The sequence below is a fragment of the Rhipicephalus microplus genome, chromosome X (assembly GCF_043290135.1).
Source record: "Rhipicephalus microplus isolate Deutch F79 chromosome X, USDA_Rmic, whole genome shotgun sequence".
Taxonomy (NCBI): domain Eukaryota; kingdom Metazoa; phylum Arthropoda; class Arachnida; order Ixodida; family Ixodidae; genus Rhipicephalus; species Rhipicephalus microplus.
Genome location: NC_134710.1, coordinates 362453904 through 362525992, shown reverse-complemented (window position 1 = coordinate 362525992; position 72089 = coordinate 362453904). Strand labels below are relative to the sequence as shown.

Sequence of the window (72089 nt, the reverse complement as noted above, 5' to 3'; positions counted from 1 at the left end):
AATTTTAATTAGGTCATAAAATTGGCCGCCCTTTCCAAAGACGCCGTACTTAGATATCTTAGAATCATTTTGTCACATGATCTACGACAAGTCACTCACATTCAGTATATCACAGCATCCGTATTAAACTAATTGCTATTTTTTAAACAATTACAGCAAGCACCAGTAGACTCAATTAGTGGCCTACAAAGATTTATCCGCCTCTTCCTGAAGTACTCAAACACGGATTGATTCTCCTACACACACAAAAAAAAACTTATCACCAGGTTCGAAAGTGTTCAACAAAAAGCCCTTAGCGTCATCTTCAACAATTATAAACCGGACGGATTCACCTACAGAATTGCTCAAGAAGGCTGGAATACTGACCATAAAAAGCGAGCGAAATTGGCATGCCTAAATATTATATCAGCTATTGCACAATAATTTAGGTATCTAAAAGTCACGCTACACAAAGTTGTCTGCAGCTAAAACTACCCGCCTTAATAACTCTCATACTCTTGTCCTTTTCAAATTTCACAAAGATGCTTTCAAGTTCTCGTTCTTCTCACTTGCTATTAGAAAAAGAGATAACCTGTGCCCCTTCAATGCGAGAAGCACGTTCTTAGTCACTTTCTCAAAACGAGCACAAGGCTACATCTTAGCCTGTCAAAGTTAGTAGAAGGTTACCTTTCTTGTTTTTTAGATGCGGAAGCATCTTATACTCGCGCCTTGTAGTGCGCCGTCCGCGCCGTCCGCACCGCTTCTCGAACATTCGACAGCTGACGCGCGCGCATGCGCCGTCGCGCCGTCGCCCACTCTTCCACCATCTGTGCATCCCTTCCTCCTCTACACACCATGCGCGCTTCACTCCTCCACCATCTGTGCACCCTTCCTCCTCTACACACCGCGTTCGACATCTACAATTCTCCTGATTCTCCAGTGGACGCGCATGTGGCGTCGCGCTTCGGGAACATTCAACAGCTGACAGTGCATGCGCCGTCGAGCTGTATATATACTCAAGGTCGGCGCTCGCTCGCTCAGTTGCCGCTCGTCGGTTGGTTTGTACGGCGCGTCGACGTCCAAGGTCGCGGTGAAATGAATTCCAACGAATCCACAAACACAATGATCGACGTCCCTTCGACCAGCGCCGCCCTTTCGCATACGTGTGTACGTGTTCACTCATTTAACACCCCCTCCTACAACCACGTTAACCAATTTAGCCATCGACCCAAGTAAGTCGCAATTTAACACCCCATTTCACAACCACGTTAACCAATTTAGCCATCGACCCAAGTAAGTCGCACTTTAACACCCCGTTAACCAATTATATGCTCCGCATCCTCCTCAGTGTTCCCCCGAGGGAAGCTGCGGGCAATTTTTTTTCTTGTTCAGGCAATGCGCATTCTCTTTGTAATTCCGAAAATAGTGCTTCTGTGTTAACCTGTTCTTTTGATTTGTTGTTGCATTTTAATGCATTTTTTAAGTTTTCACTATACTAATTAACTGTGTTAGACTTTTCACCTATTAAAATTCTTCTGGGATCAACAGGATGGGTAAATAATGAATAATAGGCACTTTTTAACGTTCATAATTACGCCTACTCACACTCAAGCGCGCTCATTTAAGTTCCTAGTCCTGATCAACCCTTAAGACGCGCTAGAATTGAACACTAAAAGACACACTGTAGCCCAAGTAGGACACACACGAGCGCGAACTAACAACTGATTATTGACCCTTCTTCCTACTTCTGACTACCCACATTCATATGCCCTCACTCACTCCCAGAAACACGTCCCCCCCACTCATGAGTACTTTTACATTCACACTCAAGTATACTCACACTCACAAGCTGCCACACGTTCATACTCACACCTACTCACACTGATGTGCACTCACTCACGTTCATACTCACATCCACTCGCACTCATGAGTACTCACGTTCGCGCTAACGCCTACTCACACTCACCAGTACTCACTCACGTTCATTCTGAGGACTACTGACAGCCACAGTCAACCACTCACCTTTACACTCCCGACTACTCACACACTTGGTCACTTACTCACGTTCATACCCACACTCAATTGCAAAAAGTCACTTTCATGCTCTCGCCTATTGACACTAATATGCACTCGCTAAGATTCACACTCAAGCTGACTCACAATGATAAGCACTCACCCACGTTCATATTTACGCCTCTCAGACTCATATGCACTCACTCACGTTCATACTCTTGCCTTCTCCAACTAATAAGCACTGGCTCGCATTATTACTCACGCCTACTCACATTCACAGGCCCTCAATCACAATAATAAAAACGTCCACCCACACTAATACTCATTCACTTTAATACTGACTTTTACACTCATCAGCACTTACATTCCTACTCACGAGTACTCTCGCTCAAAGGCACTCACTCACGTTCACACCACACCTACTCACACTCATGAACATTCAGTTCATACTCACGCGTACTCACTCTCATGAGCGCTCATTCACGTCGACTCACACTCCTACTCACTCACTTCTACACTCACACCCATTCACACTCACAAGCACTCAATAATGTTCATATGCACGCCTGCTCATACTCATAAGAGCTCACTCACGTTCATACTGACAACTATTCCCAATCACATTCATACTCTTGCCTACTCACCCTCATCAGTGCCACTCACATCCACTCATGTTCCCTCTCAGGATTACTCACAATCCAAAGCACTCAGTCACGTTCATATTCATGACATTTCCTCGTAGGCGCTCACTCACGTTCATACTAACGTCCGTATGGTGAAGATCCAGATTTTTCCAGCACGGGAAATATCAGTGCATACGCTGATGGTTTATGCATATGGACATTTGGGACCACTCGCCCTCAACTGCGTGCTCAACTACAGCATGCAGTGAAGATCACAGCCAAATATCTACGACGCCAGGGGCTGACTCAATCGACAGATGCGCAGTGCTTGCATTCACGCGCAGTCATATGTAACAATACCCAATACTAAGAAATGGGACAGCGATACCTGCTGTAACGCACTACAAGTTTCTTTGGTTTGTCATCGACACAGGTCTATTGGGGAGAAGACACGTCACAGTACAAAAATCTACGTTGAAAAGCTTTGTTCTCGTTCTTCGCAACGTAGCAGGGGCAAAACGGGGCCATACGAATTATAACACCTACAATTGTACAATGCCCTTTTTGGGGGATACCTAGAATACAGCATACCAGTGCTCTCCATTACGAGACTAGGTGTGGGAAAACTAGAGAGAGTTAAAGCTCAAGGCTTGCGAAGATGCTTGAGTCTACCGCACTGTACTTCAACAAATGAAGCCATCGTGGAGGCTCAGGCTGGGCCCATCGGTTTATACATGTTCTGCCAGCCACTTGGAGTTCAGCTTCGATTGTTGATCCTGCCCATGCAACACCCACTACTGGCACTTCCCGCCCCTCACCAAGATTGCGATTTCTCAAGAGTGATATCGCGTTATGAAAATATTCTACCATCAAGGTTTTCCCCGCACAGTGTTTCTACAGGGCTTCCATTTTTCGAGCCTAAACTACGTTTTATTCTTACGATTCCTAGGATTACGAAGTCCCTTGTTTTTTTCTGTTGGCCTCAGACAAATGACCCTACATTGCATTTATACAATGCACAGGGATTCTCTGCACGTTTACACTGATTGGTCGACCACACTAGACACTTACACCACAGACCTTGTTATCCCAGACATAGATATCGCTCGACTATTTAGGGTAGACCATAAAACGGCATCAACTGCTGCAGAGCTTGTCGCTATCTGGGAGGCAACAAGATTTATTTCTGGCGAACAACCTTGAGCCTCGACGATTTTCTGTGATCCCAAACCCGCTTTGAAATTCGTTATTTGAGTGCTGAGGCAAGATCTGTATTACATCTTGGCTATAAAAATTGCAGAACTTATTTAGGGTGCTTCAACAAATGGCTATCTTGTCTCTTTCAAGTCAAATCTAGCGCACTGCGGCATGTTGGGAAACAACAAGGCAGACGCTGAAGATAAAAATGTCCTAAACAGTGTTCCTTAAATACGCTTTGCTTCTTCACGAGCTGAAAAGAACACCCTGTTCGCTGCATGATGCGCAGCAGTACACCTCAGCGCTAGACCAAATCGGAATAGCGACAGCGGCGACTTCACAAATGGGACCCAGAGGTGAGGTTCAGCATGCCCCCTCAATCGCGGCACATCGCAAGTATGGTCCTCCGCATTCGGCTTGGTGTGGCGTACACAAGACGTTATGCACATATGATCGGCGGCACTGACACCTGTCCCAATTGTAACACTGCGAAATGCCAGAAATGCTTGAGCACATGTGTTGTAATTGCCAGCATACGCACGTGAAAGACGAACAATGATTTGTTCTGTTGAATGATTCTACAGTAGATCATTATCTGATGAGACCATGTTGGGCCCTTGGCTTGACACCAACAGTGCAACTTTTGCTATAAGTGCAGTTATAACCTTTCTAAAAGCAAATGGATGCGGCTATAGCATTTTAGTGAGCTGCAAAAGATTGTACATGCACACCTCTTTATTTCACCACCGTCATCCATTACTCTTTCTCTTCTCCTTTCCCTTACCCCAGTGTAAAGTAGCAGGCTAAAGCAGGCGATCGCTCAGGCCGACCTCTCTGTCTTTGTGTAAATAAAACTTTCTCCCTCTCTCTCATACTTACGCCTACTTACCTTCAAAGGCATTCACTTACGCTCATTCTCACGCCTGTACTTATAATCATAGGAACTCACACAGGTTCATTCTTTCGTATACTCACGCTCGTAGGCACTAACTCATATTAATAGTCACGCCTACTCACACTCACTGGCACTCACTTTTGTATTCCCACCTTAGAAATAAGCACTCACATTACTCACACCTGCTAACATTCTTAGGCACTAATGTTGATACTCACGTGTACTCATGCTCATAGGCAATCACTGACGTCTTCTCACACTCATGAGTACTCATTCACGTTCATAATGACACCCACTCAAACTCATAAGCGCTTTTTTGCGTTTTGTGCAAACTGCTCGCACTCAGTAGCCCTCTATTACCTCGTGTCATGAGTTCATGGCATACCAAAAAACTGAGCAAACAAGTCACGTAATGCGTGCCGTTTTTAATTATGGTTGTAAAGTACGCAGTAGGAACGTATATTTCAGCATGAAAAATCTAGAGCTAGCATGTGTAACGTAAGTTATGCTACAACCAAATTGTTTTAGGGGCGAAGCTCCTTAGGGCGTGGGCTGTGCGTCCCCTGTAGCCTGTATGTAGCCACCTCTAGTTTAGTTCTTGCAGTGTTCACTAGATGGCGGTACCGTCCCCTGTATGTAGCCACCTCTAGTTTAGTTCTTGCAGTGTTCACTAGATGTCGGTACCGTCTCCTGTATGTAGCCACCTCTCGTTTAGTTCTTGTAGTGTTTACTAGATGGTGGTACTTGTAGCTGATGATGAAAAGATGCCAGATGTTATAAACTAGAAAGCGGTACTTGTAGTTGATGAAATACGCGAGATCTTATAAAATAGGAATGATGTTACATATGGCGCGTGTCATTGGTTGAAGGCAATCGTTGGATTCAGTGCGGCGACGTACGCTAGGGGGAGCGATGTAATAAAATCGAGTGGGCAAAATGTACAGAGGATTCATGGTTTACCAGGTTTACCTCCGGAGCTTCGCCCACTCATCATCATTCACTTCGTGGATATGGCGGAATTTTTTAGGTGATGTCGAAGAGCGCGAAGTGCGTGCAAAAACACTCACTTCTATATTCTTTCTCGCCTCGCTGGTGAAAGTTCTACCTTCCATAATTTTGTTCTTTTGGTACCTCCACGCTCAAGACGTCGCCCACGTTACGTGGCGTAGTTCTGAAGAACGTTTTTTTATTGCAAGGTCTTCACTTCTGTGGCAATTGGAAAATTTGCGACATGCATGATTGTATGCATTCAAGATAAATTTTAGATAATTTAACTGTGAAATCATTTCAACCATTTCAACACTGCTATATATTGTCGGAAAATCAAAACTGCTTTTATTTTTTCGGCAGTTTCCTAATTCAGGCATTAAAGGGTAATAGTTCCTGCGTTTACACTCACGAGCACTCACAAACACACACCTTTACCTCCACAAACTTGTAGCTTTTCCGTCAAGTGCGCACAGACTCAGACGTACTTCCTCCCGTCCACACTCACGCTAGCTCACCTTGCACTCATTCACGTTCATAGTAATGACTGCTTCCGGCATAGCCAGGTATTTACACACGCTTATAATGATACTTGCTCATACCTATTGGTACTCACTCCCTTTCAGTTTTTTCGGAAATCTGCCGTTAGGCTTATCATTTGTTTTTGTTTTAAAAACACTTATTGTAAACTTTCTAGGGCTTACAATTAGGCTGTCGTCATCACCCATTTGCTACAGGCCTTAGGCTTGTGTGACCACCCAACTTTTACCGCTCGCTGTCAGTTTGGGACTGCAATTCAAGAATTAGTGGGGTGAACAAGCTTTTCTCTCAAATTTTGGAAAAAAAATTTATTTCACCGAAATGGCAAAACAGTGGAAATGCGACAGCAACTTAATTTTATACGACGTTTGACTAGCAGCTAACTCCTATTGATCAGATCTCGTGTAACCACAAGACGCTGGTGAATGCAAATAGGACCGTTCGCAGAAAAGTTGTTTTCGTGTGGTTTTCAGCATCATTGGTGTAAGCACAAAGCAATGCGATGACAGAACCCGGAATGGTATACGAGTTTTTTCTTCATGTATGCCAATGTAGCTGTTACGCCAAAGAGCGGGCGTGGGAGGGGGCATGGGAGGGAGAAGTGGCCACCCCACTAAGTCACCTCAAACGCAGGTATTGCAATGAGCCACCCCCCTACCGAATGGGATCCCAGTAAACGCGTATGCTGCTACATCCCAATGCTCACCATCATCATCATCAGCCTGACTACGTCCACTGCAGGACAAAGGCCTCTCCCATGTTCCGCCAGTTAACCCGGTCCTGTGCTTGCTGCTGCCAATTTATACCCGCAAACTTCTTAATCTCATCTGCCCACCTAACCTTCTGTCTCCCCCTAACCTGCTTCCCTTCTCTGGGAATCCAGTCAGTTTCCCTTAATGACCAGCGGTTATCCTGTCTACGCGCTACATGCCCTGCCCATGTCCATTTCTTCTTCTTGAAGAAGAAGAAGCAATGCTCACCATTGTGCCCTAAATGTTTACAGTAGTGCCAGCCACGCAGTCGACCCCCCCTCTCCTCCAACACAATTTCCTGCCATTCCTTGATGCTTCTTCGCCAAGTGAAATACTGGCGAGAATTTTTCATTCTTCTTGAGGAGCCATCAACGGCAGACCTAGCGCTTAGGGTGAAATAGCATGAGCACCCAATGCGGCGAAGATGGCCAGCTTCTTTCATAACTGCTTGGGCTGTTTTTCTCGCCAACACTCGCGAGCATTTGCTCGCGGTATAACATATATACAATGCCCGTAGCGATGTAGTAAATTCGGATCTTATGCGGGAAATGATGGCGACGGGAAATACTCTCGAAAGTGCCCATATAACAGCTACAGCAAAAAAAAACTGTGGAAGTGGGCTCGCCTTTTTCCGAGAGACCTGCATCGTATACGCTGTAAATAGCTGCTTTGATAGATGAATCAAATTTTCCGCCGTATTGTCACTGGTCATAGCCCTTTTTGCAAGTAATGTATACTCGCAAATAAATTCTTTGGGAAGCATGCGGACAATGTCAGCACTAAGCTTTGAGATTACAACATTTTTCGCTTGTCAGCTACACCCTGTTATCTGCGCTTGGACTATTGAAAATGTCCAAAATTAAGCAAAATAATTTGACCGCTATTAACGCAATACAATGAATAACTTGTGGACGACTGCATGGCAAAGATGGGTGGCAGACAATGTTCAACTGATATTTTCCTCTATAAGAAGAAATCGAGAATATGCACGCTAATCACCCTGCTGGCACCATGACGGGTGCCAAAAAATTAGCCCCGTATCTGCACGTTAATCTACAAATGTCGTCCAAAGACTATCTGAAGAGAGTGAACAAAACGTTTATTTGATGTTCTGCGCAAGAAAATTGGTGACTGGTATTCTGGAGGCGCTGCGTTAGAGTGCCTCGAGCGTGTAGTGGAGGCGAACGAGCGCACCAAGTCACATCACACGTGAGACATGAGTGATATCTGGAAGTTATTTTGGTAAACAAAGCGTGAGGCCCTGAGCCGGGCGCGCAAGCCCGTCTCGCGCGCGTGTCAGAGTTGATAAGGTGCAGTGCGCAAGGCGACGGGTAGGTGCCACCAACGTGTCGTCTCAGCAAAGCGTGAGGAACACTGCGGTCCTTGGAATTACTTATGTATGCCTTTTCTAGTAAAAGATGCGCATGCAGAATATATACGTATTGTTATGGTGTCTCAGACATGCGCAATGTTGCTTATTAATTTACAATTGCATAAGCATGAACGCTGAACCGTGAGCAACATAGTGGGCGCCGCGGATGGGGTCGGCCGTTTGGAGCATCGACCTGAGCCGTTTGAAATACCTGGTACCATTAGGAATGGACAAACACACAAATGTACAGACATACAGACCAAAATTTTTGTGTCGAAGGTCTCCAAAAAGGCTATCGTCTTTAAAGAACAAGGGACTATTTGAGAAGACGGCCTTACCCCACTGCGATGGTCTAGTGGCTGAGGTACTCGGCTGCTCACCCACAGGTCGCGGGATCGAATCCCAGCTGCGGTGGCTGCATTTCCGATGGAGGCGAAATTGCTGTAGGCCCGTGTGCTCAAATTTGGGTGCACGTTAAAAAAGCCCAGGCTGTCAAAATTTCTGGAGCCCTCCACTATGACATCTCACATAGTCATATGGTAGTTTTGGGATGTTAAACCTCACGTATCATTCAAAACACGGGCTCATAAACACGCAAGTAAGAGCGAAGTAGTCAAGGCTCGAAAAAAACGCCCCTATCATAAAAGAATGATGCAACGATAGAAAAGAAAGGGCTCATTTGTGCATTATCAGGTAAGAGGCCATAGTCAACAAAGAGGAGGGCATGGGGGTTTACACCAGCGTTAATCGTGCACTCTTTAAATTTGTGCGATCTGCGTTCGGACTTCCTATTTTTGTTCACTGTGCGTCAGGCAATGGTACAACTGTGTAAGACATTTCCACTTCGCTATGAACACTCAGAAAAATTGCCAAAAAATTGGCCCTGCCAATTCAATGTCCGTGTGCTTTCATTTCTTTATTACTGCTTGCTTTCTCTTGTAGTACAGAAGCGGCCTAAGTAAGCGCTTTGAAATGATTGCTTCGATATGTCTGAGAAGTGTCTCATTCTACCTGTTTACAAAAATAGCCTTGCGATTCACTTGCAACACAGATATTTTTTCTGCCATTATTATTCACTTTTTATTAACGACTTATTTTTGTTCTTTATTCTGTATACGGAAGCTATGGCATTGGTACGATTGCTTAAAGGTAGTATTACCATTTTTCTTGTAGCGGAGCTTCTATTTCAACAAGCGGCGGCAATCGCAGTTGGTTCAAGATGCATCTAATTGGTTGTTATGAAGTCGCATCAGATAATGTATACCTATCGCAGATCACTTTTTTGTGTGCTCTGCATAACTACACATGTACAATTGCGTACCAAATACCTAGTTCCGCTGTGCAATGAATGCTTAACAATAGTCGTAAAGCAAACTCTATTAAAATTATGGGTTGGTGGATGCTGAAATCAGTGGTGAATATGGTGGAAAGATTACTAGATATGGTGGAAATTATAGAGGATATGATGGAAACTGTGGTGGTCATATTGGCTCATGACGGCGAGAGTGGAAAAAATGGTGGCAGACTGTGGTGGTGGTGGCGGAGAGCCAATGTTGGTGTCAGCAGAAAATGCCTGATGATGGCGGCGAGAGTAGGAAAAATTGTGGCAGATGGTGGTGGTGGGGGCGGGCCGACTGCGGCGACAATGAAAATTGCCGGCTGAAGGTGGCGATTTAAAAGGTGTTTGGTGGATGGCTTGGTTAACGAGCCAGATGACGGTGGCATGATGAAAGCTTGGTGGATTATGGTGGCATGATGAAAAAGGAGATGACAGTATGTCAAATCACTTAATTATTCGTAGCTTATCACTCTGGAATGCACAGAGAAATATGTTAACGGTCGAAAGAAACCAACGACACTCATTACCCTTTCTATAGCACATTTTTTTTTCTGTGGTGTCAACAACGCTTCTATTGTTGCTGAGCGTAGAATGTGGCCGTGAATATTTGAATTTCGTGCGCGTATACATCAGTTTGACATGCGCTATGCGGTGCTTTGTTGTGAAGTTTAGAAGACTAGAGGTGTCACTGTGAACAGCAACAGTAAATGTGTTACATCCCCGCGCAGTTGTCGAGAAATAAATAAGCTGCAGGTCGCAATGACCCCTTTCAACGGCAGACCAGAATGTAGCACTCACTTGATGCCGCCACGCTAGAAACGCAACTCTAGCAATTCTTGCAGACCCAATTACTTGAGCCGTACCTTCAAGTTTACAATGTGCGCGTGACGCTAAAATGCATAAACTTTTACCCTCTACATGTGTCGAAGCGAGTCCCAGCGAGTTTGACTTTCACCCTTCTGTTCTAACACCATGATTTCCACCAAAGCCCAACCGACCGAGCACGCATAAGTGTTATCGGCGCTTCTGGGTTTAAGAATACACAAATTCGACGAGTAAGAACCACAATACAGCACAGCCGTGGCATCATTTAACCTAAATGAAGCATTTTTGTGTACAGTGTCCGTGCAAAAATGACAAACATCGATGCGACCGGGTGCCAGCACCTCCTGCAAACTTACGCTTCCTGTCACCGACAGCCGCTGGTCGCACTCGCCGGCACTTCTCTGGCTTTGATGCCAGAACACAGACTTGTCCATTCGTATGCTTTCTGAACTAATATGATGGCATAATGTTTCCTATGCACAGGATTCATTTTGACCAAGCCGTTATGTAGTTGTTGCTAATGAGGGAGCTACAGCAGTGTGCTGGCACGACTGCTCTGTACATTTCGCAAAAAACATCGCATTACTCAATCAGTTGAGTGAGCGTATCTATCAACTGAGCCTAAATGTGTCATACAGCCTGAGCAGATGTCACCCTTTAGTACGAGCGAGAAACAGATAGTAAACTTGACAGTAACCGCCGGTAGACTGTACCTGCTCCTCAGTCCACTTCTTTTTTTTTTCCCTCGTGGTTGTGAATGGTACGAAAAAAAGAGTGTTGTTGCCGTTATCGCAGTGGAAATCTTTCTAAGCAGCAGTTGTTCACGTTTAATAAACGTGCCAGTGTTAGTAGCAGGTGCAGATGCCGTCTACCTGGAGTAAGCAACAAACAAAACTAAAGTTAAACAGTCAGTTCCCAAGTTCACTGGCGACCCTTTTGAAAAAAAAATGTCCACCATAGGAATGGTGTATGCCGCCATCCACCATATTAGTGGATTATGGTGGTGAAAATGTTGGTGCCACATGGTGTATGGTGGCGTATGGTAGCATATGTTGGAGCGGATGGTGAATGGCACGCTCCAGCCGGCAGTGATGGTACGCGAAGCATTGTCAGAACTACCGGGACGAGCTGCCACTAAACAAATCATAAAAACAATTGTATGAAAAGCGGTGTAGCAAGCACCCGTGAAAAAAAAGAGGCGACATAGCGGAACTGAACTTGCCACTTTCGGATTTCCAACTCGGCACACTAACCACTGCGCCACACCAACCGCCGGAAACTTGGGTGGTATAGAAGTAGTCAACTCACAAACTCACTGCTTAACTTCAGTTTTATTTGTTGCTTACTCGAGATTTACGAGATCTGCACCTGCTACTAACATTCCCACATTTGATAAACACGAACAATTGCTGCCTGTAACAATTGCCACTGCGATTATGGCTACAGAGCTATATTTTTGTTACAATTTACAATAACAACTTACCAACTGAGCAGCAGGTAGAGTTTATCGGCGGTATTCGCCAAGTATATTATCTGTTTCTCGCTCCTTCCAAAGGGCGTTATCTCTTCAGGCTTCATGACGCTTCTAAGCTCATTTGATAGATACGCCCAAACAGTTGATTGTTATGTTTTTCGCATAACGTACAGCGCAGTCGTGCCAGCATACCGCTGTTGCTCTGTCGTTATGAGCAACTACATAACGGCTTGGTCAAAACGAATGCAGTGCACCAGAAACAATATGCTATCAAATTGGTTCAGTAAGCATACGAATCGACGAGTCTGTGTTCTCGCATAAGAGCCAGTGAAGTGCCGGTGTGTGCGACCGGCGGCTGTCGGTGAGGGGAGGCGTACATTTGGTGGAAGTTCTGCAAGCACGTCGCATCGGTGTTTATCACCTGTTGTGCAGACACCATACAAAAAAAGGCTTCATTTAGGTTAAGTGATGCCACAGTTGTGCTGTATTGTCATTTTTACTCGTCAAAATTGTGCATTAACCCATAAGCGCCGATAACACTTATACGGGCTCGGTTGGTAGGATTAACCTTTGGTGGAAATCGTAGTGGTAGCACAGAAAGGTGAAAGTCAAATTCGCTGGAGCTCCTCTCGACGCATGTCGAAAGTGAAAGTTTATGTATATTAGCACGAACGTAGTTAATTTAAATGTACGGCGGGAGCAATATAGTGTGCAAGAATTTTCAGAGTTGCGTTTCTAGCGTGGCGACATCAGGTGACCGCTGTGTTCTGCTTTAACATTGAAAGGGGCAATCGCGAACTGTAGCTCATTTATTTTCTCGAAAACTGCGCGCCGATCTAAGACATGCGTTGTCACTGCTCAGAGTGATACCTCAAGTCTTCTAAACATTAGAACGAAGAAACATATCGCGGATGTCAAACTGATGCAAGTACGTGTGCCATTTCGAAACACATTCACGGCCTCATATTCTCCGCTCCACAAAAGTTGAAGCATTGTATACACCACAGGAGTAAAAAAAAAATAAACGTGCTAGAAAGCGTAAAGAGCAGTGCATTCTTTATACCGTAAACATATATCTCCACGCATACAAGAATGAAACACTACAAATAAGTGATTTCACATACTGTCATGTGCCTTTTTATCATGCCACCATCTTCCACCAAGCTTCCGTCACGCCACCGTCATCCACCTTGCTCATCAAGCCTTCCACCAAACACGTTTGGCCTCTTCACCATCAGCCGACATTTTCCACCATCACCACCACCTGCCACCATCTTTCCCCTCAAGCCGTCATCAGCTGGCATTTTTCACCGTCACCACCATTGGCTCGCCACCGCCACCACCGTCTGCCATCAATTTTTCCACTCTCGCCGTCATCAGGCATTATGCCCACTACAGTTTCTACCATATCCACTAATATTTCCACCATATCCACTATTCTGTCCACCATATCCACTATTCTGTCTACCATATCCACCAACAATTCCAGCACCAACAAACCCAGGATTATTAATAGGGGATTTAACATCAAGTTCCTACAAGTTGGCATGGCATAGTGGTTAGCTGTTCAGTAAATCCGCAGGCAGCACGTTCGAATCCTCGTGGTCACGTTTTTTCTAACGGGTGCTTTCTGCATCGTTTTATACACACGTAATTTTGCTATTTCTTAGTGGCATCTTATCACGGTGGCTCTGAAGCCGTTTCGCGCTCCAGCATTGCCGCCACTACATCATGCACAATGTGCCACCATACAACATGTGGCACCAATATCCCCAGCACCATAATTAACCAAAATGGTGGATGGTAGAATCTACCATTCCTATGGTGGGCATTTTTTAATAGGGAACAGCCTCATTCAAGTTCTAAAAAAATGCTCCTCTTCAGACTTTACTTTTCCTTTAGCCCTACCAAGGTACAGCCGCACATATACTGTCCAACCTATTTATAACGAATTCGAAAGGGCTGCAATAAGTGATTTTGATATCAGTAGTTCTTTTCATAGAGCTTTATAAAATAAATAGAGGGGACTGCGGCTCTGCGATGGTTCTGCCACCATGAGAATAATGGGTGTGACATGATTATGTCTAGTCTTTGTGCTCGCGGGCTTTAATCTCACGCGCGGCTTTGTTTATTGCTGTGTTGTGGTTTTATTTAAAAAAAGAGACGGACTGTTGTGAGCTTCATGATCCGAAAAGAATTGGTGACTCTTAAGGCCCGTTTACATTGACCCGACGAGGGCGCGTTGAGTCAAAATAAACAGGTTTTCTGGACTCGCCCTCCCCATGTATAAGCGGACGCGTCGGGGCGGAGAGTCATCGCGGCGAGTTCCGTCGACCCGGAGACAGGGGTAGGTTCACCGAACTCGCCGCGCTCAGAAAGGGCATGTATAACCGGTCGCGCTGAGTTGATGGCTCGTGACCTCTCCCGCCCGTCGCGGTCTCCGCTTCCCCTGTCCCCATCACTCCGACGTTGCTCTTTCTCTGTCGGCCGGTACGCGCGCGCTAGGCACGGTGACATCCTCGCGGGCTCCACGCACCACGTGGACAGATGTTGAAATAACGACGTTGCTAGCTTTAGTCAACGAGAAAAAACTGAGTGATTTGCTCGATAGCAAGCGGCAAAAAATAAGGACATATTCATGGACCTGGAAAGATGTTTGAAGGAACAGGGCCTGACGTGGACGTGGGAGCAAATAAGGACCTGTTGGAAGAATTTGAAGAAACGCTTCACGGCTGTAAGTACCTCCCTGTTCGCTTTGATTCGAAAAGTTTTCAGGCGCTTTAATTTCTAATGACTTTTTTTTGGCATTTGCAGGAACGCCTGCTCCTATGCAAAAGGGGCGGGGAGCCGTCAAAGTGGAAGTGGTTTGACAAAATGAGCCTTCTGCTTGGCGACCGCTCGATGGTGCAAGCAAGAGATTACGGCGTCGACACCGCTCCGAAGACGAGGACATCGTTCTGTTATGCGGTAAATGCAGATCACTTTTACGTTTAAATCTTGATTGGCACGTCCTAAGAGAGCTTGTTGGTTATCGTTCTCACGACCGGTTATTTTGCTCTGCCCGTAGCAGGAAATCGGCTTGTGCGCCAGAAATCTCAAATACGTGCACATGAACGCTTTAATAAAGTTTCTGGTCACCTCGCCATCAGAATACATTTGCGTAAATTCACAGAATTGTCTACTAATGTGCAGCATTCCAACTCCGCTTGCATTTATTTTGCGTTCTTCGCAGCCAGGCTCGACTATGAAAAGGCAAATACTTTCGGGTATTTTACTCTTTGTAAGTTTTGCTTTGGGTTTTTTGCAAGTGGTGTAAATTGACTTTATCACAAAAATTAAGTGCCTTTACCAATACATGTAATTTCTTCCAGAGGAAAAGCGTAGTCCAGGTTCGGCTCGCTCTTTTTAATTCGTGTTTCATGAATGCCTGAATGGACTTAGGCATTTCGAACGTTTTTTCGGGTTTAGTGTTCGGGTTTTGGAGGAGATGAGGGTCGTTCCACGCCAAATATCCGAGACAGTACGCTAGACCATCTACGATTACACTATAAAAAGTAATGGTTGGTCACTTTACTACACTATTCATATTTGGAACCAATTTTCTAAAGAAAATTTTGATTTCTTAAATATGGTGGCAGTTAGGTTGCGACGAAACTTCGAAAAAGTGAAATATTATACGCAGCACGGTAAAACAATTCTAGTCGATAGGAAAAGAATGGCATTTCCTTGTTAAAACGCATTCACCACTAGTGTATGGTAATGTGCTTTGCGGGGAAGCAATGCAGTGTTCTTGACCAAAGTCAGAAATTTTTACAGATTTTCAACTTTTCCAGAGACAACGCAGCTGCATAGCTTGCTTGCATTGTTGACGGTAAGTGGGGGAAAAACACGAGTCGAGAAGACAGTAGTTTGGAAGCGCTGGCACATGAACTTTGAAAAATTTGCAATATTGCTGATGTTCAGGCACTTATCGGTCTGTGTGGCGCTCCATATAAAATTATACACTTTGGATTATTTCAAAGGGTGCTGAAACTATATTTATTTCTGTAAGTTTAATACGAATCTTTGTTTTACGCGAGAAAATATTATTTATATTGAGCTGCCCCCAAGGCTGTCAACGGCGGACCGTAAGCGCACTTCACTGCAGCGAGGGTTCCTCGGCAGCCTCCTAAATGTACCAAAGCCGGCTTGTTGATTCGTGCTCCATTTTCCTGCGCTTACCGCCAGTAATAGAAACAAATTATGCAGCTGCATTATCTCATAAAAAGTTGTAAGAGCTGTAAAAAATAATTAAATATCACCTAAGAACAACGCATTGCTTCCCCTTAAAGAACATCTTGAGACAACCTAGTAGCTGTGAACGCGTTGTGCCAAGGAAACGCTGTGTTCTTCCTACCCAGGAGTTTTTTTCACAACCTAGTGTTTGGGCGCTGCCACGATATTTAAATTGCTCTGAGAGTTAGAAAAAATTTCCTTCGAAAACTGGTCTCAAAACAAAAATGAAAGCGATTAGTGTAGTCAAACGATCGACCATGAATTTTCATATTCTTATCGGAGATGGTCGAGCGTACTGCCTGGAACGTAGCGTGGAATGAGCCATGTATTTATTTCGTAACTTCGTTCTTGTGATATTTTTTTTATTTTGGTGATTCTTGTTTTTTATTGATAATGACGTATGACCAATTAAGGGAATTTGTGCTCTTATAGTGATAAAATTCTGTCTGACCAATTATCTTCATTTCGGTTATCACAATTAACTGTGTTACTCCGACTGTCACGCATTTTTGTTTGAAGGCAGGGCATTCCACAGTCTAAGGTGCTGGGGTACTCAGCAAGGAATGCTACGCAGGATAAATGTAGATCATGAACTGACCATGCACATGGTTGTACTGTCAATATTCTCGTCCCTGATTACAATGAAGACCTATGGCAAATGCACTAATCTAATACTTATAATTGCAGATGGCAGCGAAGAGGAAGGAGATGCGTCCGACGATCTAGAAACCTGTAAGTTCTTTTTTTCTGCGCTGTAATGCCACAGCAGTCATGTTTCCTACTTCAGTGTTCAATATGACTGAAAAAAACGATGCAGAGAACATGCGTGCAAGCTTTATTTACTGGATATACATGAGTTCATAGTAGGTCATGCCCACTCTTGGAACAAAATTGGCAGCAAAACAAGTGTGGTCAGGTGTTCCAAGACATATGCGGCTCATGTTTTCTTTAAAGCACAAGTCACTTTTTAAAAGACTTACTCTAGAGTTCCTCAGTTTTTCTATGTACAAGAATTCTTCGAGATATTAATTACTTTTCTCGATTCTTAGACTCCCTCCATACACAGTAAAGCCTCAGACCATAATATATGTGGGAAAATACAAAAGTATTAAATAACACTTGTAGCACTTGCAAACTGAAAAGGTTAAGCCTTTTCCACGTACTCGCCTTATAGCCAACATGCAGACAGACCACGTATTCCTACACATGTCATAAAAAGGAGCATACATAAAACATCAAGGTCAATTACATCCCCCTCTGAAATGGATGAGACAAAACTGTATAAGACTGAAGAAGAAAGAAGCTAAAGAGGCTGTGATAAACGTGAAAAAGGCTCTGTCATGGGAATTCTATTTTCAGCTGCAACATCTACGCCATCGCAAGGACAACCAAGCACATCAGGAACACAACGTGGAAACCTGACCCCTGTTGCAACACCCCCCCCCCCCCCCCGAAGTGCCACAAGACAACCACGTTTGAAAAGGTGTTGGATAAGATGTATGAAAAGAACATGGAGCAGCAAGAGAAGCAAAATACCATTCGCTTCGAAATGGAAAGTCAGCTTCTCCAAAGAGAGCATGAAAATATGAAGGAGCTCCTGGCAGGAGTCACAAATTTCTTCTTGCAGGGAACACAAGCCCTTATGGGACAGTTTCTTGCCCATCAGGCCAACCTTCTAAGCGGTGTTCAAGGCATGCACACCCCTCCTCCTGTCCGAATGCCACCGTTCATGTCCTACCTGCCAGGGCACAGTCGCGCTCCGAAGCAATAGGCCAACTTTTCTTTGTGTGTGCAATGTATGTGTGCAGTTGTGTGTGGTTAACAAAATAAAAACCCCTAAACATCTACCCATTTGTCGCCTACTGCCACTGAGGTCAGCCCAGTATTTCACCTCCAGGCTTACGCGTTAGCCCTTTCTTCTGATTTTTCAGATATGCCGCAGTGCAATGTCTCGCCTCGCTGCCTCTTTGGATAACAAACAAGGCACAGTAGATAGAGCCTAGTGCTGTGCATCTTAGGAAACTCTAGCACCTGAGTGGAAGATGGTCACATCACACCCATTCCGTTGTCTGGAATTCCACTTGGTTTCTACTGCTTAACACAAGTACGATGCGTACACACAACGGCAGTGGGACACGACTACCGTAAAACCGCGATTGAAAAGTCGCCCGGGACCCATGAATTAAATTATTTAAATCAGAAACTTCCCAAAATCAAGAAACCTTTATATAAGCCTAAAGGCAACAGCGGGGGAGAGCCAAAAAAAACCTTAATTGAGAAATTCAAATAAGGTTTCACAAAATCGAGCCTCAACCGTAGAAGGCAAAAATTGCCTCAAAGTTTTTTTTTGCTTGAAATAGCCTAAAGCGTAACTTTATTGCACCATTAAGACGAAAGTATATTGGAAATTTTTTATTTGCATACAAAATTGAAATCACAACTTTGACACACTGGAAGACAACATTGGAAAAGAAAAAAGCGTCAACTTTTAGTGCTAACAACAGGAGCCATAGAAATATAGCATCAGCTTGAACGGACCAGGGAATATACAGCACCACACGGGAAAAAAATGACATTACAAGTTTGAGCAATAAATACAATTAGACACACTCAGGGACTGTGGTTTAAAATTCACAAAGGAAAGGATGGCTACAATGAAAGTACATTTACATAGCAAAAAACTTCATAAATGTTAAAAGTAAGGGTATTGGCAATATAAAGTCATCAAAAAACCATGTAGCTCGAAACAAGCATACGCCAGCTGTACGCAGGCATTATCCACTTTAAACAGTTGACATTATAACAGTGCTATAACACTATAACAGTGACAATATAATCACGGCGAATTCCTGGAGAGACCAGCCAGCGGTGAACACGGGACGGTGCGTCAGGCTGCGGATACGCCTGCGGCAAGCGCTGTGCCGCAACAGAACCACTGCTGCCATCGCGTTGTGCAGTGTTAGCCAAGACACCAACACAACCATAAAGTACAGCTGGTGCAAACTGAGCAAAAATACCAAGACAGCCATCGCGGTGGCGTAGCGACAACTGCGTAAACAACCACAGCCCATAGCGGCGAGAGGCGAGAGCGCAGGCTTGGAGGAGCGGAAACCGGTACCGGAAGACGGGCTTTCGGCTCGCCTCGACGCAAAGCGTCGCTGCGATCACCGCTCACCTCAACTCGTCCGTGCGAGTTCATATAAACTCGGGCGCGTCGAGGTAAGCTGAACCCGCCACTCAACTCAGCCCGCCCCCGTCGCGTCCGTGTACACGGGCGTTTAATGTCACAAGGTCGTGGCGCGAACGAAGGCAGCAGAGGGCAGGCTGAATATAAGCTGTTTTAATGGGCCGAACTTGTGGCCTCGTGAAAGGAAAGTCAGATTACAACAAGACACTAACACCGAAAGCGGCGAGCAGAGTGTCTGCCGGCGGTCAACCGCCAAGTGGGGAAGCGTGTTGCCGTTTATACACCTGCCATCAAGTTTTCTAACGGTATCGCTAGCGGCGACATAGGTTCCAAACATTCTGTATTGTTCACGAAGTGGGCGTTATCCTAACAAAATGATCTATTGCATTGACTGATTGATTGAGTGATATGTGAGGTTGAACGTCCCAAACCACCATATGATTATGAGAGACGCCGTAGTGGAGGGCTCCAGTAATTTTTACCACCTTGGGTTCTTTAGCGTGCACCAAAAACTGAGCACACGGGTCTACAGCATTTTCGCCTCCATAAAAAATGCAGCCGCCGCAGCCGAGATTGGAAGCCACAACAAGCGGGTCAGCCGCCAAGTACCTTAGCCACTGGACCACCACGGCGGGGCAACAATGATCTACTGCAGTCCTTGAGCTTCTCGAACACCGTAGGCGCAATTTGCGCTGTGAATTACTGACAGCGAAATGGGGCGATAACAAAACTTGAGGACGGATTGTGGGATTGCCCCTATCCTAAGAAGAAATCGTCCGGATGCTACAACAAAAGAAAATAAGCAATAGGGACAAGGAATAAAGCACAGTACCAACAAAAAAACAGAGTCCTAAAGTTCGCGCACGAAATGGCTTGAGGAGCACGATATGGACTACTCCAGGCCGAGCAAAGCGCCGTTGAGAGATCGTAATGCCGTCAGGAACAACCTCATAGTCGCGTGAGCCATGACGTCCAACTACTTTGTGTGGGCCGAAGTACCGTCGCAGAAGTTCTTCATGGCGTCTACGTCGGCATATCGGCGTACAGTCGCAATCTTTTTGAGATTGAACAGGGGCGCGTCAGAGAACACCTAAATGCGTGGTTTTGGTGCTCCCAGTGCTGTTAAGCGGCGGCAGCGAGAAGCATCGCTCATGCGTTGTGCGTTCGGGTTGCGAATTCTGCCAACGTGCGCATTGCGTCAGGCGAGCAAGCGCGTGTCGTCTGCTGCACGCGCACGGCAGTAGAGGAGCCGTGTGCTTCATAGTAGCCACAATGTATAACTCTCCATTACGTTCCACCTGAGTCACAAATAAAGTTGAAAATATGTTGTTTTGCTGACGTGTTCTAGATCATTGTTGACCAGTCACTGAACGGTTTCACCGAGGCACACTCTGTGTTCCAGCATGACCAGGCACTGGTGATTACTGCAAAAGTTTTCAATTAACACATAAAAATCACCATATCATGGTGCTGTTCTGGCAAGCATAAGCACTTGTGAAAAAATGTGCGAACGTACATGAAATGAGCTATGGCGCGACACTTGTTTACGTGGCGACTACGGACACCTCAAGGTTTACCAACAGTGTCTTAGAGCGCATCGTAACTTTGTGCCAGTAGAGTACTCATCACTACTTTCAATATAGCAGCAGTGCTTTTGTTTTTTACGGAAGACATGAAAAAAATACATTGAGCGAAACTATTTCGGATTACTGAGAGAAGATTATTAAAAGTATCAGTACTTTGTGAAACATGTGCCAAACAACAAAATTTTATTGCCCGCTAGGTGTATGACCAAAAAAAAGCAGAAAAAAAGATGCAACCAAAGGACACGGCAGGCATATGAGACAAGCTGCTTGATTGTAATGCACCAAAAGTATAGTTGCGATTACAATAAAATCACCAGAAAGGCCGAATAACAGCTAGCAGATGACACATGAACGCTCGGTGACGTAATGCGCGCCAATTGAAGCTACGTTCCTGGAGCATGTGTGAAGATACTGTGAAGTGTCGTCTAATGGCATTAGTATATCTAAAGCCACGCGCTCATGTGTTCACTCTTGAAAAGATCGCGACTATACCTACCGACACATGGTCACCGGACTGGTACTCCACGAATCTTCGTTGAATATTGTAGCGACGACTGTCGGTCGCCTGCTTATTTTTTATGCGCCGGCGGGCGAGTTTACGAGCTTCTTCCCCGCGCTGAAGGTAGACGGTGACGTCGAGGTTTTCTTCATCTGCGATGTTTGGTAGCATGGCATCGAGTGTCGTATTGGGGTTCCTTTGGTAGATCAACTTGTATGGCGACATCTGCGTCGTCTCTTGCACAGCCGTGTTGTATGCAATGGTATCGTACGGAAGCATGGCGTCCCTCATTTTGTGTTTGACGTCGACGTATATGACCAGCATGTCGGGGATGATCTTGTTTAGCCGCTTGGTGAGGCCATTGGTGCGTGGATAGTTGCAGTGGTCTGGCGATGATTTTTCTGGCTGTACCTGAGGATCGTTTAAGTTAGGTCCACCGTAAAGGCCGTACCTCTGTCGGTGTTGAGGGCCTCCGGCACTCCGTGACGTAGAACGATGTTTTTTAAAAAAAATTGACTGGAGGTGCCAGGCCCATGGGTGTGGTGAACCAAGGCACCTTTTCCTCGTTCGACCGATAATCGCTTCGGCAGAGGCACAAAACACGTCCTTTCTTGCATTGTCACTTAGCCTTTAACATCTCAGAATATGCCTGCCAACATTTTTCGACCCTAAAAAATGTCGCCCAAATATGATGCAGTCACTCAGGAAAATCTGTTGCTGGGCCTGCTGGTATATACTTGAAGAAACGGTGAAAACGGCTTAGGGACGCGTACACTAGAGGACAATATCCAGCGTGTGTGTATTGTCTTCTCTTGTGGACGCGTTCTTGAGCTGGTTTCTCAATTTCTTTACTATGGAAACTCCTTCGATTGGGGATGTACCAGTTTCCACATTAATGTCGTGCAAATGTCACATAATTTCACATAATTTCTGTTGATTGTTTTTCTACATGATCATAATTGATTTTGTAATTTGGGATGGAAATGTTTGTGTAATTTTGTACCCATTAGCTAAAAAACATGTCTTGTCTCTAAGCAATCGTACTTGCTATATCAGCTACTGATCTAGATGTTTAGAAAGACGAGGGAAAACATAGGAACTTCAGGTGAGCCCTAAGTCTGTGTGGCTCTAGCGCCCATCCTAGATTACACCTATTGAACCGCACTGTAGCACACTTATCTAGCGTACACTGAACCAATCTAGCCTAAACATCCATCGATATTGCAAAAGCATGCCCTTTGCTTTACCACACGAACACTCTATCAGATGCGAAGCACCCTTTTGGCTAGCATGTGTAGCGCTGTCCCTACGTACGAACGCGACGCGCGCCATTGATGTATGCGTGGTGCCAAGTAGGTTACGCCACTTCTATGGGATGACGTCACGCTTCCCTCGCAGTGTGCGCTGACGCAACTATCTCCCTCGCCCGCCGTGGGCTCACCGCGGCGCTCGCAGCTGCCGCCTCGTCCATTCTCCCGGAACACCCGCCACTTGCTAATTGCCGACTCGTCAATTCACATGCAATGAACTAGACGCCCACCTAACGTAAGAGTTAAAACATGTCTAGACATGTCACTTGCAAGACCTACGCCAGCCATCGCTTCAAAAAAATGTTCTAGTGCTCATTGCAGCGCCCGCATTAGCGCCATGCTACCCGAGACGCCACCCGGGCGCAACGCTGCTGCTTCGCATCTCATCAGGGTTCCTTTAGAAGAGATTGTCCAAGTTTTTTTCACAATAAGTACATATCCCGTTAATTTGACAGAGGACATTTTAGACACTGAAACTGTGACTGATAATTCACTTGATTCTATGTGGATACCTCATTTCTGCAATTGCGGTTATGCACGAAGTTGCGAAGCATTCAGAAATATCACTTAATTTTCACACGAAAGACAAGGCTAGTTGCGAAACTACATAACCGAACTAATCTGGTTCAAGCAGTCGATTTGTCGTAGTGAGTTTCTGTTAAACCGAATACTTTTTCACCGCAAAGAAAACCGCCATGTTCCTTCCACTCTCTGTATTCGCGCATAGACCACCAATCACCACGACTTCTAACCTTGGAGCTCGAACTTAACGAGGCACCCGCAGCAGTGTTCGCCGACTGGTTAAGAAACTGCGGCACTCTTCTGTGCCCTTTGTCAAGACAGTTTTACATGTTCCTCTTATGACTCTCTACTCCGGCATGCTTTTGTTAAACAACTATGTCTACGAAAAACCACGCATTGAAGCTGTGACAGAAACGGTGAGAGCTGACTACGCCCCGCATAGCGAAAAAAAATGTCACTAAGAGCAAAGTGAACTGCTTCACTTTGCTTTTGTGAGTTAAGGCTCTTTTTTAAGCATACTGTCTTGGCTTCATAGAGCGATGAAAGTTACCAGGTGTCCACCTAACCTTGTGTCGACTTGAGCTGCTCGTCTTTCAGGCTTCACTGCATACGAGAGTCTCTTGGAGGCGTGCGACCGACAGAAACACATTTACAGCAGGAAATTAGGCGTCCCTTTTAGTAAATTCCATCTGTGGCTTCCTCGAACTAAACCTGTTCATTGATGCTTGTGTGAGAAGTGGTCTACAAGACGTGGAAATAAAGAACAACTGTCGCAAAGGTGAGGTTCAGACCAACTTCATGGAAAGCGAGCAAAAGAAGCTTGGTGTGCGAGAACCTTTTTTAAGGCGACCATGGTGTTTACAGCGCTATTCTTGATACGTAATGAAGCCGAAGGGTGGAAAAAAAACCTCATGATTTCTGAAAATTTGTCACTAATATAAACTTTAAAGTAGGAAATGGTTCCCAGGACTCACGCTTATGACGTAGCAACTACAGGTAGTAACAACGTAAACAAATAAACGTTATGGTTGCGTCGTTTATGGTGTTTAAAGTTCCAAAGTGACTGAAACTCTAATTCAGGCCGTAGTGGAAATGCTACAAATTGTAAGCTGTAATGCCCACAATTTCTTACCAAGGTAATTAGGCACAGCAATGACACTTTCATGTAACAATGAATAGAGGACTCATCTAACCCTAACCGGGGACATCCATAAAGTCGCAGAGAATATTGAGCACTCTGCGCGACAGAAAACCTGTAGGAGCTAGTTTAAGGTTATGTACTGCACAACCTTTCCCTAAGGACAACAGACAATGATGCCAAGCAAAATATGAGGGATCGATTTATTTGATTGAATTGTGGGGTTTTACGTCCCAACAATATATGAATATGAGAGACGCTTTAGTGGAGGGCTCTGGTACTTTAGAACAACTGGGGTTCTTTAAGGTGCGCCCAAATCGTAGCACACGGTCCTACAACATTTTCGCCTCCATCTAAAACGCAACTGCCGAAGCCGGGATTTGATCCCGTGACCTGCGAGTCCACAGCCATGTACCTTAGCAACTAGACCACCATGTCGGGTCGAAAGTGTAGGCAACGCTAATATATTACTGGTATGTAAATGTGTAGAAAGAAAAGTGGACAAAACATAACCTGCCGCTGGCGGCAGTTCATGCTGCGACATTAGAATAAAACGACCGATGCTCTACCAGCTTTACTACCATGGTCGTCATACTTGCGTCCAATCTTTCATATAGATATGTGACTTTTAAGCGTGAGAGTGTCAGTCAGTGCCACTAGTGGACACGACGGTGACTGTGAAACAGTATTTTCTTTGCCTCTTGGCTTATGTAGCACGTGATTTTATTACAAGCAGGCAACTGACCAAGAATCCCTCGAATACTATACCTGAAGACGTCAAGTCTGGTTGATAGAAACTCTCGCAAACATTGAAGGAAATAAGTAAAAATTTAGGGGCACACTGTTCTTTGTTAGGAACAGTATTAAAGAAAACTAGCAGACAATGATGCTAAAGAAAGTATAGGGGATGTTAGAAGTAATAATGGTATTATAGATATGAAAAAAGAAACATGAAGGAAATAAATTTTTCTTCGCGTTTACATTACACATTTGCTGATAATATCCCATACATTTTCTTTGGCCTCATTATGTGTTAGTTCTAAATAATACTGTCCATAGGGAATGAAAGCGCACTCTTGAATTTCCCTTCCTTTCTACAATCTTTCTTTGGGTATTACTCACTCTAGCGACGAACACATAACGGGTGTCCTGAATTCAGGTTTCTATAACTTGCTTTTCACGTATGCAAGGGCATTGACGGAGTGCAATACTTTTATTTCGTCATAAGTGAATATAGTTTTCCAGATGCACAATATAATTTTCCCAGCTTTTTGATAACACCGGTACAATTAAAGCATAACACAATTCGTCTAAAAGTTTTGTGCTTGAGCCTACGTCTCAAGAAGTTGTCTTGTCTTCTTCAGTGCTACTACTGATTTCCTTAGCACTAGTGTGTATATGCTTTGTACTCTCGCCTCTAATCCGAACTAAGAAATGCGAGGCGTCAACTGTGTATTTGAGGTTGCGGAAGAGGTCCGGCATAACGAATGGTGTGATGGTAGATGTATTTTGTGAACAAAAAGAAAACAAATGTGGGGCCGGAAGAAGTTGATGATTACTGAATAAGAGCTTTTATAGAAACATTTATACCTTTTAGCTGGAGCTTTTTGAAATAGTCAATAATGTAGGAATGTATACTTTGTCGTTTGCGGACGAGACGTTTGAGGTATGTAAAGTGTCCAATTGTCGAAGTTGTCACTTGGTATTAAGGTGTCGTTGCACTGTTTCCGTAATTTATTTGCGGTGTCCGCGTTCGACTGTTTAATCGAACATTAAAGCAGCAGTGACATCAACTTGAAGCATGTCGAGTTTATTTTTTTGCGTCAACGCGTAGTTATCAATCCCTTGATCCGCACTGATAATGCAATAGAAAGACGAATCAGTTTTTGTAATATAGATTAGTATGACCAGTATCGAATGAAATTTGAAACGGGTGCAAAGCCCGCAAATCTTCAGCGCTGCCAAGTGGTCACCCTACGCGGTCATGGCCTATCTGATCACGTTGACACAAGAAATTGTGAAGGCAGTTTCAGTTGACAATTCATGTGCTCGGCGCGCCCGTGTATAGGCATGTTTCGCCACCGTCATGGGCGTCCAGAAATGACGATGAAAAAACCGAGAAATATAGAATCACGGCGATTTGCAGCGTAGTGCATAGCTTTCGGTTCGATCCTCTTCTGAGCAGTGATTCTGAAATCGTCGCCTGACTGAGCAGCGATGGCGTAGCTGGAGACGCACATTTGGGCCACGCTGGCTAGTAAAGCAAATGACCAGTATACGTGATTGTTACTTTGTGTCGTCCGTTACTTCAAATTATCGCATTCACACTCACGACTGCATGACAAATCACCCAAAGCAGCACAAATAAAATGCACCATTCAAACGAACACGCTGCACACACCAAGCAAAGCAGTGCAAGTGAACCCGTTGACAGGCCACCAGACGTCATCACTGGAGGGTAGGACATGTAGACACCGCGATCAAAACAGAATTGTCTACGTAATTGCTGGTCAATTCCTCTCCCTCTGCGCTTGAGGTTTGGCATAAGATTTCGCTAAACATGCCTAAATGCTGTCAATTTCTTAATGCCTGGAACGTGCCATTGATCATTTGGACGTTGTTCACGGTCAAAGAAGAATAACTTCTACGTAACGAACCCTATTCATACTTCACTAACAAATCTCATTCATACCAAGCAATGAAATGAACGCTACATCTCGAGTTTGTAATTTGGCGTCACGGCTTCTTTAAGAGGCAGTCCCGTTTCGCCAGTGCATGTACCGTCTTTGGCAACATGAACATCATGTGGATAGCGTTTGCTCTAGCAAAGGCAATACTAGATTTTATGTGATAGGCGCAATCATTAACGAATTTCATCTAAAATGGTATCAACACGGGCAATGGGCCGGCCACGAAAAATGAAAGCAGCGTGTGTGGCATTACAATTTTTTGGAATTCATAGGCTGGCTATACGTTACTACAGGTTGTCCTCTGACTGTCAACCGGTTTTCTCATGTATCTGATGAAGTATACGAAGACGACCTATTCTGCTTGTAAGAGAAACATCACCAAACATCAGGAAATATAGAGAAAGATTGACAGTTGAATAACTGCTCTATACGGTGTCCGAGCCTATGCTTGGATGCATTCACTACAAAGCGCGAACGGTACCGAGCTGACGTCTTCTGCTGTGTCAGTGCCATGCAGTCAACTGCGTTCGCCCGAGATATGCACTAGCAATACCCTCCCTAGACGACTGTGTGAATGCGCAGATTGAGAGTCTGAATGGGCTACTGGGCTTATAAATTTGTTATATTCCTTCAGGCGTCATTCTGTATCATAGTGAAAACCGCTGTTTTATGTCTTGCCTCTTTTCTCTTTTCAACGCTACTAGTACGACACGTTCAGTTCACGAACGTCATAAGCGTTGTCACCGCCTCATGGTATTCTTGATTGCGAATAAGCAGTCTTCGAGTTTTTAGGAAAACAAAAAGACGGGAGAGAGCCGTAGGGCGATATATATTGCGGGAAAAATTACTCTCTTGTAGTACTTCAGAGAGAGAGAGAAACCTGATGTCGAAAGGCAGAGTGGTTAACTCTAAGACAAATATGTGGTTGGCTACCATGCACTGGGAAAGGCGTACGAGGAGACACTACAGTAAGAAAGAGAGAAATAACAGAGAGAGATAAACTGAAACACGCGTACGCTTACACAGAAGTGCCACAAACTTTCAAAGTGGTGGGTTGCTCATAGAAAGTTCAACAGCGCCCTCATCACTTTGCGGCGTGAAGCTCGATCTTTCCCGCATTTCAAGACTGATTTCTGAAAAAGCGGCTGGTGGTCGAGGCGTGCAAGCATTGCTGCGAGGAACTGTTTCTGAGAGCTATTCTGCGGACACTGACAGAAAAAAAGTTCAACGGTATAACTGCTCCGAAAAAGTGGGCGAAAGCACAACGGTATAGTAAAACTTATTTTTAATGGCGTTTTTGCTTTTGCCCTTTCGACTACTTATGGCTATGAGGCTGCCTGGTTTGCTGGTGACCGCTTCAATGTTTACACACTAATTAAATACTGTTGTTAAAAAAATTTACTAATAACCTATAGGAAAGATTTGTGCAAAATTGTGCGTTAAAATTTAAGAAAAGTTTAGAAATGCTCTCGGAAATATTTTATGTTTTGGTGCATATCACACAGAAAAAGAAAGCAACTAAACCGGTTTGCAAATGAGTGAAGACTTTTGGCAGCCATTGAAGCACAAAGCCCATAAAAGTCGAACATTCTGCGAGGGATTCAGGAACAAACTAACAGCGTTCTCACAGAGATCGCTCCTGTTTTCACATTCGCAAGAATACTGAATACACTGAGAATAATTTAACACACCTCAGTTGCGCCAACCGAATCAAAGTCAGAATTTGTAAATGGCTCGATGGTTAGAACCTTTGTGAGCTTCCCACTAAATATTTGGCGTAGCATGACGAGAGATTTCAAGGGATCTATACACTTTGCTTGCTCAGAGTCACAGATTGATGGACCCGAAGCAAGAATACGCAAATTGCATAATTATTCTTAAGTAGAATAGAAAGTTGGACGAGTTGGAATCCTTGCGTGATTGACATGGCGGTAAAGAAGAAGATGAAATAACACAGAATAACAATAATTTTGGCTATTGAACTTTCATTTGAGTTATTTAGATTGGACCCTGCGACTAGTTTCAATACGCACTTATGAAAGTAAAAACTGCTTGTAGTAGCAAGTAGCATGGTCTCTATTTCGTGCAATATCACTAATGCAGTCCAGTAGATAATAATGTTCACCATGGTACAAGTTAGTACTAATGAATGTGCGAAAAAGTTTTCTTGGGGTACAATGCAGTGGTGCAATTATATACAAATTCCAAATCCGGACGGAGGTGGTCTGTCGGTGACGTCAAAAAGTGGGCGGTCCGCAAAGGTCGCGAGGACGAGAGGAAGTGAACAGCCAATGAGGGAATTGGAGGCTTGCGTCATCATTTTGACGTCGACTTGGGGACCGTATAGCAAAGTACAAAGTGTTTGTAACATGTTCAGAAGTGTTTGACTAATATTGCGCACTATTAAAATGTATTGACACTAGTTTTCAATTGTTTAATAAGGAATACGATACAATCCAAACGTATTTTTTCTGTTATTGTTCTAAACAACACTAAATTTAGCGGGACGGTTAGTGGTGGCGCTAGGTACAACTTTGTTTCAAGCAGTTACTGTTTTCAAAATTCCACTACTAAACGGCGCTACTTTCAAAGTCGTTGGCTCGGTTGAGCGCAGTCATGGCGGAGGGCAACGGCACCGCTAGCCACCAGCAGCAGTGGCTCATCCGCGTTTCCGAGGGTCTGCGCGCGCTGGTGCTCACCTTCATGACTGAACATCCACAGCTCGCGGCGATAGCCATTTAGCTGCAGCATGGCGTCACGGTCGCCGAGCAGCGGCGGCTGTGGCAAGAGCTCAGCCACTCGCTAAACCTTGAAGGCCCTGCGCAGAAAAACGTGGATGAGTGGCAGGCTTGGTGCCGCAGGCAGGTGCACGAGGCCCGCCGTGACGCCGCTGCCATCAAGGAGGCACAAACGTGAGTGACCGTCGAATGTGCGGGCGATTTGTTCTTTGACATTGGTGTATATTTCCAGGGGCACTGGAGGGGGTCGTCTGCCAGGCTTCCGTGGTCGCTTGTTGCAGCTAACCGGGTTGGCACGCTTCGGTGGCGTGGTCGCTTGCCTCGAATATCAACGGGTAAGCACTCTGCCGCTGCAGTATCACGGGTTCCTGAGAAGTGCCATGAGAGAGTTTGCCCATTTTGTAAGGGGTGCCTTTAGGGGAACCTTGTTGAACAGTAAGATAGTGCAGGAAAAAGAATTCAAAAGCAGGTAGGTTTGTCAACTGAAATCTCACTTTGCAGCCCTTGCAGTAAAAGGCGTATTTATTTATCATAACAGACACGCAATGCCTGCGGGCAAGTGCATGCAATAAAATGGTAATACGTGATATCAATGACCACTAAATAGCTGCAGAACATTTCCACAGATGTTTAGTACGTAAGGTTGTCAAATAGCCAGAGTAACGAATACCCTTTTTCTGAAAGATTATGCCCACGACACTTTCCAGCAGGCGGATGTTCCCGCTCCTGCAGTGGAGGTGGAAGCCACTGAAGCGGCTGCAGGTGACAGTGACACAAGCATCTGAGAACTTAGTGTTTTATTGATTATAGGACATATGTGCCCCCAGTTCGTGAACTTTTATTCTTTACTCCACAGAAGGCCCCCCAAGTTACCCTGAAAGCATGCCCGCTGCACCGGGTAAGTTATTGATCATCAAAGCGTTTTGAGAAAATAACCTCTCGTATGTTATTTGAATTATCCAATTATTCACAACATGGCCATAGACTGAAAGCCTACCAAAGCATGCGGTGACGAAAATGCTGCATGTTTTCAGTGTCTCAGCCTCCTGTGCGGCCTCGCCGTCGACAGAGGCCACGGCGCACCGACACCTTGTTGCGGGTGTCTTGGCAGTGCGACCAGAGCCTCGAGCTGACTGAGCAGTTGCTTGATGTGAGTAGACCGTTTGTTTAAATTTTACGTAAAGGGTTTGAACATTTTTAATGCTCTGTTATGATGACTGAAACGAACTTGGGCTGTAAATAAGAAACATGCATTGTATTGAGGGCACGGTATCTGACATCTGCAATGATAAACTGCCGGGCAAAAGGTTAGTCAGCCCTGAAAAGGGCTGTTTGAAGGTAAGAGATGCATTTAAGGAGATGAATGAAGAATAGTTCCAGCAATTGTTTGTTGATCCAAACGAAGAGGGCATAACTTGTACACGAAGCCTCACACTTTGAAAGGGTGCCACCAGGCCAATGAATTTTCAACTGAGGGGAAATTGTTGTGCACGTTGCAATTCTCCGCAGCAGCAGCTTCGAGCCACGAGATGGTTGAGAATTCTTCAGCAGCTCATGCAAACATTTCCACCATAATGATTCACTGCAGGCGGTGCAGGGGATCAAAAGGTCAGCCATCCACATCACTTCTCTAGCGCGGCGTATGGCAGCAGCACAGGAGCGGGTGGCCGCAGCACAGGAGCGGGCGGCAGCAGCACAGGAGAGCATCCTGCAGGTAGTCCAATCCTTGGAGCAGGCCATGGCTGAGGGCCCTCTGCGGGAAAGAGATACATAGTTATTTTAAATTTTACATCATGTTTTTAATGGTTTAATTGTTTATCATGCATTATTGGTTTGTTAGTTTTTATACGTTTACGTGTTTTAGTCAATGTTTTATTTCAGACGTTGTTTTTTTTGCATTTACCACATATTATTAGCTTTAAGTAAGCATATACGTTGTACAAGGAGAACAGCATTTTTTTTCTTCACGTCTTTCATCTATTTTGATGTTCGATATATGCTTTTCTCAATTTATGTTCGACCTACTCGTGAGGCAGCGTCTCCCCCCTCCCCCCACCATCTTAAAGGTGTCTAGTCACCCATACGAAGACCAAGAGCGTATAGTTGACATTTTTTGTGAATGTTTTAGCACTGTGATATTTGTGTTGCCTCACTGTTTTCTAGCTCACTGCGCTTTTTATGCAGCATTACCACATGGTGTTGGACTGTGATATCTTTTAGCCTCACATTGTTTCGCAGCTCGCTGCATTCTTCATGAAGCATGTTTACCTGCCGAAAATTGCTTACACTGTGATATTGTCATTTCAGCGCAATGAGGCTAAGGTACAACTACAACCAAGTCTTTTTTGTGATCACTAAACTAGCAAGTGGGTATGTCGCACAGTTTCACTAATGAAAATGGTCATCATCACAGCAACATGCCAGCAACTGTTAAACTGCTAGATTCACTTTAGAATTTAGGACTGCCTCAATACTTTGTGGCCTGGATCCATGCTTTCTTAGGTGATAGAGAATTTTACTGCTCACAATCTGGTGTCAACTCTTCAGTATACAGGCAAACGAGAGGTATACCGCAAGGGTCAGTACTATCGCCCTTACTATTTATTGCTCTACTATGTTCCATTCCCATACAGCAAGATGTACAGGTCTATGTGTATGCCGATGATATTGCATTTTTTGCTGCGTCGGCGGATATTCACACACTGTACCTGATTCTGCAGACATACATGAATAGTCTGGAAACGTGGCTGGAGGATATCAACCTATGCCTCAATACAAACAAAAGTACAATCATAGTTTTCGCACAAAATGCCCCAGTGCGAATTTCACTAACGTACCGGCAGGACACCATACCTCAGGTCGAGTCAGTTAGGTACTTGGGGGTAACCTACACCGAAACACTAAACTGGAGTCCTTACATAGAAAACATGGCCGCTAAAGGAGCACGTGCCGTAGGGATGCTGCGCAGGCTCAGTAATTATCGTGCCGGTTTGCGTTGAGACGTGCTCATTATGATATATTGCATGTACATTCGACCGATACTAGAATTCGGCTGTGTTTTGTTTTCTGGCTCTCCGGCCTACAGAGTTCGACCACTGATTCTGCTAGAACGCGAATCTTTACGCTTATGCCTAGGGCTACCCAAATATGTTGCCAACAATATCCTATACGAAGAATTCCGCCTGCCTTCTCTTATCAAATGATTTCATATTCTAACAGTACGTACATTCCTTAAAATCTATGCATCACCTCAGCGGAGGGCACAGTATGTGTTCATTAGCCAGCAGATCTCATTCTTCAACCACCAATGGCCTAAATTAAGGTGTCCTCAAGTAATATTTACTCAGAAACTTTTGGAGCCCTTAAGAGTTAACCTTTGGGAAACACTTGTGCTCAACACTGTAGATGCAATTAGGATAGAATTTGACGATATATATCCCAAAATGCAAAAACTTTGCCATATCAGTATATAAATGGCATTTTGGAAGATCATTTGGCCAATCTAGAAACATCCATTGTGATAGCGACTGACGCTTCGGTTTATGGAGAGAAGGCTGGTGTAGGAATCGTATCATCCTCTCTAGATTGGGCTTTCGCAATTCGATTACCCGACTTTACACCTATTTACCAAGCTGAACTACTGGCAATAGTCCTTGCATTGCGTAAAGTGCCGCAAGATCTATCAGCGGTGATTGTTATAACAGACTGTCTCTCGGTCTGTACTGCCTTAAGCTCACCAACTTTTTCGCGCACCTTAGAAACTTTCTACTCGCTCATTCCTACACATGTGCGACTCGTCCGACTAGTTTGGGTACCAGGCCATAGAGGTTTAGCTCTGAATGAGCATGCAGATGCACTAGCTGTATCTTCCCTTGATTGTCCTGTTTTACCTATTTTGCCTACTTCTGATTATATAACAGCAGCACGCTTTGAAAAACGCACAACGGCCAATAACTTTGAAAAATCCCCTTTGTTTCTATCATACTTCACACAGCTAAAGTTTTTTTGGAAGAACAAGTGGTGTTCATCAAGGAAGGAAGAAATAGTAATTGCCAGGCTGCGTTGTCGAGTCCCCTCATTGAACTTTTACCTTCACAGGTCGGGTCTGGCACACTCGCCTTTGTGCCTTTATTGTAATGAGAGGGAATCTTTGGAGCACTTCTTTTTGTCATGCCGAAAATTGAAAACTCAAAGGGAAAATTCACTAGAAGAACTCCTACGAAAGTTGGGCTTAAACTTGACACTTCCGGTGATTCTTTCTATTGGCGCAGCCGCATTTGGATTCAGCCACAGGAGCGTTTTTAACGCTGTTACAAATTTCTTACGAGAATCTAAAAGAATGGAATTCTAAAAATAGATAACTTAAGTTGATTTATGTATAATATTTTTTCTCTTTTTTGTATGTTTATATGTTTTCTTTTCAAAGTTCTTTTTTTGAAATGTAACACCTTTTTATTATTACCTATATTACCTAATTAATCTGACCCTCTCTTTCAAGAAGTGAAATAATTTAAAAAGCAAGACACCGTCCCAATCATGGCCTATCCCCCTAGGTGGGTTGCGCCAAGGTGTTGAGGAACCAACCAACCAACCAACCAACCAACCAACCAACCAACCGTTTTCATCTAGTTTTCATTGTAAATTACTCATTGCAGGAATTAATTTTGAACGTGGTATGCTTTTGGAGCAGCGAGATTGCTGAGCTGTCATCAAGCGAGATTGCTGTCATGAAAACAACCCACATGTTATTTGCTGCTTTGATTTACGTATTTTGTAGCATTGCCGTATCACTGTAGTCGAGAATTCAAATCAAATGAAATATTATTTAAATATTTATAGAATGTTGAGGACAATGAACAAAAAGCCGGCACGGCATTGTGCTCGGCAAGCCTAGCGTGTACAATTGAATACTTGCAGTCAATGACTATGAGAAGAGACGGACATATGTATCATGCGTTCTTGCAACATGTTTCTAATGTAACTGCAATTTTTATGCGTTTTCGAAAAGAAGTCGTGTGACGTTGCTGCATTGTTCTCACAATCTTTTGATGGCCACAGTCAGCACAGGGTGACCCTCATATGCGCTTGCTCCAATCTAGTCTGTTGTGACTGTGATCACTGATATAGAAAAGGGTGTTTCCAATGCCTATTTCATGTGACGTTTAAAGAAAATGCAACATTTTTCCATTGCCACCATGAATCAAGTTGAAGCACGAGTAAGTACTTTGTGTTGTGGCAAACACGGCCCTGTCTTGCCTGGGTGCACTGGAATTAGTATGAATAAATTATGTGTGTGATATGACAGCTTACCGCGTTCCTGTGCACTTCAAAAAACGCCCACGACAGCGCTGCGCTGCTGCTGTCCTCTGAGCAGCACGTTGCGCGGTGTGAGCACATGGCTCTCTCCTGGCTCCCCATCGTCATCCTCAGCTGGTGGCATGTCCCCAACATACTCATCCAAGGTCCACTCCCCCGCGTCCCATGCAATGTTGTGGAGAGCAGCGCAAGCATAAATAATTCGCCCTGCTTGATCGGGGTTGTAGAGCATCGTTCGAAAGTGCTGCAAGCAGCGGAACTTGCTCTTCAACACTCCGATTGCCACAGGTCCCGTTGATTAGGGAGGCGATCGGCGGGCTAATTCCAAGGACCGAAGTATCGGCCCCCAGAACCACACCACGAAAGCGTGGACAATTTAGAAGTGGTCCTTTTCGGCGCGCCAGAGGCGCCGGCTGTGGCCCAAAGAACAAGTCAGAGCCGAGAGTTGATAAACAAAACCGAATTATATTCTCAATAATGGCAGATCAAAAACAATACACAAGTATGCACACTCCACAATAGTTGAATACAATATGTCACCCACCAAACAACGTACTACACAGTACAATCAGCCACACTCGAAACAACGGACACAGACAACAATACGCACTACAATGCAGTCGCATGCATTGGACAACCAAGACACTTAAAGACTAAAGGGATAGGAAACCTATTCAGTCCAAAGCTCTTGGAACAAAAGTCTGCATGATACTCTTCCGAGAATCACTCACTCAAAGTCCAGCGTTGTTGTCGTTCCGCTGCCCTCGAAGTTTCTCTTCCAGGAAACCTCGCGTCTTGAATTGGCCACTCTCCAAGCTTCAAACTTCTTCGCCGGAAACACGTGGGCTTCACGCACGCAGCTGTTGCCACGCGTCTTCGCTCGATAGCGGTAAACACACACTCTTGCCTGTAGCTCGAGTCGTCACCCCTCAGGTGGAAATCGTCTTATTCTCCTGCTTTGTCTCCACGGACGAAACCCTCGCCGACTACATGGCGGAATCCCTACGCGCTCTGGCGCTAACTTCCGTCTTCTCCTCCGAAGTTTCTCTTCCAGGAAACCTCACGTCTTCTCCTGCTTTGTCCCTACGGACAAAACCTTCGCCGACTACACAGCGGGATACCCTACGCGCTGTGGCGCTAACTTCCGTCTTCTCCTGATCTCTCACCTCGGCTGCTCGATTAAATACCCTCCGCGCGAGATTCCAGAAAGTTCTCGTCATTTAGTCAGCGCGATACGCAGCGAAGGCTGGGGAGAGGACGAGACGGCTCGAAGGCCGTCCGCGATGGATGACTCAACCCGGCCTCACCACGCCCCCTTCCATCTAAAAAGTTCGAGTGCTTGCTCGGCCGCCGTTGTGGGGTGAGGAGGTTCCTCGGCGAATCTGCACTTCCGAGGGAGTCGCACCCGGGGAGTCTGCATGTTTGTTTTCTTTCTTTTTTTTATCGTTGACCTCGCGGCGTCACTCCCGCGTTTCGTCGCTAGGAGTTGGCGGCACGCTCTTTTTGAGCGCTCGTTCTGTGACACTGCCCGCCACTTTAAGAATATTATCTCATAATATTCAAAACTACACAAACGAGCGCGAACAGTCACCACACACTCTGAAGGACTGTAACACAAACCGTCGCTCATGACACTTAACATTCACAATAGAACACTCAATACAACTGTACATTGCAATTCAATCTGACAACACATAGAGTATAGCCACAGGTACATGAATACAATGCTCCATCACATATTCCAAACAATACAAATATACAAAGCTCTCATTACCACAATTGTACAATACTATACCTCACGTCACAGCACAAACACTTCGACACTTGTGACAAAGGATAACAAGAACATTAACAAAACATATAGCACTCAGCCCTGCCAAGCACAATTCGATTCCACCTCAGCACCTATTTTGTGTACCTTGAGCGGTGCTTGCGCCCTTTCTTGCGGTGCTCGCTCGACCTCTTCTTGTTTTTCCTCGTTCTTTTTCGGCGAGCCCTTTCCAACGACGGTATCTGAGGCGGCGTCTCAGCCATCGTTGTCACTTGCGACACCGTTAACGGGTCATAACATTCGACGGGTCCTGTCTGTTTATTTACCTGCTTTTTCATGTCTCTACATTTGGCACGGCTGGCCGACTCCGTCACCTTTACACTGCCGGTAAGTTGAGGTCGTGCCGACGTACGTCCAGCTGCCCAGCACGTGAACTCATTCAACACGATCATCTTATCATTCATGGTCCCTTGCACCGCGGCTTCACCTTGGGCTCGAACGAGATCCGTCACGAGATGCTCCTCTACTGTATCTCGCGGCCGCTGGGTTGGCGAGGGCTCTATCTTCGGGTCTTTCCCCAAACGTTCTGGATCATTCGGCCCTCGCGCCCCGTCGATGTTTCCGATGACGAGGTCGTACAGGGGAATCGTCATGCATAAAGCAGTAACCTTCCCGCTGAAGTACGGGGTTTCAACCTCAATTTCTGCTTCGGGAAGCATCCAAACTGTACGGTCAATTAGGCAAACCGGTTTCGTTTTGCCTGTTAACTCACTTTCCCGTACCAAATTTCTCCGCACGAAAACAGTGGAGCTGCCAGTGTCTCTTAACACCGTAATCTTTTTGTCCGCAACTTTTCCAGGCAGCGTTGGCATTCCCTTCGAAACACCGGTTGGCTGTTTTGTCATCACAGCACCCACAATAGGGATTTTCTCCCCATTTTCAACTCTACAAATTCATCGGTGACGTCATCAACTTTTTTTGGTGCCACTTGTGCACAGGATACCTGGTGAGTCTGACTCGCTCCGTTACGACATGCGTCTTCCTTGTGCCCAGTCTGACCACATTTGAAACATTTTACAACCGTGGGGCTCGTGAAGTTAGTTCGGCAGTGTTTAGCACGGTGACCCACTCGGTTACAAAGAAAACATCGCGGAATGTTCTCCGGTGCACGCGTCTTTTCCTCGGGAGCCGATTTCTTCGAATCCTCGGGACACTCCTTCTTGAATTTGGCCAAATCAGTGCCACCTTGCGCTTCCAAGAATTTATCAGCTAATTCAAGCATGTCTTCAAGTGACTTAGCTCTCCTCTTTTTCAAGTACAGTGACAGGCTTGGGTAGCAACTAGTAAGAAATTGTTCTCTAATTAGGAGCTCTCTAAGCTCATCGTACTCCTGTGCTGTCCCTGAAAGTTCAATCCATCTGTCGAATTAATGGCATAGTCGGGCGGCATACTGCGTAGCCGTCTCACCATCAGCTGGCTTTCCTGTCCGAAATCGGTCCCGGAATTCTTCCACAGTAAATCTAAATCGCTTCAGCAAAGCAGCTTTCACCTTTGCATAGTTGGCTGCATCGGTCGGCGTCAGCCTACCGTACACACTGAGCGCTTCACCACTCAAGCAAGTACTCAAAGCAGTTGCCCATTGATGTTCCGGCCGATTCTGGCTCCTCGCAATCGTCTTAAATCGGTGAACGTACTCGTCAAAGTCGTCCTTCCTTTCATCAAACGCTACGAGCAGCTTGCTTGGGTTCAAGCGGAAGCCGTGGTCCTCCCGTTCGCTGCTTTCAACTCTCGCTTGGACCGGAGTTTCACTTCGCTGTTGCAAACGGAGCCGCTCGAGTTCTATCTCGTGCTGTCGCTGCCGTTCTCTTTCCTCTCTTTCTTCTTTCGCCCTCTTAGCTGCCAGTCTTTCTCTCTCCAGCTCCAACTTCAATTGTTGCTCTGTTTCTTCCTTCAGCTGTCGCTCCTTTGCCTCTCTTTCTTCTCTCGCCCTTTCGGCTGCCAACTTTTCTCTCTCCAACTCCAACTTCAATTGATGCTCTCTTTCTTCCTTTGCTCTTTTAGTGGCCAGCCTTTCTCTCTCCAACTCAGCTGCTTTTTCTTCCTTGGCTCTCTCTTTTTTTTCTTTTTCCTTCTGGGTGACCCACTTCCGTAGTTCGGCGCCAGAAAGACCTATCTTCTCACCAAGAGCTACTAACTTTTCAAGATCGATTGTGTCTCGCAAATAAAACCTTGCCGCTTGCAAAAAATATCAGCCTAAATCAGTCTATCGGAACACTCCCCTGCACTCGTTACGAGAACACTGAACAACACACAAAATCGTTCCGATAGCACTATAAACAACTTGAGGCCCTTTCTCACTACTTTGGACACACTGCGCACCAAAAGGTCCTGTCGCGGACGCCAGATTAATTGCCACAGGTCCCGTTAATTAGGGAGGCGATCGCCGGGCTAATTCCAAGGGCCGAAGTATCGGCCCCCCGAACTGCACCACGAAAGCGTGGACAATTTAGAGGTGGTCCTTTTTGACGCGCCAGCGGACGCCGGCTGTGGCCCAAAGAACAAGTCAGAGCCGAGAGTTGATAAACAAAACAGAATTATATTCTCACTAATGGCAGATCAAAAACAATACATCAGTATGCACACTCCACAATAGTCGAGTACAATATGTCACCAATCAAACAACGTACTACACAGTACAATCAGCCACACTCAAAACAACGGACTCAGACAACAATACGCACTACAATGCAGTCGCATGCATTGAACAACCAAGACACTTAAAGACTAAAGAGATAGAAAACCTATTCAGTCCAAAGTTCTTGGAACAAAGGTCTGGATGATACTCTTCCGAGAATCACTCACTCAAAGTCCAGCGTTGTTGTCGTTCTGCTGCCCCCGAAATTTCTCTTCCAGGAAACCTCTGTCGTTCCGCTGCCCCGGAAGTTTCTCTTCCAGGAAACCTCACGTCTTCACTTGGCTCCTCTCCAAGCTTCAAACTTCTTCGCCCGAAACACGTCCGCTTCACACCCGCAGCTGTTGCCACGCGTCTTCGCTCGATAGCGGTAGACACACGCTCTTGCCTGTAGCTCGAGCCTTCACCCCTCAGATGGAAATCCTCTTCTTCTCCTGCTTTGTCCCTACGGACATAACCTTTGCCGACTACACAGCGGAATGCCTACGCGCTCTGGCGCTAACTTCTGTCTTCTCCTCACCTCTCATCTCGGCTGCTCCATTAAATACCCTCCGCGCGAGATTCCAGAAAGTTCTCGTTATTTCGTCGGCGCGATACGCAGCGAAGGCTGGGGAGAGGGCGAGACGGTTCGAAGGCCGTCCGGGAAGGATGACGCCACCCGGCATCAACCCGCCCCTTTTCATCTAGAACATTCGAGGGCTAGCTCGGGAGCCGATGAGATGTGGTTCGTCGGCGAGCCCACGCTTCTGAGGGAAGGACGCGTGCCCGGCGAGCCTTTGGATGCTTTTCTTTTTTCTTTCTTTTTTTATCGTTGACCTCGCAGCGTCACTCCGGGGTTTCGTCGCGAGAATTTGGCGGCGCGCCCTTTTTTGAGCGCTCGTTTTGTGACACTGGGATAGGCCCTCTTGTTCCCACTGCCACGACGGCAAAGCAGCTGCACTTACTGTGCTCTTGTGCTATTGCGCAAATAATTTGCATTTTGTACGCCTGAATGAGATAATATATCAATGTCAGGAGGCGGTGAGAATAGAGAGAGAGAACATAAGACGGAATAAAGGATTGCACATGCAGCCTTTGCTGTGCTTATTCACATGCAGTGGTGCTACTAGGGATGGCACATCAGCCTGCCGCCCCCCCCACCATTTTCTTTTTTCTATAGGATACAGAGCACAACATGACACTGGACCACATATGTTTGAATACCATGCCGCGTCACTAATGCTATGTAGTGAAACTGAGAATGTTGTTGCTTACTAATAAAGCAATCAAACCAAGCCAATCAAGTCCATGCAAGCATGAGAAGCACAAACTGGTCCACTTGTTTTCTTGTCCTAGCTCAATAGAGCCTTTTCAAGACTGTAAAGTCAGCTTTTCTGCAATGCAATTCGCCATACTAATTGTGGCTAGTCACATTCAGCAAACGCTATTTTCAAGCGCAATTTACTTGCCCTATGGTGGGGGGCAATTTAACGGGCATCTTTGATACAAACACGCATGATATACAAGCCATAGCATGTGCAAATAGGAAATGGCGCTGAAGAACGAGGGGTGTTGCCATTAGTTGGGCAAATATGTAGCACAAAGAAGCGTAGCTGCGGATTATGAAAAAAGTCTGTTGGTAGAGAATTGGAAGGAAACCTTGAAGGCGGTCAGCTCATATTAAACTGGCCTAAAGAGTGACTTTTGTCTCCTTTAATTCACTTAAACTTGCATCTCTATGATTAAAGACAACAGTCAACGTCATCTATGCTTTCCCTGGCCTAAGTGTTCAATTCATTTGCTTGTATTTAGCAATACACACTTGGTTGCGTATAACAGACAAGCACCATGGCAACAACTCTATTGAACAATATGAAACATGTGAAAGGTTCATCTTTATTTTTACACCTTATGTCACAAAGTAAGAGACAACACAAGTCAATAGATAAAAAGAGACATGCACATTGTTGGAACCTTACAATCTTGAGCACTTTGAAAATTCATTCTGTAAGAAAAGGAGCAAAAAAAGCTTCTGAGGGAAAAAGAACTGCACATTGTAGAAATCTGTACAGATCTGAAATTAATGTAAAGGAAAGAAAATCTATATACTTCGTGACCCTATAACAACACCCATTGTAGAAAAAAAAACACAACAATAGCGATCTCGGCGTTATATGTAGGGGGTCGAATACTCAAATGCTCCGGCCTGCAGAATATCAGTCTTGCCTCCTCGTCCCTTCAATTCACAATTTGGCACACGCAGATGAGGATAGCCGTGGAGTGTGTTTTAACAAGCACACCAAAGGCATGAACAGTCGCCAGCGAGGCCGCTATCACGAATAAACTGAGTACCAACAGAAGGGGAAAAAACTAACAAGATGGGATGTGGTTCGACACCCACCTGCTTCTGCGCCATTCCATGTCAATTCATTCATGGTAAAGTACGTCAGGTTGCAACGGAAGCATAGAAAAATACGTAGTGTATAACCACTTCACAACCAAAGAAGCACAGTGGGCAGTGTCCAACATTTCTGTCAAGACACACTCCTAACCCTACCTGTTAGCCAAGCTTGCAAACTGTGCCGAAGAACAGGCATAACAAAGAATTCCTTCAAGACTCGTGCATTCTCGAGCGTCATGCGTGGATCAATATAAGTACTAATTGCACAAGTGGTTCGTTTGCCACCATTGCGCACATGGCACCAAGATAACCTGTTCGCTACAATTCGGCGAAGCGGGACATCACAACAAACAGAACCTGTCAATCAATTTCATCGAAAAGCATTACCAAGTGGCTTCATTTCACATAGACTGCCAACAGTGCTGGAGAACATGTGTGGCAGAGAAGCTGGTGAACACAGAAATCTTAGAAACATGCATGTTTTCCAACACAGTTTGCAGTCTAACTTTTAGTTACTTTATAACTGATTTGTTAGTAGTGTTAACACTGATTAAGGGTACTACGTGTTCAGTTACATATCGCACAGTGTCAATTCATATAAGATACGTTTATGCATAATAATACCAGTTTTGTCTGAAATTACATCACAGATAAAGACCATTGTCAATGTGGGCCTGTGTGCTAAAAGCGCTAGCTTTCAGGTAAACTGCAGCAATCTTTTCATATCCCAAACTGTATATTAAACAATAATGAGGTGAACCTGAAAAAAATTTTTTGCCTGCTTGCCACTGAGTATGCTTATGAACTTCATCTATTCTATCTCTCCTCTTTAACTAATTTTTGGCACCGAGGTCTGCCAGAATGTTGAAATATATACTCGTGCCTGCTCGGCGTACCATTCCGCACAGTGTTGATTCCTGTTAACCAATAAAGCTATTTATTTGAAATGCCAAAGCATATGGAATTTTGACTAAATGCTCTTTGTTCCGATTCCAAATGCACTTATGTGGGTTAGCACCAATTTACTTCCGTTCACTTAATAAGAACTCTTGACAAACTTTAAAAACATGGGCAATGAATATTTCAAGTAATGCACTTGTTGACATAATTTCCTCCACAATGTACTTGCCATAATTTAGCTCATTAATCGTGGCTTTGTGTTCAGTAGCAAAACTGACACCTATTCACACTCATTTTGTACTAACATGGCAAGCATATAATGAGCCAATCAATGTTCCCCATTGCATAAACAAATCACTAGCTACTTCTCCAACAACAATTATGGAGTGATAAATGCTTATTAATATTGAGCTGAGTTTTCTACAACTCACCAAAGAACAGTCCGCTAGCTTGACTCTCGGCTCACGTGCCATTCAGGAAAGGCGTGGGCAGTGTTATCTCAAACTGTAAACACGCGCAATCGTGGGCACAAATGTCAAACAATGCCTGATCACACTCAATGCAGAGATTTATTTTCACAGTCTGATAAAGCAATGCTTTGCAAGAACGTAATGTGGGCAAAGTTTACGGTCTGGGAGGTAGAGCTAAACTGGCACGAAATGATAACGAGGCGATGTGAATCAGGTATGTTTTGCATCTTTGTTTAGTTATTCGTCACTTCAGCGCTACCACTCCTAAGACTGAACATTTAACTACCAATTTTCCAGCTCGTAAAGAAGTTAGACAGTGCTGTTTCAGTTATAGCACTACCCTGACATCATAGACAACGTTCATGTACCAACCTTGATGCTAAAAGCACCCACATGCCAATAAAAAATATATTGGTGACAGAGCTGTAGAACTGCCAGTACGAAAAAAAACGTGCACGACTGGAATGAAATGAAAGGAATGAAATAATATAACAATGAATATAAACAGAAAGAATATAACAACGAAAAAGAAAACAAATAAAAATAACAACAAGGACAACAAGCAAGCAGGGTTGTGGAACCAGATTCCCTCCCGTTAGGATGTGACATTCCCCCCCCCCCCAAAAAAAATGCAAGGCACAACTAACCGTGGCAACTACACACAATTCATTCTACCCCCCACCCACCGTTGTCCCAAGGCACGATGTGACGACGTCCAGGTTGTCGAGGCTAGTCGGGCACTCGATAAGAGCGCCGTTATTTCTCTTCGTCGTTTCTTCTTACTCCTCGTGTATAGAGTCTCGTCACGGAACGGAACGCACGCCGCGTTCTGTTGTCTGCGTAGCCACATCACGAACCGAGCCCTTGGCCAATCGCTCCTTATGCTGCAGCGCGTGAAGCTCTTCGGCCATCATCCTGGCAACAGGACGAAGCACAGTTCCCTAAAATAAAGAAATATATAGGTATAGAGCAACATGCGGTAACACAAGCCGACATCAACCACCAGTTCACCAACACAAACTAATATGAGCCGTTCAATCTAACATTAGCAAGTTTGTTATAAAAAAAAGATTGATTATAATAACTAGCTTACGATGGGTTTCTATGCCACAAACATCACGTTTATTTACTCTATTTACAACTACTCCAGAGAGCAGAGCATCTGTGTTCGCTGTCGAAAGGTCTCGGACTTTGGCGATTTAGTTCCCCCGCACAGACCTCTCTAGCTCCGGCTATTTTAGCTGCGCCGCCTAGCCTAGAAACGGTCATTCTGGTTCAGCAAGGGGAAAGTCAGCAGTCCCAGTCACTCAGCCTTTTTTATGGGAATTGCGAAGCGTCGGTCAGAGACCCCGCGACGTTCAGGAATGGAAAGATCTTTTAAAGAAGGTTTTACCATGGTGTACATGAGGTCCATAAGAGCGTGACATACGCAAGAACGCCTTGTTCAGCACAAGGTGCACACTAAAAAAGTACCAAGTGGGCACTCTGTGCAAAAGGTCTATGTCAACCACCTGGTGCTCTCCAACTCACATTCACATAACACGGAACACGACCGCCGACAGCAAGTTGCCACCACCAAAATGCAGCCACCTTAGCCAGGACTGGGCCCGCAACTTTCATGTCTGCAGCCGAGAACTGTAACCACTGCACCAATGCGGTGGACCACCAATGCCAGCGGTTTCACACATGACAGGACGGTTAGAAAATTTTCCACGCGCTCTCTTCCTACAGGGCCAGCTTGGCACAAGCGTGCCGGTGCAAAACAACCATGCACCAGACGACTATAGATGCAAAGTGCGAAAAAAAGAAGAAAAATTACGAAAAAACTTTTTTTCATTTTATTTCAGCACAGTTGAATATATTGGCCAAAATTTCCAAGGGCGAAAAGGCACAGAAATAAAGCTTAGGCATTGGAAGTGAAACCAAATTATCGCACATCATACCAAAACACCAAATCACGGTGGATCACTCATCAATCAATCAATCGATTCAATCAATCATCAATCAATGAATCAAGTGTCGTAACACTACAAATAACGAAACTAGAGAAACATATGACTGCAATATACACAATTTACCGTAATTACTCGATTCTACTGCGCCCTCAATTGTAACACACACCCGGTTTACACGACGAAAAAGAAAAAGTAAGACATCAATTGCAACGCGCACCCATTTTTCTCGTTGGCTTGCACGATCACACTACTCGAAAAAACTACTTCTTTCAGAAGCGTCTTCCATTTAAATATGAGGTAGGGGGGAAGCTTGTGCCCATCTGACGTGTAACAGAGCATTGCCGTCACTGTAGTTTTACCGTGGACCGATGTCAGCACGCGAACTTGCTTCGCCCCCTTCTTCTCGATGGTTGTAGTGCCAGGCATGTCGAAGTAAAGAGGCGTCTGACCGGCATTCCCGATTTGCCCAAGCAGGTAGCCGTTGTTGTGCCACAAGCTTAGGACGAACCTCTTAAAACTGTGAAGCTTTTCATCGTACTTCTCCGGAAACTTTTCGCATATGCCCGTTCGCCTTTAAAGGAAAAAGCCTTTCCTCTTCATAAAGTTAGTTAGCCAGCACCTGCTCGCTTTAAAGTGGCTCCACATTAGCCCTTTTTCCAAGGCTAACTGCATAGCCCGCACTTGGAGCAGTTCTGTCGTCATGGGTGGCTGTGCAGCTCGCTGCTCAAGTACATACTCGCCGAGCAGCTCTTCAATTTGCGGAAACCAACCCTGCTGTGGTCCACTGAAGCTTTTGCGTGAAGCTTTGCTGTCAACAATCTTCTGCTTTTGTTTCCGCCAGCTTCGCACGCACGTTTCTGAAAATCCGAACGACCGCGATGCGGCCCAATTTCCGTCCGTTTCTGCACACGCGATGACTTTTAAAAGCGGCATCGTGTGCACTTGAGTTTTTGCAGCTGGCCCTCCCACGCCGTCGACGCTAATGCACTACAAGATGACGAACTCCTCAGCACACATACGAAGTGCCGCACATAGGAAACACATAGGCAAAAATGGCCGACGCGCTATGCTGACACACGTAGCAGGCGGCCATCTTGGAAATGCCGATGGCAATAGAATGACCGTATTCATTTTTTTTCGTACTCTATTCTAACGCGCATGCGATTTGTGAACTCGCTTAACCCGAAAAAACGTGAGCGTTAGATTTGAGTAATTACGGTATCAATCTTGAGGACAGAATAGAAGGTAAGCTTATATATATTTTTCGAAAGATCTCAGAGACAAAAATTTCTGAGCGATTTCTATACCATGTGAATGTTTATTCAGAAGACTGGGAATTAAATATGTAAGCGCTTGCGTTCAACACGCGGTTCGGACAAGTCGAATTCTATAATGGTCGTATCTTAATTCATAAGGCACATCGTTACTAGATTGCAGATCGCTACTAGATCATCGACATCACATGAAGTCGGCTCCTGCAGCATCAGCTTAGCTTGAGTCTATAGTTGCGTAGCTTCATTGATCGGGTGTGATCTGATGTGGTCATGTTGCGGGGAGGGGGGGGGGGAGATTCCGAATGTTTTGGTACCCGTTATTGTTCAGTTTTGATTTTCCCTCATACATTGCTGCTACCTGTGGGGGACGTCTCCTTAAAAAGCAGTGTGCAAGCAGTTTTTGCAATGCTTTGGACCACACAGAAAGAAGTATTTGAGGAGGAGAAACTCCCAGGACGTGCCAGCGGGCGAGGGTAACGCGACAGCATCACGGAGGGATGTGGTTTGCGGCAACGCTCAGCAGGTGACGCTTTTGACGTGTTGCCATCTTTTACACGCGCTTCTATGAACGCTACACATAGAAATCATAATAGCGCCTCATGCACAGCAAAACTTTCCCTATTTTTGTGTGTAACATGAATGACTAGATGCAACAGATATTTCAGCATCAGTTACTAATTGATACTGCTAGAATTACGAGCCGCAAAGCGATCAAAACGAGCTGCTAGTAATGGCTCAGGAGTAGACAACGTCCGCAGCATGTTTCTTGCTCCTCGCTCGCATGTCGTGGGTGCGCATGCGCGGGTTACATCGGGAGAAAAAGTTCCCCACAAGCTGCCGCAAATCCCTTCGCAATATGCAGGCTTTCTGTTTCTTTAATGCTCTCCCTTCCTCTGTGGTGCTCCGGTGCCTTCAGTGCGTTGTGCCAGCTGTGCCGACTGATTGCGCGCCCTTTTCACGTCGCGACAAGGAAGATCGCTTTGCAGAATTCGAGCAAGATTCATCTTCAGGATGAGGCGGAAACATGGTCTGCCAAAATGCAACAGCAATTACACATCCTGCAAGGAGAATGTAGTTAGTGACATTGGAAATGTGGGCTTGCACCATACCTAGGAAAGATCGCCAGCTGAAGCCTCGTGACTACGTTTGTGGAAAGCACTTCTCGGATGGCGACTCTGCCCATCCACTTTACATGACAGTGCATGACATTCATAGTTCTTTTTTAGATGCGGAAGCATCTTATACTCGCGCCTTGTAGTGCGCCGTCCGCGCCGTCCACACCGCTTCTCGAACATTCGACAGCTGACGCGCGCGCATGCGCCGTCGCTCCGTCGCCCACCATCTGTGCCGCGCGCGCTTCTCCTTCGAGAACATTCGACAGCTGACAGCGCATGCGCCGTCGCGCCGTCGCCATCTGTGCCGCGCGCGCGCTTCTCCTTCGAAAACATTCGACAGCTGACAGCGCATGCGCCGTCGCGCTGTATATATACTCAAGGTCGGCGCTCGCTCGCTCAGTTGCCGCTCGTCCGTTGGTTTGTACGGCGCGTCGACGTCCGAAGTCGCCGTGAAATGAATGCCAACGAATCCACAAACAGAGTGATCGACGTCCCTTCGACCAGCGCCGGCCAAACTGTTGGCGGAACCGCTTCCGCATCCTCCTCAGTGTTCCCCCGAGGGAAGCTGCGGGCAATTTTTTTCAAAGTAGCTTCCAGCAGTGTTGTAGCTCTGAAGTCAAACAGCTGCGTGCAATGAAGAATGTGTGAATACGATTTCTATATAAAACATGCCTAGAACCGCAAACATTTGCACCTTTCTTAATTTCAAAGTCATGGAGAACACTGATTTTCCTTCCCTACTAACGATGCTGACGTCAGCCTTCCTGGGAAACGAGCTTTTATGTTGTCGCGTTAAAATTTGGAGCCGGATAGAAACACCCAGTCGAACGTGAAGCACGAACGGCAAATCGGAGCGCAGTGGCCTTGAATGAGAGTGTGATGAGAGCGGCGTGCAGGTTTTACCTTCTTCGTTAGCGGAGTTTCAGGACAGAGGGCTCATAAGTGCTGTGCCCGATTTCGTGACTTTTTCAGGGCGCTTGAGCGAGTGCAGTTTCGCCTGCTCGAAAATTCTTGCTCCGTGTCTTGGGCTAATTCAAGAAGCGTGGATGTATTTCACGGTCAAGGAGACCAGTGGCAGAAAACAGGTCTGTAAGCACTGGCACAGCAGCTGAATAATGAAAGCTACAGATGAAGCCAGGGATGCTAACTCTGAATAAGAGTTTGGACTTTATCTTTTTACTATCTTGATCCTTTGTCGAAGCCATGACCAAATTCTGGGTTTTTTCTTCTAACCGCCATAGCAAATTTATGAAGCCGCACCCATTCAATGAGAGCTAAATGAGATCGCGGTAATGCTTCTGGCTGCCTTCGATCTGTTGAATGCCGCATTCGTTTGTAAAAAAAGGAAAAGAAACATTTAATTTCGGTTATTTACACTACAAAAGCCATTGCTTTTGACACTTGGCAAAACTATTGCCATATGCTAAAGAACTTATTTTTTATTTTTCTTAGGATTTCGAAAAAAACGTGAAAAGAAAAGGTTTTCTTGTAATTCCTCAAAATTGCCAGAAATTTTGCATCTTTACAGACAACACAGCACGCAGACGTGGATGTCATTAAAACACTTCCTATGCACATATATTATGTCTGTGCAAGGTAGAGTGTGTTTTCACCTTGAAAAACGTGTGAAAATGAGAAAACTGTTCCACAGCTTGCACCGTGTCGGCAATGTGCCAACCATTTCTAGTACCCGCACCACAACACCGAACTGGAAACGCACAATTTCTGAGCATCCCATGCCTCATCACGAACGAGTACCTCACTTAACGAAACTACAGTAATACCTCGTTAACTCAAACACATATCTCGAAAAATTTGCTAGGGAGAAATTTTCATCAGCACCGAACACGTTCCTGTACGTCCCATGTACATTTTTCCCTTCATCTCAAAGTATTTTTGGGTCAGAGAGGGGACAACTCGAAACCTTGACTGGAAGTGGAACAAAAATTCCGCCGCCGCAACTTTTCACAAGGGTTGCGCAATGCTGCCATGCCTGAAATCCATAGATTTTTCTCTTATTTAGCTGCGCCTGCGACTACATCAATGCTTTTCGCGAATGCAAAGAGCGCGAAGTCTCAGCACTACAACATATCAACTTAGTGAAGCAACCCTGTGGCACATCATGTGACACATGGGCTGAGCAGGGACGCCCTCTGGCCATGCTTCGCGTAGTTTGCCTTGTTCACTTTGTGCAGGGCACATAATTTTCCCCGGTGTGCGACTTCCGTTCATCTGCACAAACCACGTGGTAATTCTGTTTTGCTCATTGCAAATGCAGTGCTTGTGATTTTTTCTGAGGTGTGATTTCCGTTCATCTGTGCAAACAGAGCAGCACAGATTTTTCACCGACTGTGAGGAACGGCAGCTTAGCGTGAGTGCAGCAAGCACGGTGTCGAAAAGAGCAAGTTTCTAAGGCTAAAAAAAGAGGTTGCACTCATTAAGAAAATGGAGACCGAATAAGTTGAGCATCGAGCAGGAATTCGGAATTCCTTTGTCTATGCTTTCGACGATGCTGAAAAGCAAGCCGAAGGTGCTGGATGAATTTCAGCAGAGACTGTGAGAAACTTTGTCAAGAGGTTATCAAGCTTAGAGGTAAGGGTGCCGCCAAAAATTACGCTGTTTGAGCAGAATGTGGCGGTGACTGGAGATATGACGAACGCCAAAATCATTCTAATGGCCACTAACGTTGAGGACGGTGGAGACGACGATGCAAACATCTTCAGAGACAAGAAATTAGCTGCGCTTGCTTTGAAATAACGTCGAGTGCAACGACAAAGAAGATAGACTGATGCGATGCGTCAACCAGCTAGAGGACGCCTGTCTAGGCCCGAGTACGACCGGAAAGCAGAGGAGCATTAGGCAGTTTTTCTAGGCTAAATAAAATAGCAGCGCGGCGAAATCTAGCCGGTTAAAGCCTCTTGTGCGCCTATTTTTTTCTCTTTTATACCTGCAGGAGAAAAAAAGAGTACAAACTGCCAATAAAGAGCCGGCAAGTATTAATGATTTTTCTGAAAAGTGCTTTTTCCCGGCAATGTGCAACTTTGCTTATCTCGCAAATCCATTTATCTTAAATTGTTCCCCGGTTTTTACAACTTAGAGTTAATGAGGTATTACTGTAATGTTGAAAACCGCTACAATCAGACTGATGGGGCGCAGAAAAATTTTCTATAAAGCGAAATCCTAAAAAATATAGTTGACCTAAACTAGCAAAACAAAGGAAGTTTTATTCACAAAATTCAAATAGTGTCGGCTGCTTTGTTTTCTTTCCCAGTAGCATCGTGACGCATTGCTCGCACATGCATTGTGGCGGCAAGTTGAAATGCACACTGAAACAATGGCTTCCACGAACTAATCAAAAAGTTGCACGTTTAGGAGTTGTTCGCCGTCAAAAGGTATCTGACAACACCGAGAAGCAGGTGTGGTATTACGAAGTGGTAACTTGTGCGTTATTCTATGATAGTCTTGTCATCCACTTGCCGTGGCAGGCTGATTTTGTTAATAACGCGGATGAACAGTCATTGTGACCAGTGACCACACTGGCGAAGTGTATAAAGAACAGGAAGGATTTGCATCTAAACAGGCATCGTTTCGAAATTGTGCCCGGCAGTATGGGCAACCGAGCAACTGAACTTCAGCTTTGGATTGTCTGTGGCTAAGGATCAAGCCAGTGGTAAAAGCAGGGCAATCTCATTGCCATCTCTATGTAATGGTGCCCCCCCCTCCCGCTCTGTCAACGCAGCAGTTTTTGATGGTGCCAGCACACGACTTAAATTTCTTACACCTACTTTCGTGTTCAAACCATGCATACAAATGTTCAAGATTGTGTTTACTGCCCCGCATTACATATATGGGCCTGAAATTGCATTGCCGAATTTCGTTTAAGCAAATGGCAAAAAAAAAGTGTTCATTATGACGATATTTATGCATTTACTCCCAAGGCGTGCTGAGGGGGAATAGTGAATTTTTCATTGTACCGAAAATTTTCCTGAAGCAGCAGTCATTGAAGCAGGCTTTGACTGCAACAGTAGTTGGTGCTTTCCAGCTATTGCAGGACCATACGGAACAGCAACAGATTAACCACTGTTGAAGAAAAATATCAGACCCATTTACGCAGTATCCTAAAGCAATGCACAGGCAATCATGATGTAAGCTATGAGCTACAGGCGAATTTCAAATATCTCACACACTTGCACAAGCCAAACACAATTACTTCAACCCTGTTGCAAAGCAGGCAAAATGACTGGGAATCTAACCTGTGACCTTGAATTTGACAGCAAAGCGCAACAGATAATGGGTAGATTACTTTATGAATCTACTAGCGTGCCAAAACAAGTTTCAAGTTTGCACCAATATTTGCATTAAAGTGAGAATGTTGGTGCATCTGGTGTTGCAAATATCATGTGATGCAAGTGATGGTGTTTCTGGTGCATCTTGGAGAAAACATTTTTACTGAAATGCACCAAAAATCGAACGCAGTGAAGCACAAGCTGATGGGTTCGACATCAAGAGTGCAGTACCTACGCTTATGTCGTTGGAAAAGAGAGCACTAGTTGCGAGAGAATTTCCAACTGAAAAAAAACACGACCGGGTATTTATAACTGAGCCCCGTGAGTCTGCCAAATGCAAACGAATAGGGACACAGCGACAGCAAAGCCAACATTTAAAAACTAAACAGGACATGCTAAACTAGATGTGGGAGGTGTAGTACACAAATAATAGTGAAAAAACAAAAACAAGAGAAGATGTAGTAGTACATGTGCCAACTTTCAATGCATTTTAATAATGAAAAAGGCCAGCCATTTCTCTACCCTTATAAGTTAAGCTTCCGAAATTCAAAAAGTAAGAATTAGACCCATGGAGAGTAAGACTAGTTATAACATTATCTACCCTGCAAATAATGGCTAAGAAACGATAACTCCTCGTCACTAAGGCGAAGTAATGAATGGCATGCTGATGCACCAATCTGCTGTCTTCCTGACGAAGGATGCTTCTGATGTTTCCGTACGACTATGCAACAAGTAAAAGGCACAGGCAACAGAGAAGATTTCCCTGCTGTCCGTGCCCCTTTTTTTTTGTTTCGCAGTCTTACCGAGTTTGTACAACTTGCCCTAAATGCTGCTTTTATTCTGATGTTTTCTCTTTATTTGCTTCAGCCCTTTTTTTTAAGAAATCTAATTTACTCAAAAAGAAGGGTGCACTGACCACTCCTCGTAATGACATGCCAGAGTGTTGTCACATGCACTCTTCACATTGTCAGCAAACACGTGTGTTGTTCTTCAAGAGGACAGCCCTGTCTGTCAAATGTAGATTTTTGTACAGCCGAGTGCTATTTCGTAGACAAAATCACAATTGCACTCAGCAACTGAACCATTGTAATTTGACTGGGACACAAGCTTTAAAGAGTTTACAATGGGCAGAAAAGTTTATATTATGTCCAGTTACCATATTTTTCAGGTTACATGAAAGCTTGTATACGCAAAGATTAGTGCACAGTGCTTTTTTTCTCTTTTGAGGCTAAAGCCTTAAGCGCCTCATCAAAGAAGAAAAACTGAGTGTCAGCATTGGTTGGCATCCCATGGCATCCGTGTCAACACAACTGATGCAAAAAAATAATCGCCACACTATCACCATATGATGTCAACGTGATATAACCAGATAGCCAAATTTCAAAACATATCCTCAACGTCACATTATGTGAACGACACATTATGTCATCACATGATGTCACTTAGTCATAGACTGGCTTATCACGGAGGCAGTGCAAAACGTCCATCAATGATGCACCGCAACACGGTGATGCATCTTTGCATACGATCATCGAACGCCTAGACTCGTCGTCCACCAAACAGACTTATTACTCGTTCGTCCTCCGAAATGGTACGCTCTAACCCCACAACTTTCACCCTGACAGACCAACCCTGCTACTTGCTGCTCCGAAACAGCTCCGCTCGGATGTTCTTCACACACTTCATGACCTTCCAACCACCCGTCACCTTCGTGTATCGTGCACTTGCGACCAGATCCACCGACGCTTCCGTCAGCCAGGCTTTCACGCTCCATATGTGGATACACTGCAGTGTGTGCTCAGTGCCACATAACGCCATCGACGCTCCCCGGGGGTTGCCTTCGATCCCTCGACATTTTAGCAGAACCGTTATTTCGCGTTGGCTTAGACCTATTTGGCCAGTTTCCCCTGTCTTCCTCTGGCAACAGGTGCATAGCTGTGGCTATCACTCTGGCTGACTATGCACGCGAAACCGTCTGCATTCACCTTCTGACTTCTCAATAGAAACACGGCACTCTGAGAATGACAGGTCTTGGGGGGGAAAGCATTCTTACGGAATACATAGGTACGCTAGGGGGTTGCTCAGTATTATGTAGCATCGCTACGGCGGCAAAGCTATCAGCAAAGTAGTCTACAGAGTGACATGTTTTAATAGTACTCAGTTGGTTGAGGGCTGCACTGTTATTAACTCACCGCACATGCCATTTGGAATGGCACGATCCCCGTGAATGCTCCCCGATGGCGAAGACGGCGAAGCTTCGCTGGTCGTTGGCGGGAAGGATGGCAGACTGTGGTGGCTCCTTCTCCTGTGAAGGTTGATGCTGTTTGATATACTTGTGTGCGCGGACATGCAGTGGCCCGCCTCCTCCCTGTTACAACAAAAAAAGGGCGCTGTAGTCATTTGAACAGTTTCACGTGTACAGCGAAGCCGCACGAGTCAAGTTCTAGGGTGTAGTGTACGTAAGCAATGACAACTACGAAGCCCGCTGCGTTACAGGGGCGGGGCGGGACTCCAGATTATTTTCGACTATCTGGGCTTTTTTCAAACCACATTTACACCAATGTGCACAGGTTTTATTTTTTTTAATCACTTCACCTCCTAGGTAAATGTGTCACAGCCGAGAAATAAAACCACAGCTCCATGCCCAGCATTCGTCCTCGTCAACCTATAATATGAACATTACAGGGTGTCGCATCTACTCTCTCTTACTCGAAATGTAATATACTTCGCAACGGTTCCACTATATATGTGCCACCTAAAGCTGTCTTGTTCTCAATCTGCAATTTCAGTACAACTGCCTTGTAATCTAAAGAAGCTAATGTTGACACATGGGTGTGGGCAGCCAGCCACTGCCAATTTGCATGGAACACAAGTACAGCAAAAAGAGGGTAAAGGAAGTACTAACGCCCCTCGTAGTCTAGTATTGGTGAGCACTACTGCCTCAATGGTCAATTGTACTCTATTATTATATCCAGCACTTACAACCCACTAAGCTACTGCTTACATCATTTGTTTAAACTAAATCAGGTGAACACCAAGGCTTGGATCTTGTACACATTACCTTTTCCTCGAGCCATTGGTCGATTGTCCTGCATACGTCACACACAAGAGACATTCATGCAAGCTTCAACCAATTACATGCAGCGACACCATTTGTTCCTTTTTTTTCTTTTTTGGAGTGGGTACAAGATCTCGGCCCATGTTACTGCGAGTGAACAACACTTCCCAGGCCGCCTGCAAAATTAAATTTTTTTTTCCATGACAAGCAGCTTTCAACTGCTAAGCATGAGACTTGACTGAAAAAGTATAAGTGGGGCTCACAGTACGAACATAAGTCCAAACTGCACAAGCCTTATTTTGTTGATTCACACAGCCCAGGGCGCAGCAACCTGGGGCTCGGGAAGCAGTATTAAGCAGCCCTGGGCACATTCCAAGAACCTTCCCTTTGTGACTCACTATCTGAAGGCTGGCATGGATGGAAGTTTGGACCTCAAGTGGGGTTTTAGTTCCTATGCTTGTAAATTACAACTTAGCTACATCCATACTGACAACCAAACATGACTTTTCTTCTAGTTTTTTGCATAATAGCTCATTCGTTTACTTTTTTTTTATTTCCATGCTAGCAAGGCACTCCACCCCTTTTTAATCAGCCATTCAGCCTCCACGGTCAACTTCATTCAATGGGGCCCTCCCTCTTAAAAGGTTGCCAAACCCTGAAATAGCCAATCACCCAATAGCCAGCTGACAAATTCAACATATATGCCTTTCTAGTGTAGGGAATTAAGCCTCACATGAAACATTAGCAGAAGACTCGCCAATATTAAAAACATTTGAAGCGATCTCGAAATTTCTTCCTCAAAATAAATCCACTTTCGATGTCCGAAAGGTTTACTTTACAACAGTGCAAATGCTATGGGAGAGATTCCGCCTTGTTGGCAAGATATGAAGAGATATCTAGGACAAAGTAACACAAGAACTAGAAGGGAGGGAATGACATGCACACCACGTCAGCGCAGCGAAATTCATACATACTCCTGCACTGTTTAAAACTTTCCAGAGAGAGCCAGTAAAATACGCAGGTGACCAGCGCACCTGAAGCATCACACTGTTGTACCCTCCCTGGCACCAGTTTTCCCAAAGCAACCTTGGCACTGAAATATGCGAGTTGCAAAAGTTTTGTCTAAAATAACACCAGCAGCCTTGCCTACCACCAAGCACCATGAACACAGAGCCATTCAGCCAAATGCTTTTTGCACTGCAACGTTGTTAGTGATGCTAAAATAAGTTATGGTGTTGAGACTACGGACAAAAGCAGGAAAGGTGCGCAAAGGCAAATCCGACTCACAATTCCAGCTGGAAGTCTTCGTACGAGGGTCCCCCATGACGTGCGGGGACCCTGATCTGCAGCCGGCGGCAAAAATCCTCGGGGCTCATCTGAATTACACCCTGGGGCGCGCCCCCTGCCACACCAGGTCACACCGCACCTCCTCATGTCCTCCATTGCTTCCAACCCTGAAGTCCAGCGACACCGCGTCTCCGCAGCCGAGCACCTCACACAGGCGCTTCGTACACCGCACCCCATCGCTGTAAAAAACACCACTGAAGATGTTCACCTTCACAGAACCCACTGAACACGCTTTGTCTTGGACCCAATTGTGCCACCGATATCAGTGATGTCAGTGACAAGCGCTGTTGCGCCCCGAAAGATTACTATGGATGGCTCGACCGACTGGAGCACCGGGCTAAAGGAATCGTCCTTGTCCAAGTCCAACAAACTTTTCGTGTCGTTCGGGAGAGGCAACGAATCGGGGCTGACTGGTCGCAAGTACTGCTTCAGTCCATCCACTATCGTATTTGCGGAGGCGGCCGGTAGCATCGATACCGCTCCCAAAATGTCGTCGTCCATGTCGTCATCAGTGTCGGCAGCCAGTCGCTCCTGTATCAGGTCCCTAATGTCCGATTCATCGTCTGAAAGGAATACCTCATTACCACTCTCATCAGCAGAATTAAGTCCGTCACCTTTGGGCTCAAACTCACTGAGCCATACCGTCGTCGCCTGCCATTTGACCTTCTCCGTAGGCTTATGGCTAGGCTTGGCTTCAAAGTGCACGTGATCGTTGATGGTGAACACGTCCGGTAGGCTCTTGATAGTGTCGCGCGGCGGCATCACAACATTGTTAAGGTGAAAAAAGCGCGGTCACGGTTATTCGTACCAAACTTGATGAAACCAAACTCCGGTTTGACCATCTGTATAAGTCTATCTCGCTTGATGATAGTACCCGGAGCTATCTCGCTGCCTTCCGTCTCGCTACTTGAATGGCACGGAGGAACATTTTGTATGCTGTGTATGGTCGTCACGACCCACTTGGCCCGTGCAGTCGTGTTCTTATTGAGGTCGGCGTCAAAGCGAATCTTGTCCCCGACGGCCAACACCTCTGGCAGAGCGGGCACAGCCGTCCCGAGGGGCCTCTCGATTTCGGCTGCTTGAAAAAACGCACACTCCTGCTCTTTTTCCAATTTGATAAAACCGAACTCATCCTTCAGAGTCTCTATGGCACCAGTTCGGTTCACGAGTGGTGCAAACACCGGAGTCTGCGACGCAGGCGACGACGAATCGGACAGAGTAGCGGCATTCCCGCCCTTAATACGTGCCACCCTGCTGGCGCGAAATTTGGCCTCGCACTCATTGGGGCCCACCTCTGCATCTAGAACGACACCGTCTCCGAGCTGAAAGCCAGATGAGAGGAGACTCGAATGCTGTCCGTTTTCAAACGAGCGCAGGCTAAAGTAAACACTCGTGGTAATCGGGTGCTGCACCGAAATGAAGCCGTACGTCTTGAACAAACGATATACTGTTCCCTTGGCACCTGTCAGGGTGGTGGTCTCGTCATCACTGCCACCCGCAGACGACGATGGTCCCGTCGTCTTGCCGGAACTCTTCGACGTAGTCACGTGAACCTGATCACGGTTGCGAATAACAAAGATGTCTGGAAACTGCTCGAGCACCCGGCGGATGGAGTCGACGTTGCCGCCATACTTCATGCGGATTTCAGCGGGAAGCTGGGACAGGTGGCCAGTCAACTTCTGGATGGAGATGCCCGGGTGAGATTCGACTCGCTTGCGGAGGAACTCCTTGAGCGTCTCGCGCGACTTGCTACTTTCATCCATCATGATCCACAAGGGTGTATGAAGCACACTCTAATGTGCTGCAAAGGAAGACGACACAGTGTCAAACAATGCAAAAGAGTGTTTCTCGGTCAACTCGTCATTCACATCATGAAACAATGCAAAAATGCTTCTTTCTCTCTGCCAGATGAAAAATTCGTGAACATGGGTTGTCGCTGGAACCGACATTTTTACAAGTGTACTTTTTGTCAAAGCAGCCCTGAACTTTCAAGTTGCAGCCCAGAAGAAAAGCTCGCTTGTCGAAACAATGGCTCCAGTGACAACTCGTGTTGATGAATTTTTTGTCTTTTCAAGCTTCCACCTTTTTCCTGAACTTATGCCTTTTCTTTTCCACTAAGTTATCACGTCATCAAACAATGCAAAAAATAAGGAAAAACATAAGTCAACAGCTGAACCCGACATGAACAAGAAATCAAAATAAAAAAACGTCTCTTATTTTAAAATTAGCAGACGAAAGAATGTGCGACGCCAACAAGACTGCTACAAGACAGCTTTAATACTACTCATTCAGAAGTTTCACATGCAAACATACTAAAACAAGGGAAAGAACGCAGCCACGGGTGCCATGTATATGTGATGCAGATGCGTCTCGTGTTACACTACTGAAAGCGAGTCTATCTCTCACGAAGAAAAATAGCGCTGCTTGAAAACGCGGTGAAGTACACACGACGATGGGCCCTGCTGAGGCTGCTGTAGTTAGCTTCAAAGTACTCTGACCAATTTAACTAGCGCGACTTTCACACTCAGTACTACTTGACGGTGCGGCCAGTTGTTTCAGTCGAGCAGTCGCCGCGATGGCCCAAGCGTGGCTAAAAATCACGTGCGCCCACACGTGGCCACCGCGGTGCCAGATTTCCAAAGGCACAGACGCATTCGACGGAGATCAATTCGTTATGCAAATCGAACAAATGCGGGCGTCGGTCACACAGCGGTGCCATATGTTGCGGGAGAAGGGTCGTTTTGTTCGAGCACATTTCGCATCGCAGTGCAATATACGCACTGTTTCTCTCGTTTACGCTTTCTAGTGCATCCGTAAGAAAGTTACTAGCGACAAGCGTAGTATTTACGGCTAGTATGAAGCATGAGCCACACTTGTTTAGCGGAGACGCGACTTACCAAAGTTACAACGCCGGGCCGGGTGACTAGGAACACCGGCATATAATTTTCCCAGTTGGAAGTTCGGATACGCGAATTAAACTTGACCGTGCGGGACGCATGCTAGATGTGCAGCCTAAAAAAAAGAGAGGAATAACGTCACTGAGCGAAGATAAAAACAAAACACGGCGTTCGCTAGGATACGTAAGGTCGAAACACCGCTGTTTGCGATCGGTGCCGCGGTAGAATTGATCGGTGCGAAGCGCTTCTCGCGGGTTGAACGATGTGCCACAAACCGTAGCGAACATAAGGCTCGCTTCGCAAAGAAGAAAAAAAATAAAGGACAAATGACGCCAGCGGTTTGAATTTGCGCGGCTCGCTCAAGCACGTAGGCCCGAAATGAACGCAAGAAGTGGCCGCTCGTTTGTGGTCACTACCGCGGTAGATCCTTCGGTCCGTGGTCGACACAAACGGCACCCCGTCGAAAAAGTTGAAGGCTAGTGTAGATCGGCACAGCACCCATAGCCCGCGGGACGCGCTTCGATAACGTTAAATAAGGCGCTACGCAAGATTCGATTCGAAGAAGTGCGTGCTTACCTGCGCGATGGGTGCCAACCGTCGTGGGCTTGGACCACCGCACGTGTTAGCGATATTCCGTCTTCTCTCGCACACGCGTAGCGCCAGCGAGTCGTAAATCTCTACAGACAGGCCCGAAGCGCTACAAGCGCTTGGTACAATATTTTACAACTGCAAGATAATGCAGATTATCTTGCGGGGCCTCGAACCCATCGCTATAGCGTTCTAGAATCCTTTTACCAACGCCTCCTCTAAACAATGCCTGGGGAATGGCTCGCGCTTTCAGCGGAGTTGGCCTGCCTCCAGTTTTAAACAAGCTCCGCACGATCATCGCTATAGCGTTCTAGAATCCTTTTACCAACGCCTCCTCTAAACAATGCCTGGGGAATGGCTCGCGCTTTCAGCGGAGTTGGCCTGCCTCCAATTTTAAACAAGCTCCGCACGATGACGCTCGCGACCAAGACTATTATTTCACTCGTTGAGGCACGAGTGAAAATTAAACTCTTCACTGCAAAGTACGAATCCTCAAACTCACTTTTTAAGGGGAAAAAAATAAATATAAATTTGAGTTCATTAAAATAATGAACTGAAGGCGTTGGTCGGGCCAACGTCTCCTCTAGAAGATGCCTGCCGCATGAGAAGAAAAACGGCTGCCACACCTGTTCTCTCCTTTATTTTAGAATGTTCTCGATCGCTAGCGTCACTTGTGGCGGACGGTGCAACAACGCAACACTTTGCATAGCCTCCGAAATAGCGCTGTACAGTTGCAGGTCTCGAACAACTCTCGACTGACGCGCCCCTATAGGCCGCAGATGAACAACGCTTAGCTGGTACCAACGTTTTTAGAACAATTCAGTTTCACAGCTTCCCATAGGCGCCCACAATCCGGCGCGGCCGCATAGCGTGTCGCGGCCGCTAGGGGCGCTGTAGGCATGCTTTGCTCCGCACTCTGCGCGTCGTCTGCTACACAGGAGGAAACGCGGTGCGGCGCGGCCGTGTTGACCGCTCGCATTTCAAAGCATTTCGCTTTGCTGGCGGAACAGTTCGTGCCAAAGCAGCAGTTTCTTCGTATACATGCATTTCATTGTTGCTGCGCCCATTTTCATCTGGTGGAATTACGTGTCTGGGCTCCATCTATAGCTACCTTCGCCAGTACATTCTTATGTGGGCATAGGCGGCCTCGCGCGAGCATAACTGTAAAAAAAAAAAGACACCCTTCAAAGAAAACGTAGATGCAGTAAAACTTTTTAAAAGCATAGTGCTCGTTTCTGATGCCACATAGTCATGCGTCGTTTACCGAACAGACTCGTCAATCTGATTTCGGTGTTTTTTTCCTTTCCTATTCCCGTGAATCTTATTTGAAGATAACATGGTGAGAATAATAATACTGAGAAAGTAAAAATGGCAAATTCAGAAGGAACATATATTTTCTTGCACATACAGAATAGTATTGCATCGTTCACTGAGCAAAAAAGGCAGCTCAAAGCAGCTTAGCTTTTTTTCTTGCATTTTGAACTTTTTCCGTGACAAGCAGTTCACGGTTCTTCTTTCGAGAGAAGAAGTGCATGCGCATCAAACAATAGCATTTGATTATCTTTGCGGTGAGGAATTCACGGTGCTCATTACAACCAATTGCAGGCAGTGCAGTCGCATGAAGCCTGTCCAATACCATCCAGAAAATATCCCCGAACACTGCCGACGTTTCAAGCGTATCGTGCACAACCTCTTCTACTTCCTTAATTAATGCGTACAGCCTAAATGAAACCTCTCGAAGGCATCCTGGCTTGAATGACCTCAACTTTGTCAGGCGCCTCTGGTTGAGCTGTGTTTCCTCGGAGTTGAACTGATCGGGAGAAGCTGTGAGCAACGCACAGCATTCTTCGCACGTTATTGTTTTCGTGATTTTCTTGTGCACAAAACCGGCTAGATAGTACACCACCATCTCATGTGCTCCAGCTTTTTGGTACCCATGATCCCGTTCGTCACAGCAAACGTCCTCGGTACAAACCATCCCCAGAAGCTTCTTATCCAGCTTTGCTTCAACGGCGAGTTTTAGCTCAGCTGCCGCTTTCGCCTTTTCAGCAAGACTTTCGTGAATTGAAACGAGGACGCCCTCAGCCGGTCTAGAGCAGCTCCCCTTTACGGCGTTTCTCACAGGTGTAAAAAGGGACAGCAGGCGATAAATCTGGCTGAATTGAATAATCGTGGGGTGGTCGTCGTCACCGTGGAATGACCGGACTATTCCGAAAAATCTCTGCAAAAGAAAAACGTTTAAACATCGCTGAGGGATAAAAAAGAAGACAAAGGAACGGCAGCAATGTTTGCGTAAGAGAGAACGTGATCGCGCAAAACTGTTTTGAAGGGCATCGTTTACAGACAAGAAAAGAAATTAAAGACCACGTAAGCACAGTGTAAATGTAAAGAGACATCCCCCTCACGAGGGGCACGATCAAATGCAGAGCATTTCCGGGGGTGCACGACGTTAAGTAGTTTGCGTAACGTTAATGTTGTTGCACTTGTTTCTGTTGGTTGTTATATCATTGCTATCTCTCCCCACTCAATCACCATTTAACCTTAGGAAGCCCTAACCACACTGCTGACGAGAGAGCGCCGATACCCGCTTTATATTCCTAACCATCATTTTCTTTTCTACCACAGCTCTTCTTAGCCAATCCCCCTAAGTGGGTATGCACCCATCTCCCCGCGAGGGGGACTTGAGTAAATGCGTCGCATAGGGGGTGGGTGTATTGCGTTAACGTTTTGTGGCGCAGTGGGAAGAGCACCATGTACCTCGCGTTCCGCCCACAGGTAGTGAATGCGTTGTATCAGTAGCTTCTTGACGTAGTTTGAATGAGTCAAGGATATAAGGCTCGTTCGTAGCATTGGATTCTGTGTCGGTTTTGTGGCTCAGTGGGTAGAGCACCATGCACCTTGCGTTCCGCCCGCATGCAGGGTCATGGGATCGAAACCGGGCGCCGGTAACTGCTATTTTTTTTATAGTGTAGTGGCCTGGCTGCGGACTACGCTATTCAACGCGGGTCACATCGTGAGTTACTGAAATGCCCTGCATTTAAAATGCCATTACTTCGCATCAAGCAAACTTCGCATCAAGCACATTTCCGTATGCCCAGTATAAACAAGGGAATTGGCCCGTGTATATTGCAAAAGAGGGGCACCTTTCCCTAACCGTAAGCCACACCAGCACTTCCCCTCTTCCCGCCCTCTCCCCCTTACTCTGCGATGCAACGGCAGGAAAATCCTGCCGACGCCATGGTATTTAGTGTAAGACGCTAAATTCACACACTTTGTGAAAGAAAGCATTTTAGCACATTTCTTGACATTGAATATTTGAGTCGACTCCATATGGTACAAAGGCCCAGGGCACATTACCTCCAGTAGATCTTGGTTCAGCTTTGCTGTGAGAACATATGGAACACCGGCCTTGTGTAGTTCATCAATTATGTCGATGATAGAAAGCAACGTCACGCGCAGAGATTCCGTGGTTTGACGCGACGCGAACAAGAGCGTGTTCTTCGCATTTTGGTTAAATTCTGTGGTGTCAAGCATCACAAGGAAGTCCTTGATGACCTGCGAAAAATTGAGAGAAATACAGAATGCTACATCATTAAAATGAATCAACTCAAGAAAAATAATACCGCACAAACAGTTTAACCTGAAGAAAAGGCGAATGAACCACGGTTTAAACGTGTTGCTCACCTGGATTTTCGGCGAGTTGGCTCTGATTCCTTCCTTAGGGAGCTTAGCATTCAAGGAATCGAATACATCATTTATCATTTGTGTGAATACCTCTGTTTCAGCTGTGTCCTGAAAGCCATCAGTGCCCTCTTCTCTGTAGACACGGAGGCCAATGGCTGTACTCCGGCTAAAAAGCTGCAGTATAAAAGTAGTTTTTTTTATGTTTCAAGGAAGTTGTCCAATACAGTAACACCGTCAGAGCATTACAAAGTTTTTCATCACTGACTAGTGCTCACCTGAACTGCAAGTCTCACGTTCATTTTTTGGAAGTTTGTGAGCTACCAGTGTGAGCTACCTGAATGCCTGAACAGATCTGTCTCATTGAGCAGGTGCTCGACGCTAGCAGTGCTGTCTACAGTCTTATGCAGTTGCTTGTGCATCTTGTTGTAACCGTTCACAACACAGCTACCATCATTTTTCACAATAACGGCCTTGCTCACTTTGAGCTCCCCTGCCACAAGTCGCCTGTCGAAAAAAACACCGCAAGTTTGCCCAGAACATTCATCGACGATGAGTTCAAGCTTCCAGTCCCTACTAGGTAACGGCACTGTCACCAGTTCGTTCAGACAAACACCGGAGGAATTCGTTGCTGAGGTGCTAGGTGGTGGCGTGATGCCCACTGCTCCAAGCGAATCGCCTAAGGACAAAGAGTCCTCTCCACATGAGCCACTCGAACAAGACGCACTTTCCGCCGATGCTTCCAAGCCGATTTCGTTCCGCTTTATCGGTGATTTTCGCGTGCATTTCGTCTTTCCTGGCTTAGATGTGTGCTCCGGCAAGCCAGGAAAGAGACGCGGCAACGCTCCTGGCACTAACTTCCAGTTACCACGGGGAATTAAAACCTCCTGGCCCTTTACAACATGCTTGAAATACTTTACAATGTCTTGCTCTTCGAAATGTCTCTCACATACCTTGGACTTTTGCGTGAGGCGCCTGTACTTGCGGTGCAGCATGTGTTCCCAATGTTTAAACTCCGTGGCCTTACGTGGTGGGGTAAAAAAATGATGATTTGCGGCGTCATTTCTGTAGCCACTCGTACATCCCGGCGCAAAACACGAAGGCATTTTCACAACAAAAAAGCGAACATCCGGAAACCGGAAGACTCAGGCGCACGTGTGGGGAACGAAATCGCTTCGAACGACGCGCGCCGGCCAAAGCACCCGCCTGTCCGCGCGCCCGATCAGGAGCAAGTGAAGAAAAGCGTGACTGCAGCGCCGCTAGTTCGCGTGACCGCCACCACGGCCGCCTCGGGAGCGGAGCTGTGAAACTGAATTGTTCTAAAAACGTTGGCTGGTACCATAGAGTTTCTCAAAATTAACCTGAGGGCACTCTGGCGCTGCGATCGTTCAGCGACCATGGAAATGATGGGTACTGTATTTAAAGTGTTCTAGAAAGGGGTAGTGGGCTGACTGGAAGCCGTGCACTGACGCACTTTATGTCTCACCTGGTAGATGGCGCCACCACCACCTGCAATGGAAGCGACGCGTTGTTGCTCTCGGCCAACGCAGCGCGAAAGTTAGTTTTCCAGCGCTTCAAGCACAAACTACTCTTGTGCAACCCCTGTTCATAGCCATTTTCGTTGCTTTTCTTTTTTGCCTGAGCATATTCTTGCTTTGGCCGTCGTTCTGGCGCATGAAGTATCGCTAAACATGAGCGCGTCATCAGCTGGATGCAATATACGCTGTAAACAGCCAGTTTTGTATTGCGCTCTCGCAGTTCTATTGCCTTAAGATAATTGATTTATGAAAGCACTTTCTGCTTATGAAGCACGCCGTAGTGGAGGACTCCGGAAATTTTAACGTGCACTGACATCGATTGCCTTTAGATAAAAGAGACTAATGTTTTCATGATCACTAATTTAATAAGTCGCAGAGTGGCATATAAGTGGCTCACATTTCTCCACCAATATGCTAGCGTTTGTACTCAACAGTAACTTTAGTGAAGTCGTACTCTCACTAAATGAAACAATATTACTACAAACCTAAGCACCTTACGCGCTCTCAGCTGATATATTCTCCTGAAAAGTGCAAGAAAATGTGTGGTAGTGCACAGAAGGAAAGAACTATCTTAATCATGCCCAAGAAATAAAAGTGAATTTGTAATGAAGGTGCGGAAAAAAATATAGACAACAATCTTTCACGGGAAAAAGGTAAAAGTTTATTTGGTGGGGCAGCACAACGACCGTACTCCACAAAAGCCATGCATATCAATCACTTTCATTTTTTTTCTCAAAGTTAAAGCAGATAAAAAAAGCTGAAATGGCTTGAAGAGGGCCTTGCCCCATTATATATTTATCAGCGTGTGCGACAAAGAGCATGTCTCCTAAAACAGCCCAATAGATGCTAGAAAAATATTCACAACTACAAATAATCACAAAGAGATGCCAAATACTTTCAATAGCACACTTGGCATAAAAAAGTTCACAAAAACACATGAACACTCAACACATATTCTTCACACAATAAGTAAAGACACTGAATCAGAAGAAATACTGAAAATGACAAATAATAGACACATTTCCTTTCAAATAACATGCATTTTTATAGAGATCTACACATGTTCTCCTAGATCATATTAATCGCACTGTTGATGGTACGCCAAGTACCAAAGTCACCATTCACAATTGAATTAAGCAGAGTTGCCACTTAGTCAAGGGTTTATTGCTATAGTATGCGTGGCGAGTGGCAACATACTATTTTGCTTGTTTTTCAAATCTGGCATTCTCTTGTATTTGGGTCAGTGAAACAGAAAAAGAATATTCAGAAAGGATTCATACATCAAGTTTAACCTACACTTGTAAAATCCACACAGGAACAATATTAATTTTTCAAAAATCTCCTAAAGCAAGGAAAAAATATTTAACAGCAGCGGCTTGTCTTTAAGTGCTTTGCTTTCTGGCGTTTGCCTACTCTGTGTGTATTTAGCCCCTTAATGTAAAAATGAAGTCGTGTAACAACATAAAATCGTATTATTTTTTGAGAGAGCATTGAGACATGGCTTGGGCACCCAACCTCTTGCCAAAGCCTTGCTTTCACAATGGTCAGCACATCTAAAATGCTGTCTGCATGGAGTTGTTCACAAGAAAAGCAGCCCGTCAACAAGTCTTCAAGCTTCTTTATGAACCAAAATAGGCAAGCACTTGGGTAGAGGAGTCCACCGTTGTCACGAAATAGTGTCAACCTTGCAAGCTGAAAGCTTTCGTCTGGGACAGGCGTGGTAAGTAGTATCGAACAATCTTTACAATTGCTTTTCAAAATGCACTTTCGTGCCACGTAGCCAGCAATGTAAAATATAATTCTCGAGTCGCTCTTCGCAACATGCTGGCTGTGGTCCTGGGAAGGCATAACCAACGCCTGCGCATTCGGAGAAGAGCTCGGTGCCAAATCCATGCCTGCTGCATTTTGCGATGTGTCTCGTGGGCTACTAACTTCCAAAAGGGAACCTAGCATGCCCTCTTCGCAGTTTCCTTGACTGACACCCTTAACTAAACCATAGAATGACATGCAGTTTACTGTAATCAAAAACTGAGTCGGTGTTGGATGATCATTACTGCCAGAAGATTGCCTGATAATACCGAAAAGGTTTTCTAAAGCATCCTGGCTAGTTTTTGCAGTCATTAGGTATTTAAAGCCAACATTTTCAGTGAAATAGTCAAGCAACTCTAGTGTACTCGAAATGGTCACACGTAGGCCAGCAGCAGTGGAATTGCTCAGAAAGCCTCCTCCACCTTTCGTATGCTGCTCCCATGCTTTGAGGTAGGACAGAAAATCCTGCAGCACTGCTGTTCCTGATGAACACGGTCTGAGGGCTTCAGCAGGGAACCGCGATGTCATCACTCTTATGAGCTGGTGGATTTTGCTGAAATATGCGAAACAGCTGTTTTCATAATTTTGTAGTTTACATTGCATGATGCATTCTTCATAGTTATGAACGGTGCAAAACACACGAGACACAAAATGACGAAAAGCACAAGGACGTCATTTTCTGTCTCGTGTGTTTTTCGCCGTTCATAACTATGAACCAAAACCAACTCTCCCAAATGTCGGTGCTAATGATGCATTCTATTAAGATATAATTTTCATTTACATGTTGGTTATATCAGACATTCCACTACCTAATTTTAACCAGCCTATGACAAGAGACGACTCACCTGAACAACTCTTGTGTTACATCCATCCTTCCAAGTGTTGCTTCCAACTTGCCTTTGTATAGGTGGAAAGCTTGGAGGACTTTTGTCCCAGAAAGCTGGAAGGCATAGCTGACCCTCATCTTCTCAAATCCATTAGGATCCAGGTGACACCGTGTTATGCCCGGCATCACTTTAAGGGTCACGTTGGAGGAGTCTATTTTGTGAGCTTCCCTTACATGTTGCATATCAACCTGCAATGAAATTAAGTGGACCATATTGAAATGCACCTGGTTAAGCTTGGAGATAATGTAAGCATATATGAAATCCAATGTGTGATATGCGTAAAAAACAGCAGACTTACATGACCTGCAGGGGTGTTGAATCCAGACTTCAGCAGCGAGTTTCGTCGGCATTTGATGAGATGTGGGAAGTCAGATATAAAATATAGGTGCCGTGATGCATCACTGGTGTGTTCAATTTTCGAAGTAGTAGAGTCAGCTGTCGCTTGGATCCCAAGTACTTTTCACATATTTCTATTCCAACTTGCACCATCGCAAGCAATAAAATCCACAAAGAGCCCACTCTTTTCAGCTAGTATGGTTGCTTCAATGAACACTTTGGCGAGTGTGTCCCCTTTCATGTTTCCATGTGTAGCAAAGTAACCAATAACTTGACTCCATTTGCCTTGAAATGGGACGAAAAGAATAACCATACCGTGGTCACATAATACACCTTTGTCCTTGGAAGTTGTAAATGGACCTAAATCCACAAAACCCTCAATTGCACCCGACTTCTTGACTGAAAAATGTTCTGACAGTTTCAGTTCGCCGATGACCAATCCACCGTGTTTCTTCCAAACATCAAGCTCCGCTGTATTTTTCTTTAGCTGCTTTAGAACTCTCTCACTAAAGCCAAACACAGTGCGGTATGCATGTACATAGCGCTTCAGGGTTGATTTACATGGAAGGGCTAGGATGTTATTGCGACGAAGGTGTTCATACAGGCGAGGGCTCTTCATCTTCATGATTAAACAATCTAAAACCCAGCTTTTCGTATAGCGCAACCCATTGGGTTTTACTCTTGAAGCTGCAAAGCACTGTCGTACAGCTTCCTGCTGTCTTGGTGGAAGCCTTGCAATCTGTGCTTCTAAAGTTTCTGTTTTTATAGCAGCATTCCTAATTTGCATTTGTTCCAGCTTCTTTTTCAAACTTTTCAAGCGAGAAAACAATCTAGTGTTTCTTCTGGCCACAACACGCAACTTCAGCGCTGCATATTGGCGATTTCTTGTTGCCGTTCGCCTTTTCTTCTTCAAACTGCTCCTTAAGTCTTCAATTTCGTTCGTGTGCACAGACAACGAGTACTGAGGCGCACTTTGTTGCCATTTGGGGGCGGTCCTGTTCTTCGCCTTTTTCGGAGCACTTTGAGCATGTGGTAGAGGATCTGAAGGAATCCCGTGGACCTCGAGTGAAACTAGAAAATAAATGAAGCTCAAGAACTGCATGAACAATTTTAAAATCGTTGTTGCAAGATTAGTAGCACTCACCACATACGTCATTCACCCCAAGGCGTCCAACGCAGTCGTCATCTCCTTCTTCTTTATCGGTTTCTGCAGCAGGCTCAGGGGGCACGATCACCAAGTCAACATCATTATCTGCCTCTTATGCATTTTAAAGCTCTCCTAGAGCTTCTTGAAGTCGGCAGAACTTTTTCGGGCCATAGAAAAAGTCAGCCTCCATGGCGCAAACCGTCTGCAACGCGATAACAGTGTAGCACACGTAAGCGCTCAATGTACTATATCAAGTACACCTAACTTCAATCTAACATAATTTGTTGTTATCACAAAACATCGCAAACAAAATTATGCGTGTGCCGAGGACCCGTTTTTATGAACAACCAAAACAAATATTGAATCTGACAGAGCACACTAAAAAACTTTATAAAATAAAATGCACGCACTTACGGAGCTAGCGAGGTGGCGTCCAGTTTTCTGTAGTTCGGCGGAAAATTCCCCTATAGGAGGAATGGAGAGATGACCACCTACACAGGGGCGGTAAAGAAACCCCCTGGTGGCAGCAATCTGAACTCAATTTTGAAATATATTCGCCTTGATGAGAGAAAAAAACTGTTATTCACTGTACTTTATTAACTACGATGGGTGGTGATGGGTAAACTACTTGAGGTTCCTTGAATCAATATACCCTTGATTCTCTTTTATCTAGATACCCTTCACTTACAGCATTCCCTCACCACTGACGCGTGGCCGCCGTGGCCAGAAATTCAACACATAATCATATGTATAGCGTCGCAATGCAATAGTTCTGAGCCACCTTGGCAGGACTCCATTTAAGGCTTCAAAACTATATTCTACGAAGAGCAAACAATTTAGGTGCACTTGAGAAAGCTTGTGCATCTTAAATTATATCGGGTACGTTATTTCACGATTAAGATCTTAGGCACTGCGCTAAGCGTTCACACTAGATGTTTTTGTAGGTGGAAGATTGAAATTGTGTGACGTCACGCATCTAATAACGCGTGAGAAGGAAGAACAGATAGATACATCGAAAGGTACACCGTGTGAAATGTTATCACTCATGGTTACTACTGTTTTATGTTGGCGTATCTAATCAAAGGTCGAATTTTCAAAATGTAAAACAAAGGGAGCACTGGATTCTTTTTTGGCTGTAATCTATACTATTTGAAGGGCTCGTTTTTGTAATATGGGAATAGGATGGAGGTAAGTTTTAAAAGTCCTTCCGCATAAGCGTAGGCACTATGTTAGGCAACAGTGAACAAATGAGAAATAAAAAAGTCTGAGAATATTGCTATTAAAGTATATTTCTTGCAGCCAGTGGCATAATGCACACAGTACACGCAATATTTGCTTGTTTTTGCCAGTATACTTAGCTCTCGGATGCTGAACCTTGATCTTGATATTCTTTCACGTGCTGAAGTTGACACAATCCGAACGGTGCAATCGAAAAGCGGGAAAAGGCAATTATGTTACTCTTCTCTCAAGTCCACTTGCTTCCGTGCTGACAATTCGCCTTCTAATAAGCATTCAAGGCATTGGTTTCTTTTACGGACGCCAATAAACTTCTTGTAGCGAGGCCCTTCAAACAACAATCGAGTAATTCCGCGTTCATTCGTTTATAGGCCACTATATGCCGAGACGAAAAAAGCCTTCGAATCTTCGAATCAAATATAACTTTTTCCGCAAGAACGCAAGATAGAGAAGGTATGGTGTGGCGGCAGTCATAAACTTCACGGGTCGTCTTGCTACAGCAACGCAAACAGCGGAAACGCTGGGGCGTGAAGGACGCCACAAGACAAAGAGGGTGCGTCGCTCGTGGAGAGCACTTGTCGTGTCCAGGGCTAATTAGGAGAGTCCGCGGCTTCCGCGGCTAATTAGGATTTCAGCTGGCATCGTTGCAGAAATCGTTACTGGCACTAGCGTGGGCTTTAGCGAATGCGTAAGGCCAGCACTATTTCACATAGAGAGAATGGCAGCCGAGGAAGCCTACTTGACGTTACAAGTAAGACAGCAGCATCATTTTCCTGCTCCCTCCCTTCAGTAGAGTTCCAGGCGTCGCCTAATTAGGCTTCGGTGGTGCGCCTGCCCAAATAAGCTCACGAAAGCGAAACTCATTTGAAGTTAAAAGCTCGACAAGAAAACAAGTAAATACATTGAAGCGTTGAGAAAATAAAGTGTTTGTAGAAGTTTATCCATGCTAAGCTAAAATATATTGTGATAACTTGTTCGAATAATACCTTCCTCTTTTTCTTTCTCTCTCAACCACCCTCCTGGACAGAGATAACGAGAGCAATAAATGCTATAATTATCTTCCGGAAGTGACACGGCGTGATTGTTATTGACGCAAGAACCAGAGCAAGGTAACAGTGACAGAAGCAGCATACATGTTCATTAGGCACTGGCAACTTTCAGATAAATCACACTTGTTTGTAGAAAACATAGGCTCTTGATGACCAAGACGAAACCCCTTGACATGCAAAGCGCTCAGGGCAAGTTCTAACGACTCAACTAACGGCAAAAATTATCAAGATGCAAAACAGTGGGGAAATTGTTTCTCTTTATCGTGTGAAATTTAGCTGTAGAGAAACGCCATACTACATTGATGTAGCTCGAAAAGGCTTAGCATTGCAAAAAACGTGATTTCCTTCGTATACACTTCTAGTCCAGCGTTCCCGTGGAGAGAGAAAAAAAGAAAAATTGTAAGATGGTATGAGCG

At 45.3% G+C, this 72089-nt stretch overlaps 1 pseudogene; it reads right to left on the bottom strand.

The window, feature by feature from the left end:
* Positions 1-44251: 44251 nt before the first annotated feature.
* On the bottom strand, positions 44252-58303 carry LOC142777295 (uncharacterized; annotated as a pseudogene).
* Positions 58304-72089: the final 13786 nt, after the last annotated feature.